This window comes from Tripterygium wilfordii, chromosome 16 (assembly GCF_013401445.1).
Source record: "Tripterygium wilfordii isolate XIE 37 chromosome 16, ASM1340144v1, whole genome shotgun sequence".
NCBI lineage: Eukaryota > Viridiplantae > Streptophyta > Magnoliopsida > Celastrales > Celastraceae > Tripterygium > Tripterygium wilfordii.
In genome coordinates, this window is record NC_052247.1 from 9,071,559 (window position 1) to 9,129,816 (window position 58,258).

The 58,258-nt window shown below is 36.0% G+C and overlaps 7 protein-coding genes and 1 pseudogene across 8 annotated transcripts; 6 read left to right on the top strand and 2 right to left on the bottom strand.

Annotated features, from left to right (window-relative positions):
- The first annotated feature begins 548 nt into the window (after positions 1–548).
- On the top strand, positions 549–3,555 carry LOC119980765. Its single transcript, XM_038823561.1, has 3 exons — positions 549–660; positions 1,014–3,131; positions 3,298–3,555. Exons 2-3 carry the CDS (start codon positions 1,023–1,025, stop codon positions 3,553–3,555), a joined length of 2,367 nt encoding a protein of 788 aa, XP_038679489.1. The 5' UTR covers positions 549–660; positions 1,014–1,022.
- A 633-nt stretch (positions 3,556–4,188) lies between these two features.
- On the top strand, positions 4,189–8,416 carry LOC119980797 (annotated as a pseudogene).
- Positions 8,417–9,749: 1,333 nt separating this feature from the next.
- LOC119981209 (protein yippee-like At4g27745) lies at positions 9,750–11,490 on the top strand. Its single transcript, XM_038824267.1, has 3 exons — positions 9,750–9,888; positions 10,218–10,404; positions 11,060–11,490. Exons 2-3 carry the CDS (start codon positions 10,312–10,314, stop codon positions 11,285–11,287), a joined length of 321 nt encoding a protein of 106 aa, XP_038680195.1. The 5' UTR covers positions 9,750–9,888; positions 10,218–10,311; the 3' UTR covers positions 11,288–11,490.
- A 1,166-nt stretch (positions 11,491–12,656) lies between these two features.
- Positions 12,657–17,811, bottom strand: LOC119981422 (transcription factor LHW-like). 2 transcript variants are annotated; one of them, XM_038824522.1, is made up of 10 exons: positions 17,283–17,811; positions 16,571–16,660; positions 16,280–16,388; positions 16,097–16,138; positions 15,908–15,967; positions 13,994–15,457; positions 13,794–13,895; positions 13,541–13,696; positions 13,329–13,454; positions 12,657–13,238 (listed from the first exon to the last, which is right to left on the bottom strand). In XM_038824522.1, the coding sequence occupies exons 1-10, from the start codon at positions 17,375–17,377 to the stop codon at positions 13,038–13,040; spliced, it is 2,445 nt and encodes an 814-aa protein (XP_038680450.1). In that variant the 5' UTR covers positions 17,378–17,811; the 3' UTR covers positions 12,657–13,037. The 2 variants fall into 2 exon arrangements, with proteins under 2 accessions (XP_038680450.1, XP_038680449.1); XM_038824521.1 differs by having other exon boundaries at positions 13,541–13,699.
- An 8,067-nt stretch (positions 17,812–25,878) lies between these two features.
- On the top strand, positions 25,879–28,159 carry LOC119980435 (BTB/POZ domain-containing protein At3g05675). Its single transcript, XM_038823133.1, has 2 exons — positions 25,879–26,043; positions 26,983–28,159. The coding sequence occupies exon 2, from the start codon at positions 27,119–27,121 to the stop codon at positions 27,983–27,985; it is 867 nt and encodes a 288-aa protein (XP_038679061.1). The 5' UTR covers positions 25,879–26,043; positions 26,983–27,118; the 3' UTR covers positions 27,986–28,159.
- Positions 28,160–29,110: 951 nt separating this feature from the next.
- Positions 29,111–34,840, top strand: LOC119981055 (ORM1-like protein 2). The gene is made up of 3 exons (XM_038824023.1): positions 29,111–29,479; positions 33,460–33,608; positions 34,341–34,840. Exons 1-3 carry the CDS (start codon positions 29,303–29,305, stop codon positions 34,477–34,479), a joined length of 465 nt encoding a protein of 154 aa, XP_038679951.1. The 5' UTR covers positions 29,111–29,302; the 3' UTR covers positions 34,480–34,840.
- Positions 34,841–38,865: 4,025 nt separating this feature from the next.
- Positions 38,866–40,698, top strand: LOC119980338 (dof zinc finger protein DOF4.6-like). Its single transcript, XM_038823002.1, has 2 exons — positions 38,866–38,990; positions 39,288–40,698. Exons 1-2 carry the CDS (start codon positions 38,967–38,969, stop codon positions 40,170–40,172), a joined length of 909 nt encoding a protein of 302 aa, XP_038678930.1. The 5' UTR covers positions 38,866–38,966; the 3' UTR covers positions 40,173–40,698.
- Positions 40,699–44,874: 4,176 nt separating this feature from the next.
- LOC119980305 lies at positions 44,875–47,630 on the bottom strand. The gene is made up of 5 exons (XM_038822953.1): positions 47,187–47,630; positions 47,008–47,087; positions 45,871–45,946; positions 45,469–45,597; positions 44,875–45,380 (listed from the first exon to the last, which is right to left on the bottom strand). Exons 1-5 carry the CDS (start codon positions 47,514–47,516, stop codon positions 45,231–45,233), a joined length of 765 nt encoding a protein of 254 aa, XP_038678881.1. The 5' UTR covers positions 47,517–47,630; the 3' UTR covers positions 44,875–45,230.
- Positions 47,631–58,258: the final 10,628 nt, after the last annotated feature.

The following is a 58,258-nucleotide window of genomic DNA, read 5'->3' on the forward strand; positions in this document are numbered from 1 at the left end:
AACACATGTGCGCAAAATTTTGGAGTTGGCTACATAATTGAATCCATCACATGTGTGAAAAATGGAACCGAAAGAATCAAACCCACCAATAACAATTTTTTTTTTATCAAAACCGCAGTCGATAGACGTTGTGAAAATCAGAAAAATGCAAGCAATAGTCGTGTCTTCACTCTTCAGATAAGATCCCTTTTAAAAACAGTCATCTTTAGATTCTGAATTTTTGATTGCGGGTTAATTATACATTACAGCACCGAAAGATAGGGGTTGTTACAATTTGGTCACCGGATTTGCATTTGTTACAAAATCATTATTTAAAGTGAAAAAATGAAACAAAATAGTCATCCGGGCAGATTTCACTTAAATCCGGTCAGATGGAGTGCTGATGTGGCACCCAGTCAACGTCTATTGGCCAAAATATGCAAACGTGGTTGCTTATTTGTCTTCCATGTTGGTAGATGCTTATGTGGCAGCTGATGTGGCTTCTAGGGCAACATAATTGGCGCGAAATCGTAAAATATCCCACCTAAATCACAAACACTTCCATCTTTGATGAGCTAAACCACAGATCTAAAACATATTGCTCTGCAACCACACTTGAAGACAAAGAGACGGAGAACAAGGCTTCGCGAAGATCAGATTTGTTGCTGGGTTTTTGGGGAGGTAAGTGCTGGTTTTTCTCTGGGTTTCATCTCTGTTAAAGTCTTGGCAATTTCGTCCATGTCTATTCTTTGTTCTAGGTTTCATAGATCCATGTTTCATTATACCATTAGGGTTTAAGATTACCCCAAATCTTGTACGATTTGGCATATAGTGACAAGAAAAGAATGAAATTTTGCATACTTGTTGCTGTGTGGTCCTGTGTGTAGCAAATTTAGGGACTTTGTGGTCCCAAAAATGTCATACAACTTTGTCTGCCTTCTTTCTTTTTTTCTTTATTGTTTGTGGTCCCAAATATTTATTTAATTAGTTGAATACGTTAGAGCAATAGTGGTTTTTAATCATATTCTTTCCAGGTGTGAAACATGGCAAATGATGGTGATGATGTTAGAGCTGATGATAAGGTTCGAGTTGATGGTGAAGGATATTTATCTGATGGTGATGATCTTGATGATGAAGTCCTTGATTCCTACCTAGCTAGTGTAGAACAACAAGTACTAATAGAGGAGATTAATATGGAGGAAGGTGATAAAAGTGGAGGAAGTGATAGTGAGAGTGAGACCTCTGATGGTGATGAATCTTATGAAGGAGATAATATGGAGGAAGGTGAATCTGATGAAGTAGCTGATGCTGATGAAGTTGATGTTGAGGAAGGTAGAATAGCTGGAGGGGGCAGTGATATGAGTTTAAGTGATGATCCTGACTTCCAATTAGGGTATGCAAGTGATGAGTTGCAGAGTTTGCACTCTTCTGATAATGAAACAGTTGTTGGACAAGGGAGAAGGATTATGCCAGAATTTAATACAAATGCTGATATGAGTGAAGTGACATTTGAGCTTGGGATGCATTTTACAAACTTGGCTGAATTTAAGCAAGCTGTTAGAGACTATGCTGTGGCAAATGGAAGGCAAATTCGAGTTGATAGAAATGACAAAAAAAGATGTCAAGTTAAATGCAAGGATGGCTGCCCTTTTAGGATTTGGTGCTCTAAAATAAGTGGAGAGGAGACATATCAGATAAAGACTTTTGTGAATAAGCACAACTGTAGTAGGTCTTTTGTTGTGAAGCAAGCCTCTACTAAATGGTTAGCCAAAAAATTTTTAACAAAGGTTAGGGGTGAGCCTAGGGTGAAATCCATTGACTTAGTTGTGTGGATCAAAGACAACCTCTCTATCCAGGTAAATAGAACACATGCTTTTAGGGCAAAGAGATTTGCACAAGAGATGATTGATGGTACTCACAAAGATCAATATCTGAGGCTTAGAGATTATGGTGCTGAGGTACTTAGGAGCAATCCAGGGAGCTCTTGCTTTCTTAACATTGTTGAGAGACCTACTCCAGAAACACCAGCTGTATTCAAGAGAATTTATGTGTGCCTTGATGCATTAAAGAGGGGTTTTAGGGCTGGGTGTAGGCCATTGATTGGGCTAGATGGTTGTTTCCTAAAGGGTGTATATGGTGGACATCTTCTGACAGCAGTTTCTCAAGATGGTAATAATGGAATTTACCCCATTGCATGGGCAGTTGTAGGTAAGGAAGATGGTGAACCATGGAGGTGGTTTTTGGATAGATTGTTGGAGGACATTGGACCTATAGAAGAGAACAAGTGGTCATTCATGTCTGATAGACAGAAGGGTTTGGTTCCTGCTCTTATGGCATTAGGAAATGGAGTTGAGCATAGGTTTTGTGTCAGACACATTTACAGCAACTTCGCCAAGAGGTTCAAGGGTTTGCAATTCAAAAAGCAGCTGTTTAAATGTGCTAAGGCAACAACATATCAAGAATTTCAGTTGGAGATTGCAAAAATGAGGGGTCTGAAGGAAGAGGCATGGCTTTGGTTACATGATATTCCACCAAACGTGTGGTCTAGGGCATTTTTCATGACCCATTCCAAGAATGATGCCATTTTGAACAATATGTCAGAAAGTTTCAATGCCAAGATACTAGAATTTAGGGACAAACCAATAATCACACTATTGGAAGAGTTGAGGCTAGAAGCAATGAACAGACATGTCAAGTTGAGAAGAAAAATGAGAAGGTACCAAGGAAGACTTGTTCCAAGGGTTGCTGCCAAGGTCGAAATGGAGAGGGCAAACAGTGGCTATTGGACAGCACATTGGGCTGGGGATAGTGGCCACTCCATTTTTCAAGTGACCAAAAGGCCTGAGCAATATGTTGTCAACCTCAATGAGAGATCATGCTCATGCAGGTACTTTGACCTAACTGGCATACCATGTTGTCATGCCATGGCTGCGATAGAGTATGTCCAACGTGATCCTGAGGATTTTGTGAATGAATGCTACACCAAAGAAGCCTACATGAGAGCATATGAATTTTCTGTCATGCCTACAAATGGTGCAACACTTTGGCATAGGGTAAATGGTGATCCAATTCTTCCTCCCAAGTATACCAATGCACCAGGTAGGCCAAAAAAGAGAAGAAGAAGAGAGTTTGACGAACCAAAAACAACCAGCGTATTGAGAAGAAGATATCCATTAGTCAAGTGCTCCAAATGTGGGGTTGAGGGGCATAACAGGAGGACTTGTAATGGACCAAACAGGAGGGAGTATATGCCTTTGAATTTTTAGATTATTAAAAAATTTTATATTTAAGACTAATGACCATATGTGTCTTCTGTAGGTGACAAATACAACTCCAACTCCAAATCCACAGACAAGGTCATCAGTGGCTTCAATTGGAGGAGGAGGATCTTTATCAAGAATCCAAAGAAATGTTAATACAAATGAGGCAGTGCCAAGTACAAGCAACACTGGGAGGAGCAAGATAAGGGTGAGGAGGCAGGTTTCAGAACACACATTGCATGCTGCCACTTCAACATCTAGATACTCATCCATTGTGAATGCCAGTCAAGAATCAAATGCAAGAGCACCCAATTAAGGTTGGAGTTGGAACTGAACTTATGTGTTATGCATTTTGGTATATTTGTTTATGCTTTGCTATTTGAGCACATATTTTGATAATAGCTTTTTGAGGAATGAATATCGTTCCTGGTTATGTTATGCCTATTAAGATATTTGGCTATGTTATGCCATTTAAGAACTTCTTTTGATATGTTTATATTAGATGATAGGTTTTTGAGGAATGATCACCATTCCTGGTACTTTGTTATGTTAATAGTTTGAATGTTAAATTATATAAGTTTCAATGAATGACAAATTTGTATATTTTTTCAACTTTGAGTGACTACTTTGTAACAACCTTAATATAAATTGTGGAATGATTGCCAAATCAGGGGTATCCTTGGCACTAAATTCAATTGCAAGACAAATATTTTTTTTTTTATTTTCCACATAAGCATATTTTTGTGCAATATTTGTTAATTTAATGCCACATCAGCACTCCATCTGACCGGATTTGAGTGAAATCTGCCCGGATGACTATTTTGTTTCATTTTTTCACTTTGAATAATGATTTTGTAACAAATACAAATCCGGTGACCAAATTGTAACAACCCCTATCTTTCGGTACTGTAATGTATAATTAACCCTTTTGATTGCCGGCCACCACAAACAGTCACTTCACATATATACAGCCGGCCACCACAAACAGTCATTTCAGATATATATATACACACACATTACATCCATGGCTTCCTCTTCACTACTCTCTCAACATGGCCTACTACCATGAAAAGAAACCAGTTTTTGTCTTCTTATTTTCTTTGTTTTTATCAATAATGGATGTCACAAACGCTTTTTCTTCATGCAATACCCGTGAAATAGGCGCTGTGGTACCTACAACTCCTTTGCTCAAATTCCTTGTACGTGACCAAGAGACTGCGCTGAACACTTTCGGTGGCAAAAACTTTGATCCGAAGCTGTACGTTGATTTTTCGTTGAAGTTGAATCTGTCAAAAACTGAGTCCGCATTTGATGAGCTCCCTAGGAGTATTGATGGGTCGATCTCTGTTAAGGATTGGAGGGTTTTATAGAGATTATTTTGAAGGAGCCCCCCAATCCACCTGATTTTGTGAAGGTGCCGGAGGGGTTCTTGCCAGCGGTGAAGAACCCGACAGTGAGGTCATGGGCGTAGGAGGTTCACTCTCTTTGGAAGAATTTGAGCAGGAAAGTCCCTGGTGAAGTCAGTGAACACCCTGATTTGCATACTCTGTTACCTCTGCCTGGGTCTGTTATAATTCCTGGTTGAAGGTTTAGAGAGGTTTATTACTGGGACTCTTATTGGGTTATCAGGTAATTAATATGGGTTTTGGTTCTCATAATTTAAATTTTTTTCACAATTCAGTGCTTTCTCTAATGTGTTTCTATTTGTTATGGTGCATCTTCTATCTCAATTTGGGATTTGTTTTTTCCTTTTGTGTGTCTGGTGATTTTTATTTTTATTTTTTTGTTGCAGGGGATTGCTGGCAAGCAAAATATATGACACTGCAAAAGCAATAGTGAATAATCTTATTTTGCTTATAGATAAATATGGATATGTTCTCAATGGGGCAAGGGCCTATTACATTAACAGGAGGTAATGCTTCTCTCTTTCATATATGTATATGCTGCTCTCTTTTTTAATGTGTGTGTGTGTGTGTGTGTGTGTGTGTGTGTGTGGTTTTGGCACTTATTACTTGAGTTTCTATGCTTGAGCTATCAATTCCATTTCGGTTGCTAATTGATTATAAGATTGTCCATCATTCAGATTTCAGACTATTGATTGATTTACTTGTCCTTTTTGCTTAATTTCTGTATTCGTTTTGATTATATGTAAATCAATCATCTACCAAATAGGGAGTGGATCAAATGCTCTAATTCTGTGTATTTTTTCAATAAACTATCTACCAAGATGGTTTTTTTTTAATACTTTGTAATAAATGCAAAATTCTTTTTTGTGGATCAAGTTATTCAAGTTAGATGCTTTATCTTCATCGCTTGCTGGTCCTTTTTTTGCATCGAACCTCCCCTCCTGAGTGCAATGGTTTCTGAAGTATACAAGAGGACTCTAGATATGGAGTTTGCTAAAAGCTCTCTTCCAGCATTGCTTAAAGAATATCAGTTTTGGAATTCAGGTATCGGAAAGTAATATGTGCTTGTTTACCATATGTTTGATTGTTTTTTCTTTGGTGTTGGTAGCTAATTCTTGTGAATCTTTTTTTCTTTTTGGTTCATCTTGATAGCTTGAACTTTTGCGTTCTGTTTGTCTATTGTAGATATACATAAAGTAATCGTCCACGATGTTCAGGCTAGCTGTGATCACACTTTAAATCGGTATTATGCCATGTGGAACAAACCCAGGCCTGAATCGTCAACACTAGTGTGTTATTCTAATATTGCTCTTTTAGCTTACTATGACGTCAAACAATTGTAGTGAATGTTAAAACAAGTAATGGCATTTTCCAGGACAAGCATTCTGCTTCCAATATCTCGAATGATTTGGAGAGGCAGAAATTCTTCCGGGAAATAGCTTCTACTGCTGAATCTGGATGGGATTTCAGTACAAGGTGGATGAGGTATGGAAACTATATATTTGAAACTGGTTTGCTTGCAAAAGCAAAATTAAATTGGGATACTAATGACCAACCGGTGTTAGATGAGGTGATTTTTTATTGAAATGATTATCCGTGTTTGTGTATTAATTTCTTTGAGGTCACACAAGTGATTCTTTTTCTTAGAAAGATGACGGTAGGAAAAGATTGATCAGGAGATTCCCAGAGCCATGTGAATAACAGTCTTATATAAGCAATTGTTACGAGCTTGTGGTAAAGCAAGAATATCTTACAGACGGAAAATGCGAAGTTGTAATCATTGGCTTGTTGCAGGAATCATTCCGATTTCACAGACAATTTCTACTACGTTAATTTTACCAGTGGACTTAAATGTGTTCATACTCAAGGTATGCTTCCAAACTATAATGCTTGGCATCAATAAACTTCAATGGTTAATATTGCAAGAGCTTCCATTTCTGTTGATCCAGATGGAACTCGACATTATCTACTTAGCAAAAGTTGTTGAAGACAATAAAAATGCGGAGAGTTTCTTGAAAGCTTCACAAGAAAGAAAAAGGGCAATCAACTCAATTTTCTGGGATGCAAAGATGGGCAATGGCTTGATTACTGGCTCAATGACACTGCATGCCAGGTGATCTTCACATTGAAGAAATTGTGAAGCACTAAACCCATATCTTTCACTGTGTTTTTTTCTTCACTGATTTCTTAGTTTTTGTTCTTGATCTCAATATCAAACAGTGGAAGTTTCAAAGCAAAATCAAAATGTATGTGCTTCAAACTTTGCTCCTCTGTGGATTGAGTCGTTTTATTCAGGTTCGTAATTTATTACCCACTTTAACATATATCTTCAGACGAGCTTAGTACTTAAACAGATGAGTCAGGAAGGCTTAATTAGGCTTGAGTTTGTCACTGTGTTTAGAACTTCTGCACAGCAATTCTGGAACTCCAAGTCTCCAACAAAGCTCTGCTCTTTTAGAGTAACCTATAGATGCCTGTTTTGCCATCCTATTGACCAACCTAGAAATCCAGTTTGTTTTGGTGTACATCCTACTAAATAAAAACTAAACCCACATTAGACTTGGTAAAATCCGCCCTCTCTGCATGGTAAGCTATTATTTCTATGCTGGCAAGATATTTCAGTTCATAACTGATGAGATCCTGCAAAAATTCAATAGCTTCTTTTGATATTTTTCTGGCATAAAATCCATTAAGCTGTAGCATTTTACAGTTGCAACCCATGATCTGTTTGGTATACTTTCAGATTAATAAGTTGATGAATGCTGAGAATTCTTTGATGTGTGCGTCCGTGCAGATGCTTCTCTAGTAGAGAAAGTCATGAGAAGTCTTGGAAGTTCTGGGTTGGTTTGTCATGCTGGAATTGCAACTTCTTTGACAAGATCAGGAGAACAATGGTTAGTAGTAAACAAAACCCACATATCCTTTATGTTTTTTTTTTTCTATATATAGTCGATTACTAAATTAACATTTAACAAGCAGGGATTTTCCAAACGGTTGGGCTCCCCTACAACACATGATAGTTGAAGGTCTAGCAAAATCAGGTTTAAAAGAGGCAAGGTCAATGGCACAAGAGATAGCTATATCATGGATCAGAACCAACTATGGCGCGTACAAGAAAAAGGGTGTGATGCACGAGAAATATGACGTCAAGAAGTGTGGAGAATACGGTGGTGGTGGTGGTGGTGGTGAATACACACCCCAGGTATGTACTGTAGCTGCAAAATGATTTAAGGGACGATAGATAGGTGATCATCCTTTATACCAGTTTGTTCCTAATGATTTGTTTTGCATTCTCTGTGACTATGCAGACTGGTTTTGGTTGGTCAAATGGAGCTATATTGGCATTCTTGGAGGAGTTTGGATGGTCTCGAGACCTGCCGGTAGATTGCCAATGAGCAGAGCTAGGATACTGAGAGAAGATTTTTGAGATTCTGAAACAAAATTGGGGAGTTTTAAATTACACAGAATTGAATATGTAGGAACCTCACTCAGCTTCCTTTTTCATCTATATGCCCTTGTAGTCAATTGAAATAATGTTCAGTAAAAATCAAATTAGTCTTCTATTAATGGTAGGACTTGAGCTGCAGAAAGAAATCAATATCTTTTGATTTATCTTCAACTCAGTTGAGTAAATGAGATTTCATTTCTAGCGGATAATTGTGGGCACTGAGAAATCTTTCTCAGTCCAAGACCCATAAGGCACAAACATCAAGTGAAAAGCTATAATACCCGGACTCTTCATTTTATCTTGTCGTATCGGTGTCGGGTATGCGTGACATTTGTATTGGTATGATATTCGGACTCTTCACTTTATCTTGTTTCCCTTTATAGAAGTTTTCAATTTGAAGAACCAACACACAGATATGTATTTATACTCTATACCCGTACCTGAGTCTAGGTATTATAAGTGAAAACTGAAAAGCCATTAGGGATCACTGTTTTCCCTTGAACTACATATTACAAGTTTTTTACTTTTTTATGGTTAAACTACATATTATACCAAAAAAGGAGGAAAAAAAACACTACATTAGAGCAACTTCAGTGGTGTAAATTTGCTGGGCCAGCAAAAATTTATATTGGGTCCCACTTCTATTACATAAAAAGTCAAGGCAAACACGTCTCTCAATACAATCACACCAACAAAACACATCTCCCAATATAACCACACCAACAAAACACATATTCCTATACATTTTCCTTCCCACCCAACATAGTGGCCAACAAATTCTCATTCCCTTCATGTTGTCCCCAATAAAACTACACCAAAACACAATCTTTCAATATAAAACACATCTCCCAATATAGCCACATCAGCAAAACACAAAACCCAATACAGCCACATCAGCAAAACATAAAACCCCATACATATTTGTTGGCCCAGACAAAATAACACCATTGCAAGTGCTCTTACTTTTGGGCTTTTGAAGACAATCCAAAACATGCAATCACTGCCAACAACCAATCATTACTTGTCTAATCTTTATAAGGTAGGTTTATTGATTAATTATCTATCTATCTATGTTAAGTAGGAAACATAATCATCACATTTCATTTATTAGATCCTAACCTCAACTAATTATCATCTTTTGCTGTTTTTTTTTTGATAATATATTTTGTTGTTTTTCATTTTTTTTAACACTGAGGAAACCATCACAAGACACAGTTCTAAGGGTGGAGCCATGTACTGTAAACCCCCAACGGGAGAATCCAGCTACCCTCGCCAAATCTTCAAGCAAGTCACGAACCAGTCCAAGAAGCTCCTGGACCCAATAGACCACTAACCCACACCAGGCCCAACATCCACGACGCAATTATAATACGAATGTTTCAGCTCAAACTTGGGTTGGGCGGGTATCCCGTTGATCAACAAACCATTGGACCAAACTCGTAGGGATTGTTGTTTTTCATTTGACACTGAGGGTGAGGGGTGAAGGTATCAATATCATACAACACAATATTTAAAAAATTGAAACGTCCAATGTTTTTATTAAAAAGTAAAATATAAAAGATAAAATATATGTGATTTGTATAATAAATTAATATGAAGTTTATTCTTATTTATAGTTGAATCAAATTGGGATAAAAATTAATTTTTTATGACAAACGCAACTTGTCGTCCTGCCATCAGAATCCACTGAACTCCTCCGACACAACTGAAACAGCTCTCTTAGAACCCTAAAACTCTCTCTATCTCTCCCCCTCTGTGAACCAGTTTTTGATCTTGTTGCTTTGCTATTGGGAAGGTTAGTCCCTTATGATCATAATTTTTCTCATGTTTCTGAAGTTAATACTTGCATTCATTGGTCTGCTAGTCTGGTTTGGGGTTTTTTCCAATGCACAATTCTCGAGCAAAAAAGTTTGAATTTTCTTTCTGGGTTTTGCATTTCTAAGTGGTTTTCCTATGTGCTTTGATGGGTTTTAGTCCATTCATTGAACTGATCATGTACCCCTTTTCAGTAGGGTGTTGTTATCTTATAAATCCGATAGCATTATTGTTCAATCTGATCATTTTCTTATACTCTCAAGTTTTCTTCTTCTCATTTTTACTATCTCATGTTCTTCCTGAATACAGATTTCCTGCCAAACAACGTTTGAGAGGAATATAAAAGGATTTTGGATTGGAGCACTGGGAAGCTTGTTGCTGTTTCTTGAGTTCTGTATCATAAATGGCAGAGGTGGTTGGTCCGAGATTGTATAGTTGTTGTAATTGTAGAAATCATGTTGCTCTTCATGATGATATCATTTCAAAGGCTTTTCAGGTCAGCTAACAATGAGATTCAAACACTGATAGAGTGATAGTTCCTACTGTTTTGTGTTAGTAATTTATATTACATGTCAAAAGTTTGATTTGGGGGAAGTAGCTCTTATGTTCAAAGTACCCCTGCTGCTTGCATTTAAAAGAAGAAATACCTGATCATGTATATATTAGATATTGGGTAATCTGTTAACGAACTTGGTGTGCAAAAGGAGGAATATCCAATTACAGTAGACCTTTTTTCTTTCAAAAGGTTAATAAGTGAAGTGATTTAGCATGCAAAAGAAGAAATACCTGATCATGGTAGTTCTAATTTTATTAGCTTAAATTAGGTGAATAAGTGAAGTGTTTAGTCTGCAAAAGAAGAAATTTCCAATCACAATACCCTTGATTTTATTTACTTTAGATTATGTAATTAAGTGATGCTAGAGAAGTAGAGAACAACTGGACTCCAAACAGATTTAAGGACCAAACTGAACTCAATAATAATCAAATCAAACTGTTGTGTAAATATCACTGAAGAGGAATTTTTTTATCTGTGAAGTATTCGCTTCAATTGTGCCATCTTGTTTTTTTATCCTGTTGTGGATTTGCTGGATTTTTCTGTTCCTTGTAGAGTTTGATCTAAGCAAGGATAAGTTTTTCTATTTTGACTGCAGGGAAGACATGGTCGAGCATTTCTTTTCTCGCATGCGATGAACATTATGGAGGGGCCAAAGGAGGACAGAAATTTATTGACTGGTCTCCACACGGTTGCTGATATCTATTGCTGCGATTGCGGAGAGGTGCTTGGGTGGAAATATGAAAGAGCATATGAGGAAACCCAGAAGTACAAGGAAGGAAAGTTCATTCTCGAAAAGTTAAAAATTGTCAAGGAAAACTGGTAGCAATCAAGCATGTCTCTTATCTTCTTTTGTCCTAAAGTTGCTGTAAGTGTAGAGATGATACACATGTCCATTGCGTCTCGGCGGTCTCCATCAATTGAAATCTGCTCGTGTTGTTCCTTGCTGTGTATTCATTGTTATTTATTGTGTGGAATATCGAATGGGAGTTTATTGATTTTGTTAATAAATTGTGAATAATTCTTGGTCATGCTCATATGATAGATATGGATTTTGAAGTTATAGAGCAGCTCTTTACAGGCTGTGGTCATGAATTGGGACTGCCTGCCCATCATATGAATTCTCCTCCCCTCCCCCTTCGTTTACTTTGTCTATCATAGCATGTCATCTCTTAACTACCGCAGAATTTTGCCAAATGCTGTTCACAACTAGTAGTATTTGCTGTTTTATCTTGTTGGAATCAAATTACCTAAATGGTGGTGTGCTCGGTGAAGTTTTTGTCTCACGCACACACAAGCAGTAATGTATCGGATTTTGGTGTGGATTTTGCTGATATCGCTGTTGTTCATTTTATGAACTAACTTCTATGTCAGTGTCCTTTGATGACAATTTTATTTAGATGGACTAAGGACCTGTATCATGTTGGATGCAAATTACCCAAATGGTGTTGTGCTCAGAGAAGTTTTTGTCTCGTGCACACACGAGCAGTAATGTATCGGATTTTGGTAGTAATGTATCAGATTTTGGTGTAGTTTTTGCTGATGTAGCTGTTGTTTCTCTTATCCTTGACAAGTTTTTGCATAAGCATGCGATAGAATGTCATGTTTTTGCATAAGAATGTGATGGAATATAAGCATTTATATTAACCAATGTAATTGATTGCTAGTGTGATGTGCTGATTCTTCACTAATTTCGTTTGCCAATTAGTCAGAAGTAGCTTAGTTTTCAGATGCCAAACTCCGCGCTTTGAATCTGGAAGTTACACTGCATCAGATTAATTCGTTGTTAGCATTTTGTTTATTAAACTTCTGCTCCGCGCTTTGAATCTGGAAGTTACACTGCATCAGATTAATTCGTTGTTAGCATTTTGTTTATTAAACTTCTGCTGCTTCTTGCACAAGTAGACTGCTTGTTTCTTAATAGTGCATTGTTGTAAGCGTTAGTTTCTTTGATTGCTGGGATGTAGTCTTGAGGTTGTTCGCCTGCTGAGAAGCTACTTCAACATGATATTTGTTAAATTTGGCAATCTCAAGCCTAACAAGTACAACAAATGGGTAAATGATAACGCAAGAAATGGGTGGAGGTAAAGTCGTTCAAGAACATATCACTAAAAACCTGCTCCGATACCACATTTAGCTTTCTTCGCATCCTAAGAGATTATGTAGCAGATGTGCTAGTTAAACAAGGAGTGAGATTATGAAAACTAATTCCATGAAATGATAATTTGGTGTTTATTACCATGCATGGTAAGATTATGAGAACAACAAGAAGAGGCCAAGAGCAAAAAGTGTTAGGCTATGACTAAATGGTTTTATCAGTTTCAGGTTATGAACAAGTTGTGGCAGACTGGACTGGACCGAGATCAGAGGGGCCAAAACAAGAAATACATTTAGCAAACTGATCAATTGTCATTCCTACTGAACTAATGCCTAATCTATCAACTGTATGCACATTTCCTTTCTGGCACCGTTGAAATGGAACGGAGAAACCTCTCTTGATTTCAAGCGACGCCAATCATCTCAAACCTTCGACGAGGAATGTTCAAGGTGTCTCTTAAAGCTTCTAGTGATGCTTATCATTGTAGCGTATCTGCCACGCTGATAGGAAGTGGCAGAGAAGATTGCTGATAACCATCTAATGGAGGAATCACAGAATCCATTATATTACTAGGCTGAATCATCGAATCAATCCCACTTGTGGCAGTGTCCTGAATCAGTTGGAGAAGTGACCAAAAGACCTCCTGCCTGGTTACTTGCCCGGTTACTTCCTTGTTTCTCTGTAATAAATACATTTTAATATTACTCTCATAGAAATATATGATTATATTTTCTTAGTGTTACTTCAAATCAATCTCTGCAGAAGTTACCTCGACAATGAAGTGTGCCCATATTTTATCGTCTCGAGTTTCCATTATTCCCTTCAAGATGTTCAACCCAAAGCCCCTAATTATGTCTGCAATCTCAAGAAAGAATCCCCTGTCCTCGCAAAGCATCTGCAGCAGAGAAATGAAATGTGTTAATTCAGATAATCAACATGGATTGCAGACTATCAGAAGACTCTTCTGCTCCTTTCTGGTACCTCTATAAGCATATGACCGCGTGTGTTGAGGTCCTTAACTATGATAGGGCAAACCATTGTTTGACTGCTGAAGTCAAATGCCCGCATTGCATCCCCACAGTAACTACTACTATCTATGATGTTGTCTTTCCGGACCAATCCATTGCCATGGCTGATCTGCTGTATATTGCATAGTTTAATGCACCAGTTAGCATAAAGACAAAAAAAAAATAGATTCTCTATCTGTTTGTAGTAAAATTAACAACCTGGTTACCTTTTGCTTATCAATTTGTTTAAGTTCATCAGCATATTGTGTAATACTTTGCAAGAACTGCATGTGCTTGATGGTGAGATCGAGTAGAGAATCAATGCTGCACTGAAAGATCAACAAAATTATCATATATCAGCATTTCATATAGTAATGCAAATCAACATCAATCAAATAAGATTTTTAGAGCAGGAAACTCTACTAACCTTTCCGCTATTGGGGATGATCCCTCTCAACTCTTTGAGACGGTCTTGGATCTGCTGACGGTCTTTGGGCCTAGGCCTAGTACTTTCACCAGGTCTGGCTCTTTTCTTGGTTGCCTTCGAAGGTTCCTCGGGCTTCTTCGCTGTTGCTGCTATGGCATTATCTTTTGCATTAATGCTATAGCTGTCGTCAATCCATAAACCCACTTGTGATTTAGGAAAAGCCTCTTTCTTAAACAATAGAGTATTAGTCTTGTCCAGATTATAAACAGGCTGCATCTTTGCATCATTTGCTGTCAAACTGTCCATTCTCCTTCTTTTGGTGGTGGACAACTGATGCTCAAAATTAGACTTCGTAAAAGAATTAGACTTACTACTGCAATCAAAAAGCTCTTCAAGTCCTAACTCCGAGAACAATCCTTTTCGGCGGCCAGCTGAGCGAGCAACATCCAACCCCGAGATACATTCTGACATACCGTTGCTGATTGCAGAGCGCTCACAGCTAACTGCCGGCATCAAAATCTCTTCCCAACACTTCCCAACCTTTCTAGATGACTCGAAATTCAGACCCAAACCTTCATACAGGTCATACTCCGCAGCACTAGTAACTACAGACCTCTGCTGCCCATCATACAGATCTGAAGTAACTCCTATGGCTTCTGATAGATCATTTGCTATTTCCATTGTAACATCGTCTATGCAGTCCTCCAATGACGGAACAAAGCACTCGGAAAGATTAGATACCACACTGAAGTCAGAGATATCCATTGAAAAATTGAAATTGGTTTCATTAGTTGCACATTCTTGAAGCTCACTATTAGTTGCATGGACCAATGGAGCAGAATGCTGAATACCCATAAATTTTCTAGAATCTTCTTCAATTCGTTTTTCTACGTCAACCAAGCCAAATGTTGAGCATGCCTGCTTATTCTCTGCCATATTACCACAAGTTGTAAGGCTATCTACTGTTGTAGGAAATGTGATAGTATCAACCCAAAATTCTGATGGTAACTGTGACTCGAATGAAGTCGAGATGGACCGTTCACCATTCCACATACTACTGCTAGAGGCTTCGGCATTTGGGCTCTCAGTGTAAGGCATGCCAGATGATAATAATAGAGTTTCTGTTTCAGCTGCTATTAATTGATTGATAAGAAGAGATGAGTCAATGCACAGCGGGGTCATGCCTCCATCATACAGATCCAATGCAGAAGGAGACAAAGGCGTAATACTTGTGGAAAGGCTAGCTTTTCGGACAAGTGCTTCACTGTTGCTGCCATCCATGGTTGTCATATTCCTATTACAGGAATTCCCAGGTGAAATTAAGGAATCAAACCACTCATTTAGATTGTAATCTTCATCATTCATTGATGCAGGTATGTTATCCAGTGATATGAACCCATCAGTGTTCACTGTCTCCTCAGACAACTTTTTTGTTTTATCTAAAAACTCCTCATTTTCCAAAATCTGCAACAGCGATAATAGCAAAGTTATTCGTAATAGAAATCAGAGCAATTACAAAGATCGAGACATCATCATATATATTGAAATGTAACCCTTTTGCAGGAATGGCTAAAACTAAATAGCCTTTCCTTTCAAGAAATCCAATATACAGTATAGGAGCAAAAGCTTCTCCACCTTGTTGTTTAAGGCACTAATCCTAGTTTATTCTCTTGTTTTGGAGTCACCTTTTACAAAGCAACTAGTCTACAGAGAATCGAAATACAAATTTAGCAGTATCGATGAAATTAAAATCCACAGAACCTTAGAATACACAACAATGAAAAGCAAAACACCGATAAAAAGACCCATTTACTGCTTTCCAACCAAACAGCAACAAGATCCGATTGTGTTTGTCCTCCCACATGCATAATTGCAGGAAGAATATTACTTTTATATGCCTTAATTTGCCCCTACCTTTTGTCTTGCTCCAAATTCTACCACTCCTTGCGATTTCATGGAGATGATTGCAATTGTCTGCAAATGACATTTGATTGTTCAATGAGTACGTTAAACGAATGAACATTAAAAACCACAGCAAGTCAGCAACAAACATAGATGACAGTAGTATTCACTTAAAACATTTCCTAAAATAAGGAATGGTACCTTTATTCCACAAGAAAACTGGGGAAGGAATTCGAAGTTATCCTGATAAAGAAAGGACAAAATCAAATCAGTAAACAGAAACATGAATGAACCAATATCTAACAGTTGAGCAACTTAAGAAAAAAAAAATCTGAAAGATCTTGCAAAATATTACGGAAGTAAGAGGAGGAGGAGGAGGAAAACCTGAAATTCATCTCGGCTTCTAGTAAGACTGAGCAAATCTATATCATCACCACAATTATCCGAGAAGATCCATTGGTGGTTCCCGGTCTTAGCAACTTTGCCCATGATTCTAAATCGGACAATGAAATAATCCCAGATTAGCCCCCTTCAAAGTTTTTCCCAGTACTTTGAATTTAAATAGTTCAATTTCATAAAGGAATTGTCATTTTGCAGGGAACATGAATGGTATTAAGAATTCATAAAGAAAAGCTGTGTGTAACTAACTGGTATGAAAAGTTTTGAGGAACTTACCCTTCGCCCAGAATGTGGACCTGCAAAAGCTTGTCATTTACCAATGGCCCCATTTGCTCCTCATGGTAGGCATCTTCAAAAGTCAATAACCTGGAAAACACATCAACCATAGTAAGCGAAAGATTATTAACAAGTAAATCAAATCCAAGCTTAAACAGAGATCAAATACTATAAATTGGGTCTTTAAATTCCATAAATCCATACTTGATCCCATCTTAAAAACATAAATAACCTAAAGCACCATTTTCAGAAACTGTAACTTTTTGCTCTCTCTCTGAAAAGTAAATAATTTTTTTCAAGGAAGAAGATTTAAAGAGAAAAGGTTATGCTTCCCTTTCAAACCAAGCCTGTAAAGATCATAATTAGTAAAGCCAGTATAATATCATCCTCACAGGACTTCCAGGTCTTCAAAAATATTACTAAAATTCTTCATATTCAAAGAAAGATTTGAACCAAAAAGTTCCACAACACTTTAGGTCTTCATTTTAGTCTGTCGAATTCTCTTGCATTAAAGAAGAATACGCATCAAATCAAAATTGAAAAACATCTGGTAAGATATTATAAAGCCCAGAAGCCATATAGGGTGAACAAATTTGAAAAGAAAAAAAAAATGATTAAACCAACCAAAAGGGTTTTCTTTGAAAAATGAAAATCACAAATAAAAACTGTAACTTGAACCTTGAAAGTGAAAAGAGAAGGAATATAGACTTACATGGGATTCCGGGGATCAAATCGCCAAAAAACCCCATAAGACCATCCACCACTGCAACACAGACTCTTAAGCTTCCCCTTTAAAGCTGAACCCATTTCTACTTCACCCCGTTTTTCACAAACCCATCAAGCGATTTGGGTCAAAAACAAACCAAAATGCCGAGAAGTTCCAAAAATGACTGTTCTTTTGAACAATACTGAATCGTCTTTTCTCCCTCACAAGTCACAGAGAGATCAGCAGAACTAAATTATGGCGATTGTAAGTGAGAAACAAAGTCCTATCTTAAGAAGAACAGAAGTGGTGTGGAAAATATGAACACAAAGAAGCGGAAAGTGGTCGGTTTTATGATAGAGAAACAAAAGCTATAGAGAGGCATTTTATATATGGATGACTGACACTAAATATACAAAAAGAAAGTTTGGGGTTTTTTTCAGCTTTGTTTTGTCTCTCTTTTTCTCTCTCTTGATGATGGGTTTGTGTATATATTTGTATGTATATATGTTGTCTTCTCTCTCTGAGCTTGAAGGCAACACTGAGATCTTCAGCATTTAGTACTGTGCTAATGAAATCTTTGTCTGGTATACTTAACGGTGACGGCGAAACCGGCTATAGCCGGTTGTGGTTTTTTGGTATGAAAAAAAAACCATAGAGGCATAGACATTCTTTTGTTCTTTTGCAATGGAATAACTTGTGTTCTACAAAATTTTAAATACACTTTTATAATCAATAATAATGACAATATAAGCAGATTAAGGATCTTTATAAATTGTATAAATATTAAGGATCTTGATTATCTCTTCTTATTAATTAATTGTAGATTCTATCACATAAATTCACTTAATGAGTCATTAATACAACTTAAATGTCAATGATTTCATATTTATAAATGGGTATTGATAACGGGTGCCCTAAGGACACTTGTTAAGAATTGACTGCAGCATATCACAATATGCCGTGTGTAATGAACACTCTCCCACATAATTTTTAAAACTTAAAATACATATTTTTTTAGATTATAATACACATATTGCATCTTTATTTAGTGCCCTAAGGACACTCATTATCATTTTCCTAGGTTTAACTTTTGTTTTCTAAACCTCAATAGTCATGATTTTAGTGGTCAAAATATATTTTTTTGATAGATAAACGAGTTTGGAGAATTCGAACCCTAATACATGTCAGGGATGATCAGTATATATCATACCACCTTACCTGAGCATATAGTTGAGGATAAATTTAGTTCTGTTGGATTGTTGGCTTGATTATTAATTTCTGAAGCTGATATATACGTATTTTACAATAATTTTATTAAAAATATGCAATTAGGAAAATGATGAAATGTTAAAGCAATGTTGGGTAGATAAATAAGTTAGATATTTTTCTTCTTTTGTTATTGCTTATCCATGAAAAAGAATCACTAAAAGTGGCAGAAGCAAAGCTGGGCCGGTGGCCGCCAGAAGGACTCCTAGGATTACACTAAATTAATTTAGTAAATAATTATATATATATATATATTTTTTTAAATACATGTTTCAATGTAAGTTACCATAATATATACTTTTATGATCACGCGTTGAGTTTTGTCCCAATATTTATTCTATCTTCATATATAAAATTTTTGTATGCGCAAACTTAACAATCCAAATTTAAACTCGTATTCAATGTTCAAAATTCAAATAATAAACAAGTATGATGTCATTCTTAATTAAAAAAATGAGAATAAAACATCAAGTGCACACATACTTTGGGTTGTAATGATCATCAAATTGAAAAGAGAGAAATAACGTAATATTAAAAAAAATGTATCAATTTCGCATTCTTCACGAATCACGAGTGTATCAAGGTTGGAAATTAAAGATCATAGCAGTATTAACACACTGCCCATAATAATAAGCTAAATCAAATTAATATTATTTGAGTATAAAATGAATATATCATCAAGATTCATATAAAAATTATATTGTGCGTTTTAATACATAATATATTAATATATATTTCTCTTTCTTGAGTTTCTTTGTCGTCTAGTTATGCTTCCCAAGAAGGTCTTCTTGGGTATTGACAATGTTTTGGGAACGGCGTGTGTAGTGGTGGTGGTGCGGCGGCTTTGGATAGTATGCGGTTGCCAGAGAATATTCCGGACAGGGTTGGAGACCCAATAAATCCCATTATTGACAAATTAAAAAAAAGAAGAAAAACTACAACAAAAGGGGAAGACTGGTCACCCAGTTTATTGTAGGGTTTTTGTAATTTTATGTATAGGAGGAGGGTGTGTTATAGTTCGTAACTGTGATGAACCCAATTTAAAAGACCAATGATTAGTTGCCACGTGTATGCTTTGTTAAGTTGGTTTAGTTAGCTTATAAGCAGGAATTAGCGTGTTCATTAGGAGATAATGAAATGAATACACGAGTTGTGCCATATTCACCTCATTGCAAGGTTAAGGTTTGAACGGGACTTATCAGTAACTACTATATATTTTATTACCATTTTTTAACAACATTTCATGAACGTGATCATGAGAGTACTCACTCGTTGTAGAATGAATTAATTATATGGTTACGATTCAAGCATTATGGCTTAAAATTAATCAGGAAAAATTGTCTCATGAGTCATGTTCTTATTTTTGCCAAATGACCATTAGATATCAACCAGATACACAAGAAGGACGCTCTCTTAATTGCTTGCATAAATTATGTCATCACCCATATGGCCATATTTTATGATGAAGCTCCTGTAATTTTTATATATATTTTTTTATTGTATATAGGACCTGTTTCGAGCACATTTTTTGACAGCATTTATACTACTTACTAGTATAAATGTTGCAAGTCATCCAAACAATCATTTCTCTGCACATATTCCAATGGATTTTTTGGGAGCATTTATGCTACTTCTAAAATACTCTAAATTTGTACAATTTCACAATCTTTTCACCAACATTTTCTTATTTTATCCCCATTCAGTTAATGTTATGCCAAATATATCCTTACATCTAAGATACGAACTTCGAGTGTCTCACCTCCAGTCAACATAGGACTTGTGCGTTTGTATGACAAAGGCTTCTCATTTTAAAATACATCTCATTTAATAACTATTTACATTATAAAAATTAATTGTTATTAAAACTGTAATTAATTTATAATAAATTATTTTATTTTAATCCAATATATTAATTTATTCAATTAAATTTTATGTTTGGATCCATTAATATTTCTCTATTACAACTAATATGTATATTACCCCTGCACGTAATTTATCACAATATGCTACAACTAATAAATATTACTAGCAAAACTTCAACCAAACACTACCAAAGCATTCAAACAGCATATCTGTTACTAAAATTCTTGAACATTTCTACTGGCATTTCTGCGACTTGAAAAAGCTTTACTAAACTATGCTATACATATACATATACATATATATATAAAATTGGATAGAATTTGGTCCCTGTCTCTCTCATTTGTAGGGCATCCAATGTCCAAGCCCCAAAAGCATACATGCATTATATTCTTCATAAATCATAATTAATATATAGAAACAAAGGAATGTTTAGCACTATTACATCAAGAAATGGGTCCCCATCAGATATTTGACAAATCTTCCTTCTAGTTTGAGAATCTTGACTTACAAATGGTAGCCCCTCCAACACCAACCACCATTACTTGCTCCATATTTTTTTCTTTCTAACTTTTACCTATTTTGGGTATCCAAAATAATTGGTGTGTCCAAAAGCAGTCTCCCTTTGTCTTCCCAAAAAAAGAACCCTAAATTTTATTTTTTTTTGTGTTATAAAATTATTGAAGAGTGATCAAAAACAGTACCAAAGAAATTTTTTTGTGTATTTATTAATTAGTTAACATGTGCAATAATAATGTCTTATTTGTGTTTAGCGATGGGTGTATCGATATATACATATATGATATATGAATTTTCTAATAAAAACATTCACACCTATACTTTTAAGCCCGTATGAGATTAAAATTGATTTAAGATTTAGAATATAAGAATTTAGGGCTTAGGATTTAGAGTTTAGATTTTAATGTATGGAGTTTATGTTTTGGATTTTAGGGTTTAGTGTTTGGGTTTAGGGTTTAGATTTTAGCGTTTTAGCATTTAGTGTTTAGGATTAATGCTTAATCAACTTTAATCTTAAATATTTTAGGATTTATGGACTGAAAAGTTGAGGTACTTATTTAAACCCAATAAGGATGAATTTACGAGAGAATGACTCATATATATATATAATGTATAAAACAATGTGACCCCACGAAGTGATTGAAGAAGCAAAAGTTGCACCAATTTATATTGTTCATAAGATGAAAACGTACCCTCAATTTTGTGAAGCAAAGCTAATATATATGATTCTGTCTCCTGCAAACAACAACATGCTTCATCATAGCCGTCAACGGCATCTAAAGAGTGCTTTTTTGCTCATCTTTTTTACACTTTTTTCTTTCCTTTTCCTTTTTGACTTTTTTTTTTAATTTCATGTCAAAAGTGGGTTCCCAAAGATTTAGCTTGTTTATATGTCAACAGAACCTTATTCGACAAAATCTAATATGAATCAAGTGAGAGATCCTACAATATTATGCATATATATATATATATATATATGTTAGGGAAACAATAATTTGTCAAAACTAATTATTGGTGGGTTATTAATTATTGTATGCTCCCTTTATTCTAAAATTAAGAACATGAGTTGTTCCAATTCTACATTGTGTGTGTTTTGACCTTGCAATGAAGGTAATTCCCACCACTTTTTCACTCCTAGGAGAGTAGTTTGAGAGTAACAATAATTACAAATATAATTATATTGTTAATTACTATTCTAATTAACCATTACAATTTTTTTTAACCCAATCTTCTCGAGGGAAAAATAACTACACAAATCAGAACCATATATAAAATATTTTGCTACTTATTAGACTTCTCTTTTTATTAGTTTTAAAGGACACAAAGTACTAGATTATACACAAGAAGATGTGAGAAGTATATATATATATACACATTCTTGGATTCCATTTGATATCATCAACTACTACTCATGCTTGATGTATACATATATCAGAAAAATAAAAAGACGTTTGACTTTCAATAAAAAGGTATACAGAGGCGCGTTAATGGATTCAACATGATTGACATATTGTTGTGAATTAAGTAAGAAGACTCGAATATGGAAAGTACGTGGAAATACAAGAGAGAAAGAAAACATAATATTTAACGAGATTTGTCATAATTTGTGTACATCTTCGGATTAAGAACAACGAAGAATTACAATAATATGAAGAAGATTACAAAGTATAGATGAACTCTTTAACTCAAGAACTAACCCATAAATCTCTTTATATGGACTCTCACACCTCAAACCACTCTCTAGGACTCCCTGGACACCAAGACTTTCTGGGACATCTTAGAAAGTTGCACAAACATTAACTCTTATAGGCTACCCACACAAATAAGAGAAGGAAACCCTAATTCCAACTTAAAACCTAATAGAATTATGATTTTACAACTTAAACACGTCAAATTCCATGTGCTATCCGGATGACTTATCCAGCTGTCCAGACATCATATTAATCTGAGGCTGCATGTCAGCTGTCCAAACAGCTCCTCAAGGTGTCCGGACAACAGGCTCAATTTGAGCCAACACTCACACATATATGTAGCTACATGATTGCAAATAATATGTCACCAACAAATTTCGGTTGCGCACACACATGTTAGGCTATACTTTTTATAATTCAAAAATGGCCGCAGCTCAATCCTTGGCCTGAAGCAAGGAGCAAGGAGCATAGATTTTGGCTTATGTAAATTCCAATACTTGGATCGTCCCATTTTTTCAAAGTACTTGATAAGTTGCAGAGTGTTGACATAAAGAGTTGAACGTGAGTCTCACAATTAATGATTCATTTTTAGCCAACTCGACCACCCTGAATGGTTAAAACTTTTATATGAACATATATATTGGTATAGATGCATGACATCTACAAGAAATAATGCCAAATTAAAACTTTCATAACGTATAAATAATTTTTTTTTCATAGATGTATATAAGATAGACTTCAGGGTCTATTTCTAGTTAATGAATTAGAATTATCTACTAACCTAACTACATATTGACCATTTTAGTCGCTGAGGAAATTTCTAAAATGTCAAAGAACTTTTTGTCCTGTCTTTCCAATATGTAATAAAGCCTAATTTTAAAACCTATTACACATAATATGTATATATAATTATGGTAGCCCAAGACTCTTGTCCTATATATATATATATATGGAAATGAATGAAATTGCATGAAGATGTGCAAATGCAATCTCGCTTCATTTGTCCCAAGGAAAGGAAATATATTGGGTTTTGTCTTTACACAATTTTGTAAATTTTTTGGATTTCTCTCTGGAAAAGAAATGGCTAGCTAGGGAGTCTCTTACTCTCTTTATTGGAAGAGAAAGCTGACAATAAGGCAATTCCTGCTGGCTGGCACCTACTTAAAAGCTTTTAGATCTGTCCAATAAAAGTGAAACAGAGAATGCCAGTCTCAATGATATCTCTTCCATTCAAAATCATATATATAATCAGAAATTATATATATATATATTTACATCATAATTTAATTACCCATCTAATGCATAAATATGTGAGATGCTTTTCCAAGGTACAAAAATGAAGAACACAGACAGAGATGACAAGCAGTTGAGGGACCATAAAAACTCTACATGTTTTTCTGTTAGGCTTGAAAGTGCTGGGAAATCATGATTAATATCATCCAAAATTAATTACTATGCTTTAATTATGATGTTGGATTGCAATATTGGACAGATAATAAGTCTTTACATAAAAAAAATACCCATCAAAAATTATCCACAGAAACTAAGAAATGGAATAAAAAAAAAGGAAACCCAACACACTAATAATAATTTTCTCTCTGGGTCTCGCCCGCAAAGTTTTGTTTCTCTAAGCGTCTCACTTAATGATACTTTAACTCAAAAAATATATTGTTGAAGTGAGAGGGATTGCGCTTTGTTTATAAGCTATTCAGTTAGATTATGCCAGACCGACGACGTGATATTATAATCTTGACATATGGTGAGATATAAAAATGATTTTGGTAATTCAGTTGACCAAAGAGGAGAGTTGGATAGATTTGCATAGGCTCATAATAATAATAAGAAGCATTTATTAGCAAAAGCTGAAGGAAATTAAAAGAGCTTTCCTATCACTATCACCCACTAATCATTGAATGTGCTCTCGAGTATCGATTTGGTGGTCTCCTCTTCCTTTTTAAATGGGCCAAAAGTGGTCTCCTCAGTAGCCAGGCCCACCTACACCAACAGCAGGCCACACAGGTCCCCAATCACACCCTCACATGGGCCCCCATCCTCGGGAAACAAACAAAAACACAGCACCTATAACCCGATCCCGATCCCGATCCCGATCCCGATCCCGACCCCGACCCCGACCCCGACCCGACAATCATTTTTGCAGCTCCTCGGGATAAAACGGTCATCAGAGAATGTCTACTCCATTTGATGCAATCTCTGTCTGTTTCAGAGGCCAGGTTCAGCTCAGCTCAGCTCTACGTGAAACAAACAAACAACCAACCCTTCGAAGGGTAAATAGTACTGTAGTAAAAATGAAAAACTCCTTTCGTTATACTCAAAAGAGATGTAAAAAGTGAAATTTTCATGATCCAATTTTTCCGACCCCCGGATTAAACCAAGTTTGAACATAAGTTGTATGTACGAAATTCGAGTTCAAATATAAAACTTTTGTCCGATTTAAAATCGGATTTGGGTCCAAACATATAAATCTTGTATGATTTACTTGTCCAGACTCTAACTCAAATTAAGTTACTTATGTGAATTTAAATCAATCCGTATTTGATCAATTAAATACGTCCGAAATTTAATCTGAATTTGAGTCTGAGTACGTAAATATTTCACAAATATTGTTGTTGTCCGATCTAAAATCAATAACCTTTTTTTCCACCCCAATTAATTGTAGGGAAGCGAGACATCCAAGGCCTATGTTACCCATTGAAAAAAAGACACGTGGCGGTCCATTCGTGATATCGATTGATGCGTCAATCTGACGGAGATTATTTTGAGGGAGTATGTGTCGGCGATGTAGAGGGCAAACTGGCAAAGTACAGATTCCCTTTGCTTTGTTTTCAAATTGTCAGTGTGGCTTTTAGGGGCTCACAGTAGTGGGGGCCCAGGTAAGATGATGTGGTCCCTGCGGGTCTCCTGAGGCCACGTCACTGATCGTGTTCGGTTGAATGATGACTGTGTCGGGTAGGATGACGGGACATGACGTAGTTATCTCTGAAGTCTCAACTTGTGTTTCATACTAAAGAGTGTAAGGTTTGTCGTGGGACTTGTCGCATTTGACGGTGTGAACTGGACTGAAGCCCAACTACAAAAGAGATAAGCTGGGCCTTTTCGGGCCCAAAAGTGAAGAAAGTCCATCAATCAGCCGAGGACCTAGCTCATGCGTTAGCAAAATCGGCCGCTGATGGGCCTCTGTCCGGAGGCCTTTCTGGAATTGCCCTCACTGAGTCCCTGTTCAGACCAAGGTTGGTAGTGTCTTTTCCAAGCTCAAGGAACCGAGGAACTGAGGAAGCCATCAAAAGCCTCAAATGGATATGCTCTTCGAATACTCCTCCGTAGCTACGGCAGAAACCCAGCCCTGCGGTTGTTACAACTGGTGCCTGATTCATCTTCCAGAAGAGGAAGAAGAAGAGACATGGTCTGCTTGGGTATGTGGTTTACTTCGGATTCGGACAATTTCTTCAGCATAAATTGTTCATAAGTTTGGTAGTATTCTTCTTGTTTGTTTGATTTCAGGTGTTTTCCCACTAAATATTTGGCATTTGATATAATTTGTTTACTTGGTTGGATTCTTATGTGTGTTCCCCCAAAAATCTTGGACTTTGAAGAGGTACATTCATCAGTTATGAAATTGGATGAATATAGATGGTGCTGAGCAAGGGATTAATCATTGGTTGATGGTGTGATGATTATGTAGCAGTACTCATGGACCTAGAATTTGGGTTCAAATGCTTTTGTTTGGATTTTGGACCAAAAGAAATGGAGTAGAGAAGCTATTTTTGATGCAAAATATATCACTTTTGTTGTTACTTGCTTTTGGTATTCAGATTTGATTTTGTTGGGTTGGCTCAAAACATGTCCTGCCTCTTTGGGAAGTATATTACTATACTGTGAATGTCAATGCCAATCCTTATGGTGTTTATGCACAGTGGTGAACAGTGTCCTTTGCATGTCCTAATGAGACGGTGCAAAGTTAGAGATTGTGGTATGCTACTTATGTAGCTATATAAAGGTAAGCAGCTTTGATGCACAAGGCTCCCACAATAGTGGTAGAATTGAGACCCAATCTCAATTTATCCTTGCAACGCAGAGAAGTTGTTTCGAGTATTTTGGACCCTCGACTTCTAGGTTACACTGTTACAGTGAGGAAACCTTAGCCCCCTTAGTTATGTAGTTATATGCTTTGAGAGATAGCAATGAAAGAGTTACACTCGCACTTCTTTCATTATACTTGATAGGTTTTTGAGAATGAGTGCCTGGACTTTTATTTCGATAACAATGATAACCTTTTCTGAATGCTGTATATCAGTGTGGACTGAGCTTTGGACTTGCTAGATTTTTCTAAATTTATTGTGGGTATTCTTTAGGTGGCTGTTACCGTCAACTTTGAAGTTTGAAGAAATAACACATGGTTGGCAAATCCAACCCCTGAAGTTTGTTCATTGGGCAGACAAGGAAGAGAGAGAAATTCTAGTAGCGGCTTCAAAACTGGGTCCAGTTTCCATGTCCATGTTAAAAGGGGTCCAAGCTGTGGATTTAAGCACGACAAAACATGTTTTTGTTTCAGCAGTTCAATTTGCTACATCCAGTGGTACACCATGTCCTCAATTTGGAGACGAGCTTAAAATCTCTGCTAAAGAACAAGTTGAATACATGCTAGGGGAAGATGTGGATACACCATTGGTTATGGCAGATGACGATGTGAAATCAGCCATAAAAACGGGGCTATCCACCATTATTTCTTCCTTTGAAAAGGTACTTTCCTCCCTACTGCTCGAGGCTTTTGTTGAATCAAAAATGACAGAGGACAACATACTGAAGAGCATGTCTGACCTTGAGTGGATGTGTAACATACTTCCGAAGATGGGATTAATGAAGGATTTTGTGTCTAATTGGATTGAAATATCGGTTAAAGTTTTGGGAGTGGTCGAGAACGAGAAACTTGATACTCTCATGTGGGGTTTAAAAGTAAAGTTGATTGAACTGACTACAAAGGTCTTGGATGCAGTTGGTTACGGAAATGTGCTTCTTCCAGCACCATCCCGGACGCAATTGTTAAAGACTTGGCTGCCTTACATGAGAAAGATGAAACCTCTTCTCGATTCCCAGGGCAATGAAGAGATGGGTTTTCATTACAAGATGAGTGATGACCTGTGCGAGAGCATTGAGGGGGCAATGATCTCACTAATACTGGCATTGCCATCAAACGATCAAGCTGATATTCTTGCAGAATGGATGAGAAATAAGCAGTTTAAATTTCCTGACTTGAGTGAAGCTTTTGAGCTATGGTGTTATAGAACAAAGTCAGCAAAGAGAAGGTTGTTGGAGGGTTTAGGTAAGGAGGACAACGATACCACTGGCTGCCTTTGATTTAACAATCTTTTGTTGTTGTATTATTACTTAATTGGATGGCATTGTCGGTGACTATCCATTGAAATTTTGTTTATTTTCATATTGTTTCTCGGCACCTTCTCCAGTAATGCTGCCAAACTATGTAAACAATCCAAGATTCCTGGGAATAGAATATACAGTGTTAGAGTTGCATGGATATAATTTAAAGATTATAGGTTCAACTCTTGGCTCTCTAAACAATCTTTCCACATATTATGTGGGGGCATTTGCCTTTCTCCGAGCGCGACCACTGCAGGAATTTTGTTCGCGGGAATTGTTAACTTGTATATTGTTTTCGTTATAGGTTGTGGTTTGGTTGGTGTATCACACCAAACTAATAAGAAAAACCTGCCTAAACTTTCCGGTTGTCCCTGCGTGTACAAGATGTTCATAATCATATTCTTTCATGCAAGCATTTTGGAAAACTAATTTTTTGATACAGTTGTATCTATAATTCTCTCTCATAACTATGTTAAATCATAACTTAAAATGTGTTTTTGAGTATTTAGGTGTCATGAAAATTCAAAATTATAAACCGTAAATCCTAAACCTTAAGAAATGAAATTAAAACTCAAATCCTAAACCCTAAACAATAATTCCTAACTCTTAAACTCTAATATCATTTTCAAACAAAAAAAATCATGACTTAACGTAGTTTTGAGGAGAATTGTAACTTGTAGTAAAAAATAGAGTCTTTACCATCTCTTTTTGTTTAGTTCGCAAAGTATAAGAACTTGTTTAGTCCGAAAATTGAACCGGGCTTATTTTAACTTTTTCTAAAGTATTGGGGTTTTCCTCCAAATACTTATTGATTATTACTATTAGAAAACACAATTTTATGCCATCCAAGTCTGACCCAATTTTATACCATCCAAGTTGTCCCACATCAGTAGTTTAGTGTGTGTGTGAGGAGTTGATAAGTTGGTTATCAATACAGGTTTTTGTCCTTCGGGGTGCTGTGTTGGTGTTCGTGTCTTGTTGCTATCTCGTGTGTGTGGTTGGTTTTCGAAAAAAAGTCTGACCCAATTATAGTATTATTTAGTATTTATAGGTGGATTTATATAATTGGTTTATAACTCTGTGTACTGCGTAGTCCAACCTTCCCGGCTTCACCATCGAGACCTCTCCCTTCTCCAGCTCGTCCCTCTGACGCACGAACCGTTCCAGATACGGCTAACAGCACGAAAATCCCTTCAATCCCTTCCCTCTCTTGCTTTGCGATTCTAGGGGTTTTAGCTTAAGTTTCGATTGGAGCGCAATTGCTAACCGTGTTACGTAGAGCGGGGGAAGGGAAACATGTATGTGAGGGCGGTGCCAACGACGGATCTGAATCGGAACACGGAGTGGTTCACGTACCCTGGTGTCTGGACCACCTACATCCTCATTGTCTTCATATCTTGGCTCATCGTTCTATCCGTCTTTGGCTGCTCGCCTGGCACTTCATGGACCATCGTCCACCTCGCACATTTCCTCGTAACCGTTCATCTTTATATCCCTTCTTCGTTAGCTGATTCTTTTACTGGGTTTTGTTTTGGGGTTTATTGATTGAAGAATTACTGATTGCTTTCATTGAATTTAATTTACTGTTACTTGTAATCTTGATTCGTTTTGTATACTCTCATATGGGTTTGGGAAGAGGTGAGATTTTGTATCTGGGTATTGAGATTCATATATAATTGGTGTGAGAGAAGTTAATCTGGGGAGTTGTGTCTCAGATGAATAAAGGTGTTGTTAGGGCTTTCAGTAAATTAACAAAGAGCTAGCACTAGTGGGGAAAAGCTGTAAATTGGCATCTTCCTGCCTTTTTCTCTACTTATTTTTTTAGGTTCAGTTCTATGTTTTCCTGAATACTTGAAAGAACCAATGATTTGCATGTCGAAGAGGTTTGGACATTTTTTTACTGCTATGTTTGTTGCAGAATTTCATGCTTGGCTTTCAATGATTTTCTCTGTCTTTAGTTGAAATTTCTACCGGATACACAGGCACAAATGTTCATGTGTGCTCGGTGCATCTTCATTTGTTACTCGAGAACATTCTGTAGTATTTGTGTATCAATAATTTTTTTAGGTTTAGTGAGTGGTAGAAGATTAGAGATGTGTCCTCGATGTCGTATTTGTGTATCCATAATTCTTTTATGTTTGATGAGTCAAAGAAGTATAGAGATGTGTCCTAATATGTCTTTTTTTTTTTTTCTGTCAATTATTGGAAAATATGTTATGTAATATTAGTAGAACAAAGTGTTATGTAGAATTGGTCATTGTAGTCGTAATATCTCTCATATTTGGCAAGATTAACCTGATTCTCCCGCCTTTAGATGATTGATCATATGGCTATACGAGGTGAGGATTGTCCATATTCTTTCCCATTCAGCTCATGACATCAGAGACTTTAGGCCCATTAGCTTATTGGGCAGTGTGTATAAATGGCTGGCAAAGGTTCTCTCTAAGAGATTACGGGCTGTTCTGGGTGGTATTATCAATGACGCTCAGCATGCTTACATTAAAGACAGGCAGATTCTTGATGCTTCTTTGATTGCAAATGAGATTGTGGATCTTTATTCTAAGCTCAAGTTATCTGGTGTCTTGTGCAAGTTAGATATGGAGAAAGCCTTCGACAATATGAACTGGAATTTTCTTCTTAAAGTTCTCGAGAGGAAAGGATTTGGGGCAAAATGGATTTCTTGGATCAAGAGGTGTCTGACTTCTGCATCTTTCTCTATTTTAGTCAATGGGGCTGCAACTGAGTTCTTTCATTCCTCCAAAGGGGTTAGGCAGGGTGATCCCTTATCGCCCTTCTTATTCATTCTGGGCATGGATATTTTGAGTTGTATGTTGGATAGAGCAGTTTCGCATGGTCTGCTTGATGGAGCCAAGATTGAAGGTAGAGCTAATTCAGTCTCAATTTCTAATCTGTTGTATGCGGATGACACGTTGTGTTTTTGTGGAGGCAGTGTGGAGCAAGTAGCTAATCTTCGTGCCATCCTACTAGGCTTTGAAGCTATCTCTGGTTTGAAAGTTAATCTGAGTAAGAGTAAAATCATCCCTGTTGGAAACACTCCAAATGCTGAGCTCCTTGCTGAGGTACTTGGGTGTGGAGTCTCCAACTTGCCTTCAAGCTATCTTGGGCTTCCCTTGGGTGCTAAATATAAAGACCAGAGTATTTGGAATCCCTTGGTGGAAAATTTTGATAAAAAGCTTTCAGGATGGAGGAGGAACTATCTATCTAAAGCAGGGAGGCTATCTCTCATTAAAAGTACACTATCTAACCTCCCTGTCTACATGTTGTCTATTCTCCCCATCCCCTCCTCCATTGCTGGTAGGCTTGAGTCAATTATGTGTAGATTCCTTTGGGGCCATTCAATGGAGAGTAGGAAATTTCATTTGGTGAATTGGAATTGTGTTAAGCTCCCAAAAGAGGTTGGAGGCCTAGGGATAAAATGCTTGATCACATTTAATAAGGCCTTACTGGGTAAATGGCTATGGAGGTTTGCCATCAACAAAGATCAGTTGTGGCGGAAAATTATTGCTTGCAAGTATGGCACTGGTATCTATGGATGGTCCACGAAGCAGATCAAAGAACCATATGGCTGCAGTATGTGGAAATATATAATGAAAGGTTGGGAGGCTTGGTCTTCTCTAACCCGCTTCCAAGCTGGCAGGGGCAACTCAATAAGTTTCTGGAACGATCATTGGGCAGGAGACACCTCTCTGAAGGACTCTTTTCCTAATTTATACACTTTAGCAACACAGAAAGATGCTTCAATTATCCAATTACTTCAAGTCTATGATGGAGGCTTTTCCTGGAATATCAATTTCATTCGTGAGGCACAAGATTGGGAAGTGTTGACTTTCACAAACTTCTGGAGCCTTGTCTATAGTGCAAAGATCAATCCTGTTTGTGAGGATAAAATTTGTTGGGAGGTAGCAAAAAACAATCTTTTTTCTGTGAGTTCATTCTATAAGGAACTTCTGAAAGATAAATTGCACAATGGGCACTCTCATTTCCCTTGGCAATGGCTTTGGAAATCTAAGGCTCCCCCTAAGTGTGTTTTTTTTCTGCTGGGAGGCTGTATGGGGTAGAATCCTAACAATGGATAACTTGCAAAGGAGAGGCATTCCGTTGGTAAACCGATGTTGCCTTTGTAAAGCAGGTTTGGAATCTATCAGTCATCTTCTTTTGCACTGCGAGTGGTCTTCTAAAATTTGGGCAAATGTTCTGAGGCTGCTGGGCATTTCTTGGGTCACTAATTCTTCAGTGGACAAGGAATTATTGGCTTGGAAGGGCGTAAGCAGGGACAAAAGGCTAGGAAGTTTTATCCAATTAATTCCAATTTCTGTGATGTGGATGCTATGGCTGGAAAGGAATAACAGAGTGTTCAAAAGCAAAGAATCCTCCATAGACACTTTCTTAGTCACCTGGTTTGATTGCCTTAGGTTCTGGGGCACTTCCTTTTCTGGGAACATTTTTGATCATATGTTTATCCCCCCCTTCTAATTTGTTTGGGTTGCACCCCCTTGGTGCTTGAATAAAACTTTTTTTCATTCAAAAAAAAAGATTAAACTTCCACTCTCCATTTTCCTTTTTCCCCAATTAGACTTTCTTTTTCCCTACTAAAATACAATAAATGTTGATTTGTACTTGTAGTAGATAGTGAGTTGTGTGTCCAATCATCATGGAGGTTTAATATGTGGGCCTTCTTATGCGATCTTTTGATATTAGGATGTAGTGAAATACAGTATGGATTTTGATGTATTGGCAATTTGGCATCATTTAAGTTCTCATTTTCAGCATGTACTGATATTTGCTAGATTTCGTGTATTGCGCTGATCTGATATCTTGGTTCTTGATTATTTATGGCCTTGGGTAGATGAACATGTGTTTCTTCTCATAGCTGATGAAGATTTATTACTTGGAAGGATTTGTTCCATATCGATATGGTGGACCTAAGTACAGTTTTGAAATAAAGTTCCTTGATATATCTCTTTTCATTGATCTCCTTTCCTATTTTCTTGAGGGGATACAGAAATGTGGTTGCATTATCTCCAAAGTGATGGTTATTGCAATTTGGAACTTGATTGTCCTTAGTCATTTTTTTCTTGAGATTTTTGCAGCCAGTATCTTTCCACTGTAAACTAAATAAGATGCGAGAAGGAACACATCATTAACTTAGTTCTTATCATCTCGTGCTAGCTGACAGGCTGAACCTTTTTTTTTTTTTGAGGTTTGCTTTAATTCATCTACCTTGCTTCCTTTTTGCACTCTTCTCTAGAAGAAAGTATATGATTTGCTTGAGATGGGTGCATTGTTGTTTTTGTTAGTTCGTTCTTTACCCTAGATAGCAATGCTGTAGAAGAAAGAACTAATCTGCCTTCTGTCGTCGTTCAAATCTCTCAATGTTTGTTCTCAGTTTAAGTTACTTACAGTTTATTCTATCTGTGGTTTTACAACCTCAGGTTACGTACCATTTCTTTCACTGGAAGAAAGGAACTCCATTTGCTGATGACCAAGGTATCTACAATGGGTTGACTTGGTGGGAGCAAATAGAAAACGGCAAGCAACTCACACGCAATAGGAAGTTTTTGACAGTTGTGCCTGTTGTCCTGTAAGTATCTTATTTTTTGTGATACAAGTTTCTTTGGCTTTTCCTTGGGACACTTATCAATTTTCTTTTTCTTTTTTAATAACATTTAGATATTCTTCCTTTTAATGTTTAGGTTTTGAATATGATATTGGTACACATTAAAAATACCCTTAAATAGTCTACTATACTTACATGCACACACACAGAGGCATGTACACCCAGGAGAGAAACCTTTTGACAAAGGGCTTAGCAAGTCGCTTTTCTAGCTAGCATGACATGCATTTACTTGCATTTGCATCTGCAGTAGTCACATGAGGGCGGTGTGTGAAAACAGTTGCTCCAACTTCGCTGTATTTTCTTCTTTTTTCAAATGGATCATAACTTGTAAAATTCTGTACGAGTACCATATGTGAAAGGCAGCATCTGCTTAGTGGAATTTAATCTGAACTTTCACGGGTGCAATGCTGGTTTTTGCTTTGGTATTTGGACTTAAATTATGAGCAAGCAAAGTGTTTTCTACAAGGTTTTTTAAGAAATGAATATGCCAAAATTTATTTTGTCAGATTGATGTATCTGTGTAATTAACACACCTCGTAACATACGAACCATTCCTTAGCTGGGATGATATAGGGATTGTTTGTATATCTCGTCTCTGGCATGCAACAGAGTTCGAGTCCCCCAACCCTCGCTGATATACAAAATAAAGAAGAGAAATGCATACCTTTAACGTTATTATTCTCTCTCTCACTGCAGGTATTTGATAGCCTCACACACAACAGATTATCAACACCCCATGCTCTTCTTTAACACACTGGCAGTATTTGTGCTGGTGGTTGCCAAGTTCCCAAACATGCACAAGGTCCGGATATTCGGCATAAATGCTGATCACTGAACTGCAAGAAGGATCTGTTCAGTTTATGACAATATCTAGTTTTGATAATTTTTGTCTTCCAATCCACTGGGTTAATCTCTGTACATCTCTTGAAACGGAGGAAGGAATTTCTTTTTTTCTTTCCATTTTATGTTGTGGATACATCATACATACAGCTGCCTTCGTTATGGACTGAGAAGTATACTCGTGGTTTAAGCTTGCAGGAACTTTTGGGTTTGGTTTTCTGTATTGCTTCAGCACAAAACTTGGCATGTGATTGTGTGTTGACGCATTTTGATGACCAAATTCAAATATTCAATTCAATATCGTTGTGTATATGTGCCTAATTTTCTCCAGCTTAATAAATCAATGGTTGGCCATATGTTGCATCTACTTCTTCTGTTGTTTCTTGCCATTTTGAATATTGCCAGTTTGCCACTCTTAATAGGCCGAAAGTCTTATAATTGTCTGGTGTATGTAGGACGGGGTTTTTATGTATCAGGGATTTACCATGCAATAAGACCAAATCTTGGTAGATTTTTTTTAAAAAAAAAAAAAAAAAAAAAACCTAGCAGATGGTGCTATAGGGATCGGAATCATGTTCCAATTGTTCCTTAAGGGCACATGGGCAGATGGGCTCTCTTAAAACAGGACCTGATCTAGGCCTAAAATGGGCCGGCCTAGATTTTTTAGGCGGCATCTAATGATGTAAACCCATTTTAGCTTTTAAGTGGCATACATGGCCCACCTATTGAGGCGACGCCCAATAGACCCACCGCGTTTGAATCGCTTCAATTACTTTACAGCAATAAAATGGTATTTTAGCCATGTTTTGCTCAACAGAATAGAATCGGGGTTTTATAAATTTATATGGTTAATGTGGTTTAACAATAGGGGTTTATATTTAGGGTTGTGATCCAGTAAAGATGGTATAACCCTAAATTTAATATATATATATATATATATATATAGAAATTCTCTTATGTGCATCATTTTTTAAATTGCGCACCATTTTTTAAAGGTGTGAATGTGTGAAATGATAAGTGTGACTCACTATTTTGGATCTCACATGTTTTAAATCAATGGGGAAAATATAAATACGTATAGAAAAATTCCTCATAAAATACATATATATATATATTATTATATATTATTATATATAATAAAATTAAAGCGTAGAATCTAGGATGACCCGCAAAATTCAAGAGGTTATGGTTGGTACATATATAAGGTAATCAAATATTTAGTGGGACCCATGATAATCTTCTTGTTACATAATGTAGATAATCAACGGCGGTAATATTGTAAAATTACCTTCACTAATTGGGTCCACTTAGGGATTTGATGACATATGGAATGATTTAAGCACATGCGTTCCATGTCAAGGGAAAATATATATTAGGAATTTCAAGATCACACACTTGACAGTTGACACTTGTGATTGGGCATGCATGGGCCCACAATCCACCTGCACCGCCCATCATATATATCATATATATATAGACACACGGAGGGACAAGTGGAGAACCTTCAATTCATGTGTGCTGGGCCTTTTTCTCTGTTGCGTCAACATCATGGGCCCCTCCCTCGAGCAAAAATTGTGGGGGTTGAATTAGGCTTTCTTTGTTGGGGCCCACCTCATCAAAGATGATTCTCACACATCTGACGGCCTTTATTCGCCGCCGCTCACCCTTCGACTATTTGTGATACGGTTCTCATGTTACTGTTCGCAGTTGACATGAGAATGAGAACTAGTTTAGTCAACTGATTCAATTCTACATTGACCATTTAGGTCCATTTGATTCGATGCTTTTTTTTTTCTTACCATGCATAATTTACGGATGCTTGAGATCCCGTTGCTGAGGTGTATGCACATGATTTAATATCCATGTGAAACCCACAAAGAGTCGCACTCTCCCTCATTCTTGCAAGACTCAAGAGACTTGTTGCTGCGTCAACCCTCTCAACAGTTGACGTGTGGATCGTCCAGATTTTTGTATCCCAATTTGCCAAACGCATCCTAATGAGTAATAATACCACTCCTCTAAAGTCTCCAACCTCATGATGATGCTTTACATTTCTAAATATTTTGAGACATCTACCATTGATCTGGTCAAGCCACTCACTATAACCTTCTCCAGTTCTCCGCGTGTCCATTTTTAAATCATAGCCATCCCTGCCGATGAAGTTGTCAATGGGCCACATAAATCATTGCAGCTCGTTTCCAACTACACTACAGTATAATGCTGTACCGAAAGTTGGTACTTCCGACTGAACCTTCAAATTGGACCCCCGGGTTGAGAAGGGAGGAGTCGGAAAGAGAGATACAAGCCGTTTGTCTGAGTCGGAGGCGCTAGCTAGGTTAGAAAGATGAGGAGAATCTCGTCTTGGAGAGGAGAAAATAGTAAGTATCATATCATATATGTTTGAGAGATGTGGCTTAAGAGTGGGACCCAATTTTTCCATGTCAGCAAGTCACCTAAGCACTGCAATGACTAGGACATTATTTACTCGGATCCGTAGCATTTTTGGTAAGAAAATACATACTTAGTCAATTTGTATAATTTTTATTATGATAAATTATTTTTATATTACAAGAAATATATTGTAAAAGTATTACCAGTAATTCACTAATAATTAATCAATAAATTATTAAAGAATAATGTCAAAATAATTGGTCATTTTATGCAAAGTATATTTTCATATGTAGGGTTGCATTTTATGTGATATTAACATTCATTCAAGTAAAAAAAAAATTTCTTTCTGTTTTCATCAAGACAAAGAGAAATAGATACATCAAGACAAAGAGAAATAGATACACTCAAATGTGGATGGCCAGTTAATTTGGCGAAGTGCAAAAGTGAGGATCGATTAGCTAGTTCAAGACTAAGTCAACATAACTTGGAATCCACCAAAAAAATTAAGAGAAATCTAAAAAGCATTATTAATTCGTCAATCATTTTTTTGCCCAAACGATTACAACCTTATAAATATTAAAAAAAATCCTAATAAAATAAAAAAAATACTAATTTTATTGGAATTCCTATTAACTACTAATTAAAATTCCTTCTATTAGAAATAGATTTCGAATAAAAAAAAAAGTAAATAATTAAACTAACTCTTAAGAAACTAGTAAACCTTGTCCTACATCATAATTAGTATAGCAAGCAATGTTGGTCATTCAAACATAATTATTATAGCAATAAATAAACCCCAGTGTGTCATATATAATTAGGAAATTAAGAACATGAGAAACTGCTCTCATGATTTCTCCAAATAAATATAAAACCAGAGCAGAGACCCACAATATTATTCCAAAATGGGGTGGTGAAATGAATGAGATATACATAGTAGAGGAGCTATATATATATATATATATATATATATATATATATATATATTGTCTTCTCCTTTTTGTTTGACATGGATGCCAAACAGTTCTTGGTACAGTCACTCTGTTTTATCCCTTTTAATATTGAGTTTCTGTTCTTTTGTTTTGCTTTTCTACATGTATGGGGTTTGTGTGACACAGACTTTATACTTGCTTATGCAAAGCTACACAGAGGATAGTGATTCATCTTTTTTTTTTTGTACATGTTCCATGCATTCTGTAATGATTTATTGGAGTTTGGTTGTCTGAAGAAAAAAGTATTATTGTCAATTAATAACACCAATCCCATTTTTACTCCCGAGTCACTAGTTACAATGATAAAAATGACGTGTATCATCTTAGTCACTAGGAATCTAATCCTCCGTTTCAAAAAAAAAACCACCAATCCCATTTTACACTAATTAGAATCTATTAAAAACATATATATGAACTAATGAGTTTGTCTCTCAACTCCAATTCACTTTTTTGGAGCCAAAACCTATGTTTTCATGCACAAATTAATGAGTTGCTAACTTGCTTGTACTTCTTTAATCACTTTGTTTTTGTTATATATATATATATATACAAACAAACAAGCCAACCTACAGCTAAATCCAAAAAACTTGAGAAAATCTGAGTAAGGCTGACCCAAAAATTGAAGAAAATATGACTTTCTTGCATTTCTAGGTCAGTGAAAGAGGCATATATATATGATATATGTATGTATACATGCACTTCCAAACCCAACCAAATTTCGTGTATGTGTGTGACAGTCACCAAAGCATACCAAATTATTAATTTATGCAAAAGACATATATTCCCCATTCGGTAGTTAGATTAAATTAATTCATTTAAATACTTAATTAAGAAGAAGAAAAATAAAAGAAAAAAAAAACCCATTTCTATCTCTCTCTCTCTCTTAAAAAGACAGAACCCATAAAGCAAGGACGGTGGTGGTACATGACACACATAGAAGAACCATTCCAAACATTCCTTTTACTGCTTTTCATAAAAGAAGACTCTTACTTCTCTCTCTCTCTCTCTCTCTCTCTCTCTCTCTCTCTCTCTAGGAAGAAGCCACCATTAATTTTCCTTCTTCATCTTCCTCATATATTGATCTTGATCATCCCTCTCATCCATGGACACTGCTCAATGGCCACAGGTTTGTAGATCTCTTTCCCTCTCTTCTGATTTATAATTAATTTCTTGACAATCTTTATGGGTTTTTTTTCCCCATGAAAGTTGATGATAACTTAATTTAGTTTCACAATAAGTTCTTAACTTTCTTTTTCTGTTTGTGTGTGATTGATATAAAGGGGAAAGAAAAAAAAAACAGTTCCATTTCTTTTTTTGTTTGTCTGATATTTCTGAAAAGTGTAAAAGCAGAAGAGTAGCTTGTTCTATATGTTTGTTTGTGGGTAAGATCAAGGGATCTTTAATTTCTTTTTGATTTTTGTAGGAGATTGTGGTGAAACCAATACAAGAGATATTAGTCACAAACAACACATGGACTCCAAAACCAGAAAATATTAATGGAAACAACAATTTGGAGAAGAAGACAAGGCCTCCTCACAAGGAACAAGCCATGAACTGCCCAAGATGCAATTCAACAAACACAAAGTTTTGCTACTACAACAATTATAGTCTCACTCAACCAAGGTACTTTTGCAAGACTTGTAGAAGATACTGGACTGAAGGAGGGTCTCTTAGAAACATTCCTGTTGGTGGTAGTTCAAGGAAGAACAAGAGATCATCATCTAATTCTTCTTCTAATTCATCATCAAAGAACAAGCTTCCTGATTTGGTGACTCATCATCAAAACCCTAACAAGATCCATGATCAAGGCCAAGATCTCAACCTTGCCTTCCCAATCAACTCTATTAGTCATGACACCAATCACAAGATTTTGTCTTCCACTACTACCATCACCAATACTACTAGTAGTAGTACTTTGAATCATAACAATCATCAGGTTTCAGCTTTGGAACTAATAACTGGGATTTCTTCAAGAGGGTTGGATTCTTTCATGCCAATGAATGTTGTTCAAGATCCAAACTCAGTTTACACTTCTGGGTTTCCAATCTTGCATGATTTCAAGCAGCCAGCAATAACAACCGCCTTGAATTTCTCTCTTGATCATGGACTTGGAATTAGTGGTGGGTATGGTACTAGTAGTGTTCATCAAGCTCATCATACTGATAGTAGTGCTGGTGGGAGGCTTTTGTTTCCATTTGAAGATCTAAAGCAAGTCTCAAGCACTACTAGTGATCTTGAGCAAAATAGACAAGTACATGGAGATTCAACTGGGTATTGGACAGGTATGTTAGGAGGTGGATCATGGTAATCAAAGATCTAAAACCCAAAAACAAAATTTAGTCTTTCCTCCTTTTTTTTAATTAACTTTTTATTTGAATTTCTTAAAGTGGGGGTGGTGGTGACTTGTCTGCATTTTTCTTCCTTACTTAACAGATATAGGATACATGGGTTTTTCTCTCTCTCTCTCTTTAATTTGGTTTATTATCTCTACTTGATCTTCTTAATTTTAGTGGGGATTTGAAGCTTTATTTTAAGTTAGCTTCACAAAGGTGACATGTCTCTGTGTAAAGATAGAAGAAAGAGGAAAGAAGAAAGAAGAAGGAAGAAGAGAGTGATATAGAGCTAGCTAGTCAGTTGTCCTCAGAATATTTTAGGGTTCAATTGTCACTTCTCTTCAATCAATGTAAGTGAAAGAGCAGAAGGAAAAGCTACTATCAATCTAGTTTCATTGGTTGCCATGGTATAAAAGTATAATTTTTTTTTTTGGTATAAATTGCATGCTTTTTTGAGGAGTTAATTTTATGAATTCATGTTATCAAATCTCCATTTGATTATTTTCTTTCACATTTTCCTGTATTGGGTTATTTTTCTTTTCTCCAATATAGATATATATCCCTTTTCATTTTCTATTAAACATGTTTTAATCATCAAAGATTCTTGATTTATCTCAATTGAAGAAAGTTGAGGGAGATCAAGAAGCTAGAAGAGCCAGGTAGGAAATTAACTCTCTATGAAACCCTTCACATGACAATGTGTCATAAAAGAGAAGCCTTTCAAATTTCAATAGAGCTAAAACTCAAAAGTTGTATTCATTACAAACCAAAATAAGATGAGGACTATTTGCATCCCCTACTTAATTAAGCATACCTCATTTTAAATAAACCTCAACAAAAAATATAACATTTATGAGTACATCTCAATTTCTTTTCTTTTCTTTTTTTTTTCAAATTTAGCAATCTGCACCCCATAATCTCATCTAGATCTCATCAACGGTTGAGATTAAAGAAAATTTTTTAAAAAATAAAAAAGACTTTTGTTGCTCTTCTCCTGTTCTTCATCTAAACCCTAACCTTGCATACCTGCTAACCCAACATACTTGTGATCTTAACCAACAAACCTTGCAGCCTTGGCTCAGCCGAGAGACTAAGCCACCTTCACCTTCCAAAGTCGGCCCCACACCCCATCCCCCAACTTCCGAGCCGTCTATGGTTCTCATCTATAATCCTCTCGGCTAAAGGTCGAACAACTTCATACTTCCTCGAACTTGGAGACTGAAAGAGTAAAGTGGAGCAGAGACGAAGGAGGAGAGAAGGAGATAAGCTGAGCTCTTGTCTTCGTCCGATGATCATATTACTCTGGCGAAGAATACATAGAAGATGCCGTCATAGTTATGGGTGAGGGTCTGTTAGGAGAATGAAGGGAATTAGGAGAAAGAATGAAAGAATTAGGGAAAGATGTGGTAGGAACAATTGAGGTATTTTTAGATTGAGGTTTTTTTTGAGTTTTTGAGATGTACTTAGTTAACTTGGGGTGCAAATAATTCTCATCCACAATAAACCTGCATATATAGCTCACTCATAAAGTTTATACCAACTGAATTTTCTATATCCAAACAGGTTTGAAGATCACTCACATCACTAATCAATATTCCAATTGAGTTATCATTACTTCCATGCCCACTTGCCAATATACATACATTTCTAGTATTTTTTTTAAGAAAATTATTTTATTTTACTAATTTGAAAGATTTGAGAAAGATCTGGCAAACTCCTCCTTCTCTCTTTAAGTCTTTGTTCAAAGGCCCCACAAAACATTCTCCTCGGCAAGTGTGCTAGAGAATAATGCACCCACTCAATAGTAGGTCACCCCTTTTTTTTTAATAATATATATTTGTGTGTTTGTATTTATGTATGTATGTGTCGATTCATTTTTCTTCCATTTAGTGTAAGCCACCTAGAGAGGGTCCTTTTCTTGCCAAATTCAGAGGGAGTGGTGGAGTATTTTATGGCTAATGCAATATCACCATGTGAATGAATCATAGACTTCAATTTTGGTTTCTGTTAAGGGATTGTTTGGGCAAAAAAAGTGTCCACTTACAAATATAAAAATGTTTGGTCCAAATTTGACAACCTCATTTGCCTTACATAACAAGGTTTGAAGCAAGAAATTCAAAGGTTGTTCTGTTTATGGGAAAAGTATTGATCAAAAGGAATTCTTTAAATATATAAAAATGGAATAAGAAAACTGATGGTTCATCTAAAACTATTGACTTTAATTTGAATTTGAACCACCATGAGAGTCTCCTTTTGAGGTTTCTAGGTGGAGTATTGTGTCATTAGAGAATATGATTTGAACATTCATGATCATAATTGTCATCATTGTTGCATTTTCTTAATTATTTATCATGCACATTTGATTTACAAGTAATGTAATGATAATTTAAATCAATTGAAAAGTAATCCCAATACAAACTTCAATAAGAGTAAGTTTACTTATCCTTAACTTTCTTTGTGTCAAGGAAACTTCATTTGCAAGCTTTAGTATGAAAAAGCTTTCTTTTTGAGAGCCTTATATCAAGCAAATCTCATCAGTAACCCTAAACCTGTGATTATGAAAAACACATGTCAACAACGGATTATTGGTTGAGGAGTTCATCTAAATACATCCTAGTTTTTACTCTATACACCCCCTCTCTTTTTCTTTTTCTTTTTTTCTATACACCTCCTTGGTCCCACCATTGACCTCACCTCTTTTATATTTTTATAATTTTAAATTTATTTGATTAAAATACAATATTATTAAAATAAAATAATTATTAAAAAATAATACTATTGAAATATAATATTAGAATTTGATTTTAATACTTTGTGTTATGATGTGAATTTTTTTTTTAATTTGATTTTTTATGAACAAGCTTTACAAAAAATCATAGAAGAGATGGATCGGGCAAAAATTATTGGACTAGACATCCAAGCATGCAGATGTATTGTTCGGTTAGTTCATGGATTTCCTTGTGCACATGAGATATTATTATATGCACACGAAAAACGACCAATTCCTTTATCTTCTGTTGATCGTTTTTGAAAAAAACTTGACTTCAAGCCAAGCGAGTTATTAGAAGATGATGGTCTCAACTGTACGATTGAGATAGAGCAAATTGTGGATCAGTTTCAAATGAAGCCATGGTTTGGTAAAATTGGACTATTGAGGAAGCTACGAGAAATAATCAAACCGTCCACTACCTCACTTTTGGAACCAAAAGTCATACAAAATACACGTGGTCGACCCTCATTGAGAAAGAAGGATAAATCGACTTGTAGAGATCCCTCTGCATTTAAGTATGTGGAAGCTTCTTTGAAGACTTCATATGTAGCTCATCGTCATAGTTGTTCATCAATTGGCATTGGATCATCAATTATATCAAGAAGAGGACGACCAGTTCCATCACCAATTTATGTCAACCAATTTCCTCTAATATTGAGAAGATATGTCGTGAATGTCATCGATGTAACAGCTGACGGTAATTGTGGGTTCAAAGCTATTGCTGGCTTGTTAGGTCTTGAAGGAGGTGAATTTGCTTGGTCTTCTGTTAGGCGTGATTTAATTGAAGAGGTAAGGACATTTTGGGAAGAGTACATATCTTTGTTTGGCAGTTATGAGCCGGCATGCTATATTCACAATGCCCTTGTATTTTTCCAGACAAATAAACCAGCACCAATGGACTGTTGGATGAATATGCCTGATATGGGACACCTTATCGCATCAAGGTACAACATCTTCTTGCATCTCATAAGCGATGTACAATCTTTAACTTTTTTACCATTGCGATCTATCCCACCTCCACATGCAGAACATAGGGCCATCACTATTGGATATGTGAATGGTAACCACTTTGTTTAGGTACTTATGAGTGAGAATTATCCAATGCCCCCTATTATGATCCAGTGGTTTTCATACAAGTATGATTGTGCAACAGCATTGGCGACACCATATAAGAAACAACTCCGTGATTATGAAAAACTTGATCATTCGATAAATGTACCTCAATCCATTGTAGACATAACATCTGATTAATGTACTTGTATTCATAACAATATTATTTTTTAATAATTTCTTTCCAAATAAATTAAAAATATATACAAATATAAATTATACAAATATATAAATATAATTTATAAAAATATAAATATAAATTATACAAGTATAAAAATTTAATTATAAAAATATAAAATATATATTAAAAAATTAAAAATATATATTAAAGAATATAAATTATACAAATATAAAAATATAAATTATATAAATAAATTGAGGTGGGTTTGGAGGTGTATAGAGAAAAAAAAATTTAAAAAAAGTTGAGGGGGTGTATTGAGTAAAAATAAGGGTGCATTTAGACTTTGGCTTGACTGAGATAGTAAACTTGACCGCAAATAGCACTTTACTTTATCTTCTCACACTATATCTCATCTCAAGCCCGTTTGTCAAGCCCTACGCGGATCTTCTCAACTAGGTTTGATTTTTATTGAAATGAGTGTACAACCATGATTCATTACAGCTGATGCACTTAAATTTGTTACTATTTATTATGATTCCTTTGGTTACTCCATTGCCATGATCACCTTCTTAGTTATATTTTTATGTCAGAAGGTACAAAGTGGAGAGTCTGTCTAGGGACTAATGTGATTAATTCAATTGTATTACCTTTATTAAGTCTATTATTCATCTCCAAATACGGTCAAATTGTTGGAATATATATATACAAACACGACTGTTATTACCAAAATGATCCTTTTAACAGAAATGCAGAACAGGAAGAAACTGAACCCAGTACGCAAAATACAGAAATGTTGACGATCACCCTACTTGTCAATTCTTATTCGATTTGGCTTGGTCGATCTCTTCCCTTGACGCACACACACACACACAAACAGACAAAAGGAGAAAAGGTAGGGACACTCACCACCCAGAAGCCAAAAGTGTGTGCATGTAGTCTTTGATGCGGCTCCATGGCTTCCAGAGAATCAGATTCTCCAGTTGGACAGCATACCAACTACACAATATTACATACATACAAGATGCTATGTTCTTAGTCTTCCCTCCCATCTTCATCCCAATCTCCATTCAAGTGTTCACGATGCTCGAAGGGCTTTCTATGAACTCCCCACTCATGGATGTCCCTTGAATGCTTCTCTTCAGCAGATGGCAGATTCTTATTTTCTACTCGTCTCCTTTTCGTCTACGAAAGCCAAACCTTTGTCAAGCATGGGGAAAAATATTATTGAAGGATGAAGTAAATACTTGTAGAGGCCTTGAGTGATTGATACCTCCTCAGAGATTCCTTGATGCCTATTCGATTGGAAATCCTTCTTTATTGTTGGTTTTTGAAGATGTTTTGAGATGTCACTAAATAATTGAAAACTCTGAAGATCTCCATTTCTTATACTTGCTTCCAACTGCAAAGATAAAAGGTCCAGAATCAAAAGAGTAACAAGAATTATTTACACCTTGTTCCAAACTATGCTAACCAAAAGCTGTATATATTTGCATTTTTTGAGCCGAGACCAACACATTTTAAATGAAGAACGAGGGAATGGTCAAATTTTCCCACTTGATCAGTTGATTGATCCCTGTCAAATGGATTTCCTTGAGCCGATGCTTTGTCAAAATACAAAAACATGATATCCTATTTCAACTAGGTCATAAAGAAGAGCTGATAAAATTTGTACCTGAATGTGAATAATGCAGACAACAATGCTAAAAATGGGCAACCAGCTTTCTTCAGGGGAGAGTGACAGATTTGACCTATCCAACCATTGCACAAAATATTAGATGAGAAAAGATACTATTGAAACAAAACCTGCATTCAGCTCTAAAGGGTGAACATTGACCTTGAGCTAAAGTGGCTTCACCATACCTAGAAGTTATGTGTTAAACACATAAATTCCTAGAAACAACTTCTATGATACGCGGAAGTAGGACCATGTCTACCGCACCCTTCCATAGCCCAGCCTTCACTGCAGGAGCCTTATCCTCGGGAGTAGTTTACTTTGCTCTACCTTTATTCTCTAATATAAAATGTGGAGACTAAGCAAAAGCTGATTCTAATTTTTATGTTCAGAAACTTCTTAGTATTTATGTTATTATAAGTCCTCTATGACGAGCAATCTGTTTTGAAATTTGGCGCATAACACTTGCGAAATTTTCCATAGCTCTGTTAAATTTTGTTTAAGCTTTATAATGGTCCCATTTTTTTCCTTCATAACCAGTACATGGAAATCAGTCCACAATAATAGTGCACGCTTCATGGAAGGTTTGGACTCTTCTTCTTTCTATGCATAAAGCACTTGGTGTTCAAGAATTTACGAAGGACCAAGATTGTTGACATGTTCTGCATCAGTTGAGTTTTAACTTGATACATCAAGCATGATCAGATAGGCTCCATATAAAGAACACTCATATGTCCTCACCCAAGCATAAGGCATTGAACCACATTTTCATTGGATATAAAATCAAACTATCCCTCAACGCTACAAATGCCAGGAACATGTTCAAACAGGTACTAAGATCGCCAACAAATGTCAAAAGAAACCATGTTCAAACTTCAAAGCAAGTTCACTACAGAACCCCACGAAGACAGACCCTAGTTCAGGCTGCAATTGAGCTCCTATATCCAAACTAAAATATCAGAAATAGCTTACGAGTAAAAAGAGAGAGCATAAAAGTGATAGACCAGCTCCATGGAAGTACAACAAGATACAATTGTAGGACCAATTGAACAAAGCCTTCATTATCATTTATAAGCTTGAAATTAAAAGAACACAAAAAAGGCAAGAACCATAAGAAGTAGAGAGTAGAAGCCTAACCTCAAATAGGGAGCCAAGTATACAAGAGCATAAATGGCGTACCGCCTCTTCCCCGTATCAAGCCACGCGAAAACCCAACTCTTCAAAATACAAATAAATGAAAATCAATCAAATATATCAAATTCAAATATAGGGGAAAAAGTCTAAAAACAATGATGATGATGCATATAAGAGCTCACCAGCCAATTGAAGTAAGGTATAAAACTGATAATCCCCATTACACCAAACCTCGTGTCCGTCGAATCCATAGGGGAACCACCATCATCGTCCGGACTATTACTCACTGGTAGAACCAGGGTAGTGAGCACACACGCGCCAATTGCGGCGGCGAATGGCGCGTCGTGAGATAAGTCCGCCCTGCACTGATTCACTTTGCGATTCACCTGTTTCGGGGTTTTACTTTTACAGCGGCGGTGAAAGAGGGGTTTAACGTTTGGCAGTGAAGAGGAGAAACTGCGAGGAAGAGGAGGAGGAGAGAGTGAATTTATACAAATAGAGATCGTCGTCATGGCTTTTCTGCTCCGAGTAACTGTTGAGGGGTTGGCTCTAACGGGCGCCGGAGGAGCATGGATGGAAGACTCTCATCAGAGATAACCCTGGAGGCGAGGAGATTCAGAGATCACAGGAACAGTCTCGTGTTGCGTAGTTTTTGGGAATTGTGACAGTAGATGTGTTTATGGAGGCCCATTGGGCCTTAACAACCGGTGTCCAAAAGGCTGGGTTTATGGCCTTTTACCCATGCTATATACACTAATTTTTTCTACACTCCCTCCATAGCTCAGTCTTTACGGAGCATTTGATTCATAATTGTATGAAATGAGAATGGTCATATTTGGTATAAAATAAAGAGCAAACAAGAGTGAGAGTACAATTTACATATTATCATTTTTTCTTTTTGGAAAATAAAATAATATTTTATAATAAAGATAAAAGAATCTTTTATACATTAAAACTCATTCTCCTTATGATGAATGGTCATTTACACCATTTTGGTGAGCTGGGTTATTCTCCACATATGAGAATATAGAGTGAAATAAGTTTGAGATTTCAACCTCTAAAAATCAACCAAACAAGAGAATATGTATTATATATCCACCCTCATTCCCCTTTTAATACCAACCAAATGCCCCCTTAGTAACTTTTCGTGGAGTTACTGAGCTGGATGGGATTGATTCGTATGATAAAAGTGGAGCATATTTTGATTTATGGACTTTTAAATATGGGCTGGTGGAGCTTATTTTGGGCCATGATTTGGGCCCATTTGTGTAGTAAACTACTAGACTTGAATTGATTTGATGGCAGAAATTTAAGATTGATGAATTTGTGAGATTGTTTTGTTGGTAGGATAATGTATGTGAAATATGCAAGGCATAGGCAAGAGTCTTATTTGCAATGATACGCCGTCTTTATATATGTCCAGTACCCACCCACCACCACACAACTCTCTGGTTGTTCTAGATGCGAAAAAGACTGGAACCAGTGACCACAAACAGAAGAAGAAGAATTAATCCTGTCTCTGGAAATCCAAGTGCAGATCCTTCAAAAAAGTAGTAGGGCCCAGGTAGGCCCATATACTGTGTAAGATAAACCTAAAACGATCCACTTGGATCAGGGTTTTGCTCAAAATGTGCAGATGATAAACTTAGAATGTGTTTGGATTGACGAATTTGAGAAGAAAGAAAGAGAAGAAAGAAAAGGGAATGCATAAATTTTTTTTCCCATCCTCTCATGTTTGGATATGGATAGATCCAAAACAAAAAAAAAAAAACAAAAAAATTTGGTTTAATTTACTAACTTATCCTTATTTTTATATTAAAATATTATATATAAGGGTAAAATATATTTTTAATTTATAAATAATTTAATTTGTCATCAATTTCCTCCAAAAAAAAAATCCCAAAACATGACCCAATTTTGGGAGGAAGTATTTTGATAAAAAGTTAATTAATTTTTTTTTTCTCTCAATTCTCTTCAAATCCCTCTCCCTTTAGGATTTTAAATCCTAATGTGTGAATGACAAATGCATGGACTCTATGTTATATTGTTTTTTTGTTCTGTCTATAACAATGTAATCTTGAAGTAGATTACTGTGGAACGATGATTAGACTATTTTTGTTCTATATGCATTAATGTAACCTTGAAGTAGGTTACTCTGAATATAAGATAGTCGTAACTTAATTGATTTTATCAGTTTTGTTATCAAGCTATTTGAATAGCTGGATTGGATTGATTAATTTATCAGTTATTTGTTGTTTTAAATATCTTATGGATAACTCTTGATGAGAGGCATGCGGTCTATATGGATATATCATGGTTTTATCTAGATTAAACTTCTCGTGATAATTCATTTTTATCTTAGATAAAAATCCTCATCTCCTAGTAGTTGTTACATGATAAAAATTCTGAATGGTTATTTATCTCAGGTTTTTGACAATTTATCTCTTCAGACAGATCATGTATAAAGAACACGAGGATCTTGTGAAATGATATCGAAGCGAGAGACAATCGATTTTTATGTATGTGTATTAGAGTTTCATGTATATCTTTGCTTCCTTTATTGTAATTGAGTGATGAGTGAAATAATGTATTGAACAAGAGAGAGGGAGATCAAGTGTCATCTTGAACAACAACTTCGTAAGTGTTACTAGTGAAGACCGTAGCAATGAAAAACTTGATGTGGAAAGCTGGTTCATGTTGGTGGATTTTAAATGAAGGTCTACATAGGAAAAGTCTTTGGTGGACTCCATAGCAATTGCAGCTTAAGTGGATTCCTGTTGTACTGAGTTAGGTATATGTTGAATTTAGATACAAAAGAGATTTTAAGTGAGGTTAAGTAAATCCTTTATAATCTTAATTTATTATAGTAGATTGCTTCATAGGTTGATCGCTCTATAGACTTGACATTTTTTTAGTTAGGGTTTTTCTTGCAAAATTGTAATATCTAGTTCATTTACTATTCCGCATATTTTTCTTAACCGTTGGTTATCTAAGCGTGCAAACACACACGTTTTCATCCCTCAATCCCAATCCACTAATAGTCTTCAAATAAGACGTCATGAGAACAAATTCTTTTTTTTTGTCTCTCTCACGTCATCTACCAATGGACTAAAAGACACCCAATTGCAGAATCCTTTTATAATTTTTTTTTAAAGAATGGGGACTAGAGATTGATAACATGGGTTCGAAAATGACAATTGCATAAAACGTGTATATATATATATATATATATATAAATGAATTCTCCTATGAGATCTTAATCTATGAGATCCTAACTTTCATGATTCATTTTTAGGGTTCAAAATGTTTTTTAAAAATTTTGGAAAAAATATATTTATATTTTGATCGATCTTATGAACCCAACGATATATTTTTTATTTGTAACAAAAATTAAATGCAATCAAAAAAGTGTATGAAATGTTTTTTGTTTTATATCTAACGATCCAAAATTATCGTGCACTTTTCACTTTGAATTTTATTTTTTTTTTCAACAAAAAATATATCGTTGAGTCCGTAAGACCGATTAAAATATAAATATATATTTTTCAAAATATTTTAAAAAAGTTTTGAACCCTAGAAATTAGAACCTCATTTTAAGACCTCATTTTAGAACTAGGAGAATTTCTATATATATATATGATTTTCTTTTCATTCCTAGTCAACCTGAACAAAACCGAAATCAACAATATTTGATGCAAATTATTTGGGAGTGAGACCCAAATTAATAAAAGATTCCTTGAAAAATTATCCATCAAATTTTTTTTAAGCAAGTAATATCGTACATATAAAGCTTTTTTTTGGGTGGTCATGATCAATCGCATATATGCACAATTGGGTGCATTATTGTTGCTTGTGTTGAGCTGTCACCACCATTGATTTTTAAACGCCACCCCACATTCTTCTAAACATGATGGGTTAATTCATCGGACAATTGACAGTAACAACACTTTAAGACAACTTAATTATAAAAAGGTCATGTACATTTTTAAAATTATAAAAAAGTACAATTTAAGGGTAATTTGGTCATCTGACTTAAGATATTTTTTAGTTTATACCTACAATACCCTCCTCCTCCTACTCCTTCTTCTCCTTCTTCTCCTTATTCTCCTTCTTCTCCCTCCAACTATCCAACTCTAGTGTGTCCTCTCTTTCTCTCCTTCTTCTCTACTAAAAGTTATCTCCTTCTTTCTCTTCTTCTTCTTCTCGATCTGAATTTGTTCTTCGTTGCCTTCTTCTCCATTTTTGGTCGAGTTTCTCCTCTCTTCATCGCCTTTTTCGTCGTTGCTCAATCTGGACTGCGTCGAGTTGCTCTGCCTTGTTTTTGACATATCTGGACTATGCTTCGTTGTTCAATCTGCGTTGTGCTTTGTTTTTTTGCAGATCTGAACTCTGGTTCGTTTTTTACAGAGATGTATCACTATAGTATCACCATAGTATCACCAACACCAAAAAACCACTAAAATGAGACAATGAAACTAGCATGCATACTTCATCTTCCTAATTACTTTTCATTTCTTGATTTTCTTTTATTGGTTACCTCTCTTATTCGTTTTGAAAAAACATTTACAAGTGCAGAGATGTATCACTATAGTATCACGAACACCAAAAATTCATTAAAATGATATAATTGAACCAATATGCATACTTCTTCTTCCTAATTACTTTTCTTTTCTTGGTTTGTACATCTCTTGCTCGTTTTGGAAAAACATTTACAGCTGCAGAGATGTATCACTATAGTATCACCAACACCAAAAATCCACTAAAATGACATAATTGAACTAGAAAGACATGTAATGCAATCAAATTTACATTCTAACATTTATATCATCATTTTATGAGCAAAAGATATAAATTGAACACTAAATTGGATCTTCTATTTAAAAGTATCACTATTGTATCACAATTCGTGGAGAGAGAAAATCAAATTTGAGGTTATTTTGGTAAAAGATGATCCCAGTGTACTTTTTTAAAAGAATGTTTTAGTGACTGCACTTTTTTACAATTAAGTATAATTTAATGTACCGGCCTCCAAAAATCCCTTAATTCATTTCACTCTCAACTTTGTGTTTGCCGTCTCTCTATTTTGTATCTTTCTTTAGTCACAAATCAAATCATTTGGAAAAAAAATTTCATTTGACGATGGCACACCAATATTATCATCTTATAAAAAAAAAAATCATCTTATCATGATAAAATGGCTAGCAACAAATTGGAGTTAAACCCAAGCCCGGATAACGAAGAGGGTTATCGAAAATTTTATCCAAAATTATGAATATGAATCAAAATGAGAAATTCGCAAGGTTGCTCTATGCGTGCAACACGTTGCACAGAATCCGATACAACGATAATTGAGCGAGGGCGTACCTCAATAGTAACACGTTGTATCAGACCCCAAGTATAATGATAAATGATTAAGGGCATGTTAGGTCGTCCTTCATAAGCGACGTGCTGCATCGTCCCCGCATGTGGTGAGAGTCATAGTTTTGAATACCGTATCGTGCCTCAAACCGTGTAGGCGAGAGGTTCAAACAATACGATGAAGGTTGAACCGTTGCTTTATAATACAAATTAAATTAATATATTACATATATAGAATATAAATATAAGTATATATATAATTATATGCTTATTAATACTAAATAAGTATATAATATAGCACGGATAACTCGAAAAAATTGACAATTGACATAAGCATGAGTTCACACCACTGTAACCAATACAAATTATTTAATTTAAAAATAAAGTTGATTTGATTATAAGATAATGAACCCAAATGATGCATAGAGCCTTATTGAAACAGTGCGTCTAATTGATAATAACAACGTCAACTGGAGAGGTTGGCTTAAGACGTGGCTGACTAAAAGACCACGACTTTGAATCCAAAACTTCAAGTCAAATCTCCATCACCAAAGAGCACGAAGATGAGGCAAGAACCAGAGTCTGTACTACTGTACCTACTCCAACAATTCCACTTTACTCTTTTCAAATCTCTCTCTTCTTGCTTCTTCCGGTGACTTAGCATCACTGCATCAACAACTCTCCTCTCACTCAAAATCCTCCATGCCTCCACTACCACTTCTGAGTTTTGTTTTTCTAATACCTTCAACTGCTGCTTCATATTTGCTCACATCTGTCCACAACCACTTCTGAGTTTATCCCGTTGAGAGTCTCCGTCGACAGTGGTTAAACTCTGTCGAAGTCTCTACCTCTCTGGTCGAACTCGAAATCAAAAGAGGAAAGGGATGATTTAGGTCGAATCGAACAAGAAGAAACCAGAAGAAAGACTGTTGTAACTTAACAGCGTGAAAACTATGGGTTTTATCAAAATAGTCAGTTTCATAGAAAATCGTCAGTTCACGGTTCAATGTGGTTTACACGATTTAACCTTTGATTCCTCGATATAACTGCTTAAACGATATGATGTGAATAAAAAACTGGTTGTATTGTCGGTTTTTAGGTTTTCCGGTTGAACTGGTGATACGACACAATATTCAAAACTACGGGTGGGACATATATAGGCGAAGGTTCCCTCGTTATGGATGAATGAAGGTAAAGAAGTTAGTCCATGATTATAGGATTATGATAAAGACTTGAAACATAAGGTCACTTACAAGCAGATAAACTGAACAGTTGACACCATGATTTGATGTAGATTTAACATAATATGTCAACATGAGATTAAATGGATGGGTGAAAAATCTAGAGATATTGAAATACAGGTTATAAATAATGATACACTGGAATGGTTAGAGATAGAAACAGTGTAGGTATAGTATTAGACAGAGAACTAGAAGAAGATGTTGTAGCCATAAAAAGAAAAGGGGGTAGGATCTCAATGGCAAAATTGGTGTAAGGAAAAAAGATAATTAATGTCACAAGTGCTTACATTCCGCAAATAAGATTAGATGAAAATACTAATAAAAATTTTTTAGTGGACATCGATGAGATTGTTCATGGCAAGTAGAGAAAAATGTTATTAGGACGAGACATAAACGGACAAGTAGGAAGAGATAGCATAAACTTTGATAGTCATACATGGAGGGTATAAGTTTGAGGATGTAAATTAGGTTGAAGAAACTATTTTAGAGCTTGTCGTGTCGTATGACTTGTGTCTAGTAAGTACTTGGTTTACTAGTCAGATAGATTTCATTATTACACAAGAGATATATAGAAAACTTTGATTCCGGTGGAAAGTCTAACCACATCATAAGATATATACTAAGTTTTATAACAAATTAGATAGAATAGATAGAGAAAAATATATTTGTAAGTTAGCTAAAACATGAGAAAGGAAAACTAGAAACCTAAATCATGTAAAATTCATCAAAGATGGTGATGATAGAGTTTTGGTGAAAGATGTAGAAATTACTGATAGGTAGAGAAGTTACTTCAATGATCGGCAATGGTGGCCATAGTGAGAACATTGAAGATCTCTATATCTCTCACCTAAGAATAAGAATCTTTGGTATATAAGAAGTATTATGGTGACCGAAGTGAAGGAAGCCTTAAAGAGAATAAAAGTGCTAAACCACGAGACCTGATGGAATTCCAATTGAAGTGTGGAAACGTGTGTTGGGTCTAAATTAACCTTACTAGCAAGTGTACTAGTCGGCGACTACAGCACAATGATAAGCAAGGGTCGAATCCACAGGGACGGTGTTATATCTAATCCAAATTTATATTTGTATGTACGTATGGACAATGCAAACAAAAGTAAAGTTCAACTCAAGATTGTTTGGTTGGGTAATTAAACTAAGACAAGCAAATAGCAAAGTGTTTTTGGTATTTTCTTAGAATAAAGATGCAACTAATGCAAATGAGATGAATGAGATGAACACCAAGGCTTTGGAATCCCCCTTGGGAAATGACTTGCAATGACACAAATTCACACACATATTTGCTAATTCGGGCATAACGAATCCGTACCTAAGTCGGTTTTAGCGCACTTAAGCCAAATCTCCCTAAAATCGATTACTAGCCATCTTATTGGTCTAGGTCGGATATTCCTAAATACATTCTAGCCATCTTATTGGTCTAAACATGCATAGGAATTCATGGAGTTCTATGGAGATTAGAATTCATACAAATTGTCACCTAATTAAAGGGAGACACATTCATAATCAAGTGTTTCAAGAAGCATAATCTACTTGACATATTATTGTCTAAGCAAATTCTCCAAACAATTTCATCCAAAAACCTAAAGTGTTGGCCAAACACCACAAGCATGAAGAAATTGCAATCAAACATAGAAACACAAGATTTATACCCAAATCAACTCATATATATGTAAATCAAGTCATAAACAAAGTCATCAAACCCAAGGCTTCATCCTAGCCTTGGCACAAGAGGTTTAGTTACACATAATGAGAGAAAAACACAAAAGGAGAGATGAGAAAATCATGAATAAACCCAATTAGTTTAGTAGATCCAAGTTGAGCTGAAGAATCTCTCCTCCTAGCTCCAAGAGTCGCCTCCCCCTCTGCTTTCGCTCTCCAGAAACTCAGTTCTAGGTCTAAAAAACTCCTGCGGCTCGGCAAGTTCGCGAATTAAAACATACCAAAAAACTGTCTTGTGCGCCTAGGCGCGTTGTATTCACGCCTAGGCGCACCACGCCTAGGCGCACGCCTAGGCGCACGCCTAGGCGCAATCCTAGGCGTGCACAACTTCAAATTCACGCCCAACTCGCTGGACTGGGCGTGCACAAGTGATACTGGGCGTGCACAAATATTGCGCCTAGGCGTGGAATGATTCCACAATCTCCATACGACGTCCGATTTGCACGATTTTAGCGTCTACGGAAAGCTTGAGATGTCTAGTTTCCAATGCCTTTTATTTCGCTTGATTCCGATAACGTGACAAAAAGTTATAAGTATTTGAACACACGAAGGTCGGTGGACATTTTCTTCAGTTCAGCCCTTTTTTCATCACTTTTCATCCAAACCGCAATCAACCTATCAGAAATACAAATCAAAACATAAATACACTCATTATTTATCAAAAGAAAGCTTAAGAGGGGGATATTTCTACCAAAAACAATAGGTATTATCATACCTATCAAACACCCCACACTTAAACCTTACTTGTCCTCAAGTAAAACTAAACAAAGTACATCTACCAACTAACATCCTAACTCACTAACGCAGGAATCGCGATTGCATTTAGCATATGCAACAAGCCGTTAAACCCCTAGGTGTCCCTAGTGGAGGAGTTTTGTCTCCTGAGGGCTTACAAGAACGACACCCACAAACGTTTCAAGATAACTCAAATCAAACATATGTGAGGGAAATTGCTAGAATCGAAACAATATACATCAATGCCATGCAATCAAAAAGATGTGGAGACCCCACACTTCATCCAAACATATACTCAGTGAAGATTATCCGTCTACTCAATCACTTCATCTAAATTAAGTGCATGCAAAGAAGAAATGTATAAATATTTGGCTTCCAAAAGTTCATAGGCGCCAAACATAGTCACATTCCAAGAATTCCAAGAACAGTCAAGTAGTAATACCAAGGCACTTTTATTTATGTACATACTTCTCTTCTTCTTCTTCTTCTTTTTTTTTTTATTATTTTTTTTTATTTTTTATTATTTTTTTTATTTTCATCTTACTAGGCCCGTGCAATGCTCACTCCTTTAAGCTTTCTAGTCAACCCATGTAACAAGTTCTCAACCAATGACTCCCAACCAGTTGGTTTAGGGCATTATGTGATAAAGCACACCTCGGATCAATCACTCGAGTTGAAAAGGCTTCGAAGTTAAGCTAGCCTAGTATGTTCATCAAGATTGTCTTACCTTTTTACGCGAAACTCGAGTTGGTTAGACAAGAGCCCCGGTTACTCAGCAAGATCACAAGAGCGGAACATGCTTTTATTCATCATCAATTTTTTTTTTAACATGCATGTAATTAACTAGTGCCAAGAATATCACTAACACGGTGTTCTAGATCATCTTAAAGAAAGTCCACATTCAACATCTATTCACCCAAGTCATACCCCACAAGCATACATTCTTGTGCAAGTGAATTCAAGTGATTATCCAATAGAGTAGACGTCAAGCATATAGAAGGATAAGATGGGTTCCACAAACCAAGATCAGCTGCATTTCAATATAGCACTCAATTCAACAGAAAATTCCCATAAATATGCAAGATTCAAGCACTGAATTTTTTTTTTTTTTTTTTTTTTTTTAAATTCAGCTACAACAAAAATCATGTGAAATTTGGCACAAGATAATCCATATGCAGTCCACCACCCCACACTTTAAAGAATGCATTGTCCTCAATGCAAAACATAACAATGTAATAATGCACTAAAAAGAGGACAAGTTGAAACAATACAACCTGGGGGTTGGAGTCATGCATCGAGTGGATTGGGGTACTGGCCTAGCCACAATTCTTCAATGTCTTCATGAACCCTTTCTTGCATATGACCTTTTTTTTTTTTTTTTTTTTTTGTTTTTTTTTTTGTAAACACACACGCCTAGGCGTGTATAAGGTGCGCCTAGGCGTGCACAATACGCGCCTAGGCGTTCACAATACGCGCCTAGGCGTGGTCTGGCTGTAAACATAATGCCCAGAAATTTAAACTTTCCTGCAGCCAGATTCCAACACATTCAAACTAACATCCACACAAGATTTTGTCAATAAAAATGGAATAATGAAGAACAAAAGGATACACAAAAGGATATACTTCATTGGGTTGCCTCCCAAGTAGCGCTAAGTTTAATGTCTTCAGCCAGACGTAGTTGTACCTACAAAATCAACCATGTATGCATCAACACTTAATAATTTAAGCAAACTCTCACCCCAAACTTTAAGAACATGCATGGTCATCAATACAAATAAATAAAGGGAGGGAGAAAGCTTAAACACAACACTCGTTTTAGATAAGGAGAGAGACAACCTGATTTGGAGAAATCACCACAAGCCTCAACACCTTCACAACAATTCTTGGGAAACAAATCAAGGAGGATGGTGCACAGGATACTTTCCATTCAGAATCCCCGAAACATTTGGCCCACAGAATTGAAATTGACGAGCCACAAATTTCCACCCTTTTTCTATCTTAGAATTCGTTATCGTGAAAGTACCATGGATAGACAATTTCAATGTCTCAAAAGGAGCACACACTTTACCTCTCAACATTGTTTTGGACCGTGCCTTTTTCAACTTCCTTGCTCTTGTCCGCATGCCTTTCAAAGTTGGAGATAGCTTGCTAGTAACAAGGGAAGTAGCCATGAGCTCGTTGGA

What these genes read in the sequence shown, in the direction of transcription:
- LOC119980765 (XM_038823561.1), top strand. Translation starts at nt 1,023, where the DNA reads ATGGCAAATGATGGTGATGATGTTAGAGCTGATGATAAGGTTCGAGTT. An exon ending in ACGAACCAAAAACAACCAGC is followed by an intron (nt 3,132 to 3,297) that starts GTATTGAGAAGA and finishes TGTCTTCTGTAG; the next exon opens with GTGACAAATACAACTCCAAC.
- LOC119980305 (XM_038822953.1), bottom strand. Translation starts at nt 47,516, where the DNA reads ATGACGACGATCTCTATTTGTATAAATTCACTCTCTCCTCCTCCTCTT. An exon ending in TACCTTACTTCAATTGGCTG is followed by an intron (nt 47,088 to 47,186) that starts GTGAGCTCTTAT and finishes TGTATTTTGAAG; the next exon opens with AGTTGGGTTTTCGCGTGGCT. An exon ending in TCTGCATTATTCACATTCAG is followed by an intron (nt 45,598 to 45,870) that starts GTACAAATTTTA and finishes TTATCTTTGCAG; the next exon opens with TTGGAAGCAAGTATAAGAAA.
- LOC119980338 (XM_038823002.1), top strand. Translation starts at nt 38,967, where the DNA reads ATGGACACTGCTCAATGGCCACAG. An exon ending in ACACTGCTCAATGGCCACAG is followed by an intron (nt 38,991 to 39,287) that starts GTTTGTAGATCT and finishes TGATTTTTGTAG; the next exon opens with GAGATTGTGGTGAAACCAAT.
- LOC119981055 (XM_038824023.1), top strand. Translation starts at nt 29,303, where the DNA reads ATGTATGTGAGGGCGGTGCCAACGACGGATCTGAATCGGAACACGGAG. An exon ending in TCCACCTCGCACATTTCCTC is followed by an intron (nt 29,480 to 33,459) that starts GTAACCGTTCAT and finishes TTACAACCTCAG; the next exon opens with GTTACGTACCATTTCTTTCA. An exon ending in ACAGTTGTGCCTGTTGTCCT is followed by an intron (nt 33,609 to 34,340) that starts GTAAGTATCTTA and finishes CTCTCACTGCAG; the next exon opens with GTATTTGATAGCCTCACACA.
- LOC119981209 (XM_038824267.1), top strand. Translation starts at nt 10,312, where the DNA reads ATGGCAGAGGTGGTTGGTCCGAGATTGTATAGTTGTTGTAATTGTAGA. An exon ending in TCATTTCAAAGGCTTTTCAG is followed by an intron (nt 10,405 to 11,059) that starts GTCAGCTAACAA and finishes TTTTGACTGCAG; the next exon opens with GGAAGACATGGTCGAGCATT.
- LOC119981422 (XM_038824521.1), bottom strand. Translation starts at nt 17,377, where the DNA reads ATGGGTTCAGCTTTAAAGGGGAAGCTTAAGAGTCTGTGTTGCAGTGGT. An exon ending in GTCCACATTCTGGGCGAAGG is followed by an intron (nt 16,389 to 16,570) that starts GTAAGTTCCTCA and finishes TGTCCGATTTAG; the next exon opens with AATCATGGGCAAAGTTGCTA. An exon ending in AACAAATTGATAAGCAAAAG is followed by an intron (nt 13,700 to 13,793) that starts GTAACCAGGTTG and finishes TGCAATATACAG; the next exon opens with CAGATCAGCCATGGCAATGG.
- LOC119980435 (XM_038823133.1), top strand. Translation starts at nt 27,119, where the DNA reads ATGTCCATGTTAAAAGGGGTCCAAGCTGTGGATTTAAGCACGACAAAA.